Raw genomic sequence first — 60,948 nt, forward strand, 5'->3', positions numbered from 1 at the left:
TCCCTGCGCATTCGCGAAGAAGGAAACTAGAACTTGAAAATCTGGTTTTTCCAACTTAGCTCCGGGTGGTTCGAAACACACCCGAGCCACTTGGGACCCCGTCCAAATGCACCAACAAGTCCATAAACATAATACGGACCTGCTCGAACTCTCGAAACTTGTAAGGTAACAGCGAAACTAAGAATCGCACCCCAAAACTCAATTGAATCAAAATATGAACTTCGAGTTTTCAAATCGCTCCGAACGCGCCAAATTATACTTTGACTACTCAGAATGACACTAATTTTTGCGTGCAAGTCTTAAATTACCATACAAAACTATTTTCCGGCTCAGAAACCCAAAGGGACCTCGATAACACCAAATTCTACTTCAAACCAAATTTAAAGAACTCTAAAAGCTCTAATGTGCCAACTTTCACTATTAAGCGCCGAAATGCGCCCGAGTCATCCAAAACCCAATTCGAACATACGCCCAAGTCTGAAATAATTATACGAACCTATTGGAACCGTCAAATCTCGATTCCGAGGTCATTTACTCAAAGTGTTGACCAAAGTCAAACTTGACCTTTTAAGGCCAAACCAAGGAACCAAGTATTCCGTTTTCAACCCGAACCTTTTCAAATCCCGAACTAACCATCCCCGCAAGTCATAAAATAGTAAAGCACATACGTGGAGTTTTATTTAGGGAAACGAGGGTCTAGAAAGCAAAAACGACCGGTCGGGTCGTTACAGCTCATATATAAAAATTCGAACTCCAACATATTATGCTAGAATATTTCCGGAATATTAAGAGTGTTTTTGAATAGATTTTATTTTTACATGAAAAGTGGCTAAATTTCGATTACTTTTGAAACTATGACTATTTTTCAATTACCAATTATAAATATGACTATCATCAAGGCTCGAGTCCAAAATATCTGATTAATTGTGAATGAACCTTAGCACTTGAGGAAAAAAAAATTAACCTGATATGTTAACCAAATGTAGTTTAATTTATCTTTAAAAATCAATATTAAGAAAATGTGAAATTATTTTATGGGATAATTGAAAATTTTATTTTCTATGAGTTGCAGTTTAACATTTATTTTCTCTGAGTTATGATTTGAAATCATTTCAACTTTTTTTCTATTATTTTTATGCTTTAGTGATTAAACTGTTTTTTTCTAATAATTGAGCTTTTTTAGATGTTATTTAACTTATTACACTAAAGTGAAATTCGATGTTATTTAACTTTTTTTAGATGTTGTTATCAGCAATGTGTATATAATGTTGTCGCGAAAATATTTTTATTTTTTAAAATTTTTTCTACTAAACACATCCTCAGAAACTGTTTAAGATGAGAGTCAAATAATGAAAATTTGAATTTAGATTTCACTCTCAACATTCTAGTGGAGTTAACAACAACAATAATAACAACCCACTATAATCTAACTAGTGGAGTTTAGGGAGGGTAGTGTGTACCCAGACCTTACCCCTACCCTGGCCTGGGATAGAGAAGTTGTTTCCGATAGACCCTCGCCTCCCTCCCTCCCCCTCCAAGAACTCCCCACCTAACTCTTGGGATCTCTTGATTGGAAGTGGAGGGTGCTCACCAGTAAGAGCAGCCCACTGTTGTCCAGTGGAGGTAAGAGTTCTCAATTTGGACCATACGCTTTAATAATCTAGGTCTCATTTTAAATTTTGCAAAGTGGGTTATTTGAAGCCCAAAATCAGCAACACTTTCACTTTTGGTCCAAAGTCCCGCACTACCAGTAATAAAATTTGTTCTTGAAACAACACCTGCAAATGCTGTCTCTCTCGTCCTCTTTGGTATCGTTCGGTGGAATTGCAAAGCCTATTTCGGCGCCGATCAGTTTACAGTGTCAGTATAAACCTTTGAGAACGACAATTAACAATCCCTCTGATTCCATGGCATCTTCAGTTGCCCCAAAATGGGCTCAAAAAACTGTGACTCTTCCTCCTCAAAGGCGGGGCTGTCATCTTGTTACATCCAAGGTATGTCTCTAACTTGCCCGTTACTTTTGCTAATTTTAACCAACTGATCCATTACTTTCTTCTGTTTTAGTTTTTGATTACTTTTGCAAATATTTATTAGAGAAAAAAACTTAGGGAAAAAACATAAGTAGCCAGCCCTTTGCTCTTTATAACAATAGCCTAGTCCTAAAAACTAAAAACAACCCCAAAGGAATGTAGCCATATCATTTATGATTACAACAACAACAACAACAAACCCAATATAGTACCACGAGTGGGGTTTGAGAATGGTAGATAGTACGCAAAGCTTACCCCTATGGTAGAGAGGTTGTTTCCAATAGACCCTCGGCACGAGAAAAAATGAGAAAAGAGCAGTAGTAACAAGCCATAACGAGAACAAAAGAAAATAAGGCGAAAGGAACAACATGTAGTGATAGAAATCTACAATATTAGAATCCAAGACTACCGCTAATAACCTACAACTACCTCTAACCTACAACCTTAATCTTCGACCTCCACACCTTCCTATTAAGGATCATATCCTCGATCAGCTGAAGCAAAGTCATATCTTGCCTAATTACCTCTCCCCAATACTTTTTTAGCCTACCCCTACCTCTTCTAAGACCCACCAAGGACAACCTCTCACAACTCCTTACCGGGGCATCTGTACTTACCCTCTTCACATGCCCAAAGCATCTAAGTCTTGCTTCCCGCAGTTTTTCCTCCATGAGGCCACTCCTACCTTGGCCCAAATATCCTCATTCTTAATCTTATCAATCCTGGTATGCCCGCACATCCATCTCAGCATCCTCATTTCTGCTACTTTCATTTTCTGGACATGAGAATTCTTTACTGGCCAACACTCTGTCCCGTACAACATAGTCGGTCTAACTACTATTCTGTAGAACTTACATTTAAATTTATGAGGCACATTCTTATCCATAAGACATCGGATGTGAGTCTCCATTTCACCCACCCCGCACCAATACGATGTATAACATCTTCGTCAATTTCTCCATTTCCTTGGATTATAGACCCCAGGTACTTGAAATTATTTTTCTTGGGTATGAGTTGTGTATCAAGTATCATGTTCACGTTTGTTTCACTGGTCCCGTCACTGAACTTACACTTCAAGTATTCTATCTTGGTCCTACAACTTGAAACCTTTAGACTCTAGGGTCTGTCTCCAAACTTCCAGTCTTGCATTAACACCACTTCGCGTCTCGTCAATCAGTACAACTAGTTTTAGAGTACGCGCATTGCGCGTGTTCTCCATATCAATGAATATAAAATTTAGAAAAAATTACACAAATATTATTAAACTATGTGTTAAGTTATAAAATAAAAATTTTAAAAAGTACAAGCTCTTGAAAAATATTGACTGTTCATCCTATTTAGCCAACTTAATAAAGAAAAAAACTATGTCATGCAAAAGTATTCTAACACCTTTACATAACTTCGATATAGAAGTTGTGCATTTGCTTTAATAGCTCAAATAGAATTGAATAATACATTGACTTGTATTACTATACTATGTTCTCATGGCCTTAAAGAAATAAATTTTATTTGCTCAAAGTACCTAATATAAATTTCATATTATTCATATTGAACTCAAATTGAAAAATACGACAAACAATAAGACAGTCCATATTGTTGGATAAAATTATAATACTAAGAATTTTATTAGATTAGTAATATTTAAATCCAACAATTTATTTTCCTAGAAAGAAATAAAATGATATAAATTAAATCATTATATCATTATGATATAAGTGAAAATTTGCTTAAATATTATTTATATTGTTGGTGTACTCAAAATAAGTTAAGTTATTTACATTGTTAAAGTATTATTTAGCTGTTAAATCCTAATGAAGAATTTAGTGTTGGGGTGCAAACCCATACTCAGACATCAACAGATAACTCTTAAACAGAGAATTATAATTTGAGATTCTAATTAATATAAAAAATATGCTTGCACATTTTTCTTTCAGTGATATATACCAAATTTATAAAAAGTGTGTTTTTGTATGTCACACATGTAAAAGTTCCCAAAAAAATTTAAATGTCTTAACACTTTGTTAGGAATTTTCCTTAAAAATATTTATGCATGTACTCTTATATAAGTGGTAATGTTTGGTTTCTTAAAGTTCTAAAAATTAGGACCTTACATGAGTTAGCGTTAGTTATGTATTTTCGTATTTCTTGATTTATGTGATCACTTGTCGTTGCTTTCGTTTCTGCCTTCTGATTACAATACTCAGTTTAGTTTTGTATCTTTGTATTTTTTCTTCGGTTTTAGAATTGGTGTGATTGTTGCTGCCCTTCCTTTTATCTTTCCTAAGCCGAGGGTCTTTCGGAAATAGCCTCTCTGCCTTCTTGAAGGTAGGGATAAGGTCTGCGTATATACTACCCTCTCCAAACCTCACTTATGGGATTACACTAGGTTTGTTGTTGTTGTTGTTGTTGTAAAAATTAGGACCTTTTACATTTTTTATATAAGAAAAAATTTAAAAACAAAAATTTTAGTTGATTTCAAAATCCTAAATTTTAGGAAAAATAACCAATTGACTATTTTGTCTAGCGTGAAATCTATTTTTAAAAGGTAAAAAAGGCGAACAACATTTCGTTAAGGGCCTTCGTGCTTTTAATATAGTATATATATCATCCGCAAATAACAGACACCAGGGCACCTCCCATTGAATGTGACGCATAAGTATATCCAACGCCAAAGCAAATATAAGAGTTGACCTCTAGTGCAACTCATCACAACTGGAAAGTGATTCGAGTCCCCTTCCATTGTCCTCACCCGAGTTTTAACTCCTCATACATGTCCTTAATCACCCTATTATATGCTACAGGAACACCTCTAGCCTCCAAACATCTCCATAGAATCTCCCTTAGAACTTTGTCGTATGCTTTCTCTAGATCAATGAACACCATGTGCAAGTCCCTTTTCCTCTCCCTATATTGTTCGACCGACCTCATGTAAGATGAATGGCTTCCGCAGTTGAACAACCCGGCATGAATCCGAACTGGTTTTCGAAAATAGACACACTCCTCCTCACCTTTGCTTCCACCACTCTCCCAAACTTTCGTGGTGTGGCTAAGCAGTTTGATACCCTTATAGTTGTTACAATTTTGGATATCACCCTTGTTCTTGTATAACGGGATCATCGTACTCCACCTCCATTCTTTGGGCATCTTCGTCATCCTAAAAATGTTGTTAAACAACCCAGTGAACCATTCCAAGCCTGCCCTGCTCATGCTTTCCAAAATTCTACTGGAATTTCGTCTGGCCCAGTCGCTCTCCCCGACTCATTTTACGCATAGCCCCCTCGATCTCCTTAGTTTTAATACGCCTACAATAACCAAAATCTCAACGGTTCTCAGAGTGCTCTAAATCATTCAACACGATGCCCCTGTCTCAGATAAAAATCCCTGTAACAGAAAATAGAGTGAAAAATATTTCTACATGGATATTGGCTCCAATAGTATCAAACGCAAATATACCAGAATCGTTCTCTACATGATTTCTATCCAAAATCAAAAAAACATTGGTGTGGAGAAGCGGCACAATGTACAGATAACCATGGAAGCTGTTAAAATTCTGATACAGTACAACTGAATGTGGGATAGTGAGTACAAATTCTCAATTTCAATTTTAATGGAGTTTTGGTCCAAGTCGATTATAGTTTTTATGATGTTGATGAAATCAACAATCAATTGGTTATTGATACATCAAATGTTATATTGGAAATCAAATACTTATTGAAGGACAGATATCCACCGATCGGCATCGACATTGATATGAGTGTTCGATTTTGCCTCAATCTAAAAAAATTCAACTCTTCAACTCTGACATCACTCAATACTCATGGTGCATTACATTGAAGGAGAAAGTAACATTTGGTAGTTGCTCCAACAATGAATTTGTTGCTACAACATTATATAGGATATGTGATGAGATTATATTATTTTATATCAAGTTAAAATTGAACACTCATATCATTGTCTATGTCCATCGGTGAATATCTGTCCTTTAATGAGTATTTGATTTCCAACGAAGAATTTGATATATTGATACCCAATTAATTATTGATTTCATCAATAAAATTAGAAAAACTACGATCTGCTCGGATCACATATGCATTAACATTGAAATTGCAGAACTTGTATTTATTATCCCACTCCTCGTACGGTATCAAAACTTTAATAGGTTTCATTGCTGATCAAAATCCTTGCGTTGCTTTTCCTCGCCAATATTCTTTTCAATTTTGGATAGAATTCGTATAGAGATTGTTTTACATTCCACGTTTCTAGTATATTTGCACTTGATTCTGTTGGAGTCGCCCAAAAAATTCACTCAGTATCCATGTAATGAGCGAATTTTTCACCGTATTTTCTGTTACAATATGAGCATCATAAATGATGTGGCTATATTATTTTAGGGTTATTTTTCATTAACTAGTTTTTAGTGTTAGACTGTTGTTATAAAGACAAATGGGCTGGCTATCCCTCCCCCCCCCCCCCCGAGTTTTTGAACAATTAACGAAAACTTATATTTCAGAGCCCCCAATAATTACGCTTTTGAATTGATAATTTGTCATATGTGTGTGTGTGTTGGGGGAGGGGGGTTGGCGTCTTTATGCAAATCCTATTATCTCAAATTGAGCATACAAAATATAATCGTGTCTATATTTGCTTGAATAACTTTATGTAACTGAACCAATTCGGATTTATGTCGGGACGCTCGACTACGGAAGCTATTCACCTTATTAGGAGGTTGGTGGAACAGTATAGAGAGAGGAACATGATTTACATATGGTGTTCATCGACTTAGAAAAGGCTTACGATAAAGTGTCGAGGGAGGTTCTGTGAAGATGTTTGGAGGCTAGAGGTGTTCCTATTGCATACATTAGGGCTATTAAGGACATGTATGATGGAGTTAAGACTCGAGTGAGGACAGTGGGAGGGGACTCGGAACACTTCCCAGTTGTAATGGGTGTGAGAAAGCATGGGAGAAAATATGTTATTGATATTGGATGTTCAATACAATACAAGAGGTCCTTATTTATAGCTATACTATACAAGGACATACTACTCCTATTCCAATGTAAGACAAGACTACACTATATACATAGCTGTAAACTAACACTACCCCTCAAGCCGGTGCATACAAATCATATGTACCGAGCTTGTTACATATATAACCAATACGAGGAGCAGTGAGAGACTTGGTAAAAATATCTGCAAGTTGATCATTCGACCTGACAAACTTTGTAGCAATCTCTCCTGAAAGTATCTTTTCTCTGGCGAAGTGACAATCAATCTCAATGTGTTTAGTTCTCTCATGGAACACCGGATTTGATGCAATATGAAGGGCAACTTGATTATCACACACAAGTTCCATCCGACTGATTTCACCAAATTTCAACTCCTTGAGCAATTGTTTGGTCCAGACTAGCTCACATGTTGGCATAGCCATTGCTCGATATTCTGCTTCTGCACTAGACCGAGCAACTACATTCTGTTTCTTGCTCTTCCAGGACACCAAATTGCCTCCTACTAAAATACAATATCCAGACGTAGAACGTGTATCAGAAGGTGATCCTGCCCAATCAGCATCTGAGTATCCAACGATCTGCTCATGACCTCGATCCTCAAACAGTAACCCTTTACCTGGAGCCGATTTTATATACCGAATAATGCGGACAACTGCATCCCAATGACTACCACAAGGAGAATTCATAAACTGACTCACAACACTCACAAGATAAGAAATGTCGTGTCTAGTCACTGTGAGATAATTTAATTTTCCAACCAGCCGCATATAGCTTGCATGATCGCTAAGCGGCTCCCACTGTCCTGGCAGAAGTTTAGAATTCAGATCCATCGGAGTGTCAATAGGTCTGCAACCTATCATCCTTGTCTCCTCAAGAATGTCTAAAGCATATTTTCTTTGAGAAATAACAATACCTGAGCTAGACTGGGCAACCTCAATACCTAGAAAGTACTTCAATCTGCCTAGATCCTTAGTTTGGAAGAGATGCTGCTTCAGATTGGTAATACCATCCTGATCATTGCCAGTAATAACAATATCATCAACATAGACTACCAGATAAATACAGAGACTTGAAGCAGAGTGCCGATAAAATACAGAGTGATCAGCTTCACTACGAGTCATGCCAAACTCCTGGATAACCGTGCTGAACTTACCAAACCAGGCGCGAGGAGACTGCTTTAGACCATAAAGTGACCGACGCAAGTGACATACAAGGCCACGAGACTCCCCCTGAACAACAAAACTAGGTGGTTGCTCCATATAAACCTCATCCTCAAGATCACCGTGAAGAAAGGCATTCTTAATGTCCAGCTGATAGAGGGGCCAATGATGAACCGCAATCATGGATAGAAAAAGGCGAACTGAAGCCACTTTAGCCACGGGAGAGAAGGTATCACTGAAATCAAGCCCAAATATCTGAGTATATCCTTTGGCAACAAGACGGGCCTTAAGTCGATCAATCTGGCCATCGGGACCAACTTTGACTGTATAAACCCAACAACAACCAACAGTAGATTTACCTGAGGAAAAATGAACAAGCTCCCAAGTACCACTTGTATGTAAAGTAGACATCTCGTCACTCATAGCCTGTCGCCATCCTGGATGAGACAACACTTCACCTGTAGACTTAGGGATGGAAACCGAGGACAAAGAAGATATAAAAGCATAATGGGGAGATAACAGACGATGATAACTCAAATCGACATAATGAGTATTAGGGTTAAGTGGTCCGTATACCTTTCCGAAGTGCAATCGGTGTGCTAGGAGCAAGGTCCGCAGCAAGAGTAGGGTCAGGTGCAGGACGAGAACCAGTTGGGCCTGATGTAGGGCGCAAACGACGATGATAAGTCAAGAGTGGTGTTCCTGTGGCTGGGGAACTAGGAGGAACAACACTAGACTTCTCAACGGTTGGTATGGATGAAACCTCTGTGGTCGAAGGTGGAGGAGGAGCTATAGTAAACTCCTCAAAGGTCAGTATAGGTAAGACCTCAGATATATCATGGCGGTCAGCAGAAGTAAAGAAAGGTTTAGACTTAAAAAATGTGACGTCAGCTGACATAAGGTACCTACGAAGATCTGGAGAATAACAACGATATCCCTTCTGAACACGAGAATAACCAAGGAAGACACACTTGAGAGCACGAGAAGCTAACTTATCTTTCCCAGGGGCTAAGTTATGAACAAAACACGTGCTCCCAAAAACACGGGGTGGAAGAGAGTATAAGGGTGACTGGGGAAACAATACTGAATGCGGAATCTGATCCTTGATGGGAGATGAAGGCATCCGATTAATCAAATAACAAGGTGTGAGAACTGCATCGCCCCAAAAACGCAACGGAACACGAGATTCAATTAGAAGTGTGCGAGCAGTCTCAATAAGGTGCCTATTCTTTCTCTCAGCAACCCCATTTTGCTGAGGGGTATAAAGACAAGATGTATGATGAATAATTCCTTGAGAAGTCATAAACTGCTGAAACTAAGAAGATAAATATTCTAAGGCATGATCACTGCGAAAAATGCGAATAGAAACACCAAATTGGTTTTTGATTTCAGCACAGAAATTCTGGAATATAGAAAATAACTCAGAACGATCTTTCATTAAGAAAATCCAAGTACATCTTGAATAATCATCAATGAAACTAACAAAATAACGAAATTCCAAGGTTGAACTGACTCTACTAGGACCCCATATATCAGAATGAACTAAGGAGAAGATAGACTATGCATGACTCTCAACACTACGCGAAAAGGAGGTTCGGGTATGTTTCCCAAGCTGACACGACTCACAATCTAATGTAGACAAACTAGATAAACTAGGCACCATCTTCTGAAGTTTGGATAAACTCGGATGTTCTAAACGTCTGTGGATTAGATCTGGAGGATCTGTAACTAGACATGTTGTGGAAAGACTGAGTAAGTTAAAGTAGTAAAGGCCTTCTGATTCACGTCCTGTACCAATTGTCTGTTCCGTACTGCAGTCCTGCATAATAAAAGAATCGTCAATAAAATATATACCACAATGGAGGGCACGAGACAAACGACTAACATATGCAAGACTAAAAGGACAGCCAGGGACATAAAGAACGGAATCTAGGGTGATAGAAGACAAGGGATTAGCTTGTCCAACTCATTTTGCCTTAGTTTGACATCCATTGGCTAAAGTAACAGTGGGAAGAGACTTTGAATATACAATATTTGACAAAAGTGATATATTACCGGAGATGTGATCAGAAGCGCCTGAGTCTATGACCCATGGGCCAAGAGTGCTAGACTGGGAAACACAAGCAAAAGAATTACCAGTAACAGAAGTATCAGTCTGAGCAATTGAGGCTACTTGTGGAGATGTCTGCTTACTTGCTCGATACTGAAAGAGCTCATTATATTCTTTTTTAGATAAAGAAAATCCCTGGTTACCTGTAGTCTCGGTCTGAGCAATGTAAGCATTTTTGGGTGGACGACCATGTAAGGAATAACACATTTCACGTGTGTCCAAGTTTGTGACAATAAGAACACTTGGGTCTAGATCTTCCAAAACGACCTCCTCCTCGTCTATGCTCCATAGTTTGAGATGCCCGAAAATCCACTGTCTGGGATGCAAGGACAGAGGAATCAAGTATCTGTGATGAGATAACTGGGTGACTTGGTGCTGCAGCAAGGCAGAGTAATCGAGAGAATAATTCATCAACTGTCGGGACAGTCGGACTAGCCAAAATCTAGTCGCGTACTGAATCAAGATCATTAGGAAGTCCAGCGAGGGTAAGAACGAGAAACATCTTTTGTCGCTGCTCTTGTTGTTTTTCAACACTAGGAGAAACTGGCATCAACTTCTCAAATTACTCCATAACTGCCTGTACTTGACCCAAGTAAGTAGACATATCTAATTCCTGCTTCTTTAAGTTTGTCATCCGCGATATCAAATCATAGAAGCGAGATATGTCATTAGTGTATAAGGTGCGTGCCTTTGCCCAAACCAAATAACATGTCTGGAATGGATGAAATAAGGGCATCAACTTGGAATCAATAGATCGCCACAAGATGCTACATAACTTAGCATCGATTTTTGCCCAAAGTGCTATTGCCTTTTCATCTCCTTTGCTAGACTATTTGATTAGATAATCTTGAACACCTTGGCCTCTACACCACAACTCGACAGATGAAGCCCAAGCTAAATAGTTTGAACCTCTCATTAAAGGTTCCGAGGTAATAATAGCACTAGAGCTTCCAGAACTCATGTTTCTAGACCCAAAAACATCAAATCCCAAAGACATTGTTGCAAATTATTACCAAATAAGAGAAAGAATCAACTGTAATCCGCTGAAACAGAGTAAGGAAACACAGAAACAGAATAATGAAATACTGTAGCTGCCGGAATCTTACTGTAGCTGTCGGAATAGTACCGTAGCTGCCGGAAAAAACTCAAAGTGGTCGGAATGAAATGAAAACAGTAGGGGTAGGATCAAAATTACCAGGCGACCCAACTGTTCTGAAGGAAGTTTTTCAAAAAATGGCCGGAAGTGGTCGTACGCGCAGGCGCGTGAGGAGGCTGCTGCCGGAGATTTTCACTGGGGTTTGGTCACCGGACAGTGACGACTCTTGTGGTAGTGTTGGATTTTGCACAACACTGACGGAGACGAAGCAGACGCAAAACAGCCTTAAAAAAGAGTCGCCGGAAAAAGACTTCCGTTGACTGATTTCTCTTCCCGGAATCGCTGGAATTTATGCACAGCGATAAATCTCTCACAATTGCTCTGATACCATGTGAGAAAGCACGGGAGAAAATATGTTATTGATATTGGATGTACAATATAATACAAGAGGTCCTTATTTATAGCTATACTATACAAGGACATACTACTCCTATTCCAATGTGGGACAAGACTACACTATATACATAGTTGTAAACTAACAATGGGGTTGCACTAGGGGTCAGCCCATTTTTATTTGCCTTGGCGGTCGACGCACTAACGCGCCACATTCAAGGGGAGGTGTCGTCGTGCATGTTATTTGAAGATGGCATTGTACTAATTGACGAGACGTGAGGCGGTGTTAACGAGAGGTTAGAGATTTGGAGGCAGACCCTAGAGTCTAAAGGTTTCAAGTTGAGCAGGACCAAGACAGAATACTTGGAGTGCAAGTTCAGTTGTGCGGCTCAGGTAGTGGACGAAGACGTGAGGCTTGATTCAGAAGTCTTCCCTGGGATACTTGGAGTGCAAGTTCCTTGTTTGTAATACAGGAGAGGTAGATACAGGCTTTTGATTAGTTTGCTTGTTGTTGCCTCTTCCTTTTATCTTTCCTGAGCCGAGGGTCTACCGGAAACAGCCTCTCTGCCTTCTTACAGGTAGGGGTAAGGCTTGCGTACACACTACCCAGACCCCACTTGTGGGATTAAATTGGGTTTGTTATTGTAACTTTATGTAACTAGGTTTGCGGTCGAGCTTTAGATGGTCCCTTGCAATGGCCGTTATTTTAACTAGTTGCGGTTACTGAGAGGATTATAGAGTATGTTAAACATTAGTTACATAATTCTGTTGTGCAGACACTGTTTGAAAAGAGTCGCTGGTGATTTACCACTCTATCAACTTCAGTGAACTTGAAGCGCGCATAATGGCCCAATAAGCTCTTACCTGTTATAAATGATGCTAAAATAATCTCCTAGGCCCAGATCACCTGTAAAAAATGTGTAAAACCTCTATCTCATTTTTCTCGCTGCTGGAAACATGACAATATGGTCGAACTGATACATTCAAATCATACTTTATCTCCATGCATTAGAACAACATAGGATAGTTTGCTTCCTGTTCATTTTGTTATGTTTTATTTTCTTCAAGCTCAAGCAGATTATTTGTTGGGAACCTTGATTTGAGAATCATGTCAGTAGGCATAATCAATAGAGTTATAGACGGTGTTATTTTTGAATTACATTTATTTTGGCCGTACAAGAACAAATGTGACAATAGACACTGTGAAAATGTTATCACAGCATAGCAAATTAGCTGGATCACAAACTGAACTGACATGTTTTCTTACAAAAGTTGATGTACTCAGATTCCATTCTTATTCTTCTGGTTTATGAACCATCTTTTGTCAGGTTCAGAGGTGATATTTTGACTTCTTATACTGTCATATGGGTAATTATTACTCCGGTAATCAGCTTTAGTATTTCTAGCTACTAATTCTTCAGCTGCTAGACTAGTGATGTTAATATATTAATCTGGACAATTATTGAAAAGCATTTGTATGATAACCCCATCTAAACATAAGCATACTGTACCTTGGTCATGGAGAAACATGTTTCAAATATCAAACAAAGTACTCATAAAAGAGTTTGTTTCTCTTTCTCTTTCTCTTGTCCAATTCTGTGTGTTCCATCTCTTTCCCAACCCGACAAAAAGAATGTATTCTGCTTGATATTAATAACATCTTAATGTCTTCATCAGATTTTGAAGGAAATTGGTCAGGAGATGGCAGGCTTCAAATGTGGCCTTGCTCATCTTTTTCGTAAGTACTCCTACTCTGAAATTTCACTTGAAATTCTGCTTGACATCTTTTAATTGGCCAGGTAATTGCCCCAGAATTCTTTTATGACTGAATATAGTTAGCTGTATGTTTAACCAGTGCAGCATACAAGTGCTTCTTTGACCATAAATGAAAACTACGACTCAGATGTTCGAGATGATACAGAAACATTTCTTAATAGGGTTGTCCCAGAGGTAATATTATTTTCTGCCAGGTAGAGTACTTGTAATTAATTGTTGTGGAGAGTCTCATTTTGTTTTAAAATGACAATTTCAGGGGATATCTGCACCGTGGAAACATACTCTTGAGGGTAAGCTTGTAGCTTAATCCCTGTCCTCCGGTGTCCGGAGTCTGGACTGCTGTTTATTTTCTTCCAATTTTTGTTTTTTTTTTCAGATAATGCACTGTGCTTCTTCTAGGGGTGGCAATTCGGTGAGGTGGTTTGGGTTTGGGGGTGAAAACTAGCAGATCCTAATACCTAGCAGTTTGACTTGAGCTTGGGGAAGCTCAAAATCTTATGGCTGAGCTTGACACTGTATTAGTATGATTTAAGAGCTTGTGCTTGGGCCTGATATGGTTGAATAAGTCCACCTGGCAGTATCGTCCAGAGTCAGTGTTCCAACTTAAGAAATCCCACATTTTTTAATTAAATCAGGTAGCATGAGACTCATCAAATTACTGGAAAATCAACTAATGTTTGAAATAACAAACCTTAGTAGTCAAAACCTTAACATCCCTCTTTTAAAACAGTGAAAAACTCAAAAATATTCATCAGATGTATCTTGAAGATGGAGAAAATAATTTACATCTACAAAAAGAAGGTATTGAATTAAAATACATGTGTAGTATTTGGATTGGCATTGCCATGATCCCCCTTTTCAAGCGAGTAGCATCTCGTAGTGTGATGTACGTCTCCGAACTTGTTCTCAATAGAAGAATCGCCTAAGATGAAATGGGATGAGAGTCGAGAAATTAGGAGAGGAGGATATCTGTGCCAAAACATGAGAAGTGAGATTAGCAAAGAGAAGAAAAATATGAGATGAGTGAGGAGAGAGAAAGAGAGTAGAAGTGTTGGAAAAAGTGGAGCGGCAGAGGAAGCAAGATTCAAGAAGGTGAGAGAACTGGCTAGGAATATAATTGATCCGAGAGGCAGTTAAAATGAATTGCAATGAATTTAAAATGTAGCTGTATTCTTAGTACCCAATCAATGTACATCAATGATATTTATACATTGAGACTTTTGAATGAAATTCAAATGGAATTTTGGCTCCAACTAACTAATCTAACAATTTGCTATGCACCAACAAGATTGCGGTGGAGTGGTAAGTACTCCTTTATCCTTAACCAGAGGTCTCGGGTTGGAGCCCTGGGTATGAAGTCGTCTTTGTTAGGGAGCTCTTTATCCCTAATGTGGGACTTCTCAGCGTGAATTCGGACTTAATCAGGACCCAATGCGAGTACTGGATACCGGGGTGGGAAACCAAAAAAAAAAAAAAACAATTTGCTATGAAACTACTAATTAAATTGAGTCTTCAACTACTTCAGTCTTAAATTCTAACTCAATCATTGCTTACTTCAGTATCCAGCTCCGCTTCCCCATTTGATTAGCAAATGCATAGCTAGATCCGCAATCCTCCTTGTACATTCACTTTTCATAATCAATCTCAGTAAAATAAAGAAGACTGAAAAATTACTGGCTTAACATGATAAATATTTTTTGCTCTTTTACTGCATTTGAGTTGTTTCTGGAGACCTTTGGAGTCGGTTTAAATGTTTAGCAAAATTATCAGTTTGTTCCTTGTTGGTGATTCTGATGTTCATTCGTTGTGTCATACCTACCTATAATACTACCTCCTATAAGAAAAAGAATACTACCACTTATTTATATGTTATATTCTATTGTATCGCCTTCAATCTTTCTGACAGAAGTTTCAGGGATTAAGTTCTTGTTTTTTTTCCTCCTCGGATAACTAGTCTTTCTCAATTTTATTTGTTGTTATTTTGACATTACTATGTTGCAATTTTGACAGGGCCAGATGACATGCCTGCTCACATTAAGTCATCTATGTTTGGCTGCACGCTCACGTCTGAATATCTCCTTGTTTTAATCCATATAGTTTTTCACACCTCCATTTTACACTGATATTTACCATGTCTTGGATTTTCAGGATTCCAATCACAGACGGAAAGCTAAACATGGGAACCTGGCAGGTACTTGTGAAAACTCTTTCCAGGTCATTTGATTTGAGCCTGGCTAGAACAATGAATTTTATTGCATTCACCTTCATATTGGATTATGCGTTCTATTGAAAAGCGGGCAGTTAAAGTTGTTTCATCTACTATTGTTACCAAGTTGGTCAATTCTTTCCTTCAATCCTACTCTTTTACATATAATGACTGCCAATTCCTCTCAATTGCATTTAAAGACAGAAAGAGAAGAAAGAAAAACAAAGAAAAAGAAATATACCTTAAGATAGTAGATCATAAACTGAACTTGAGATTAGATATAGTCATGTCTAACAATTGGGAGTTTGGGACTAATTTAAGAATGTCAATCTTTTAGGGTTATTCATGATTCGGCTTTTGAATGTTGGGTCAACCTTTTATTGAACATTTTGTTTAAGATGCATGGATTTTAAATGTTATTGCTTTCTTCTTGCTTAGCTTACATGTAAAGCAAGTCTTTGACCATCATTCTATTTTCTTTTGAATATCTTCCATCTTTGGCTGAAGGGGAGCCTTGGATTTAATGGTAAAGTTATCTCCGTGTGACGTATGGGTCATGGGTTCACGCCGTAAGCAGTCACTAATGCTTGCATTAGGTTTTTTATCTTCCATCTTTGGCTGCCTTATTTGCTTTGCTGTGTTTTAGAACATAATTGGTTAGCCATGATGTCTATTTTAGTGAACTCAGTTAGGTTGGATGTATGAGATTAGAAAAAGAAATTGAAGTTACTTCTTGGAAGACATGTAAAGAGAGGAATTGAGATATCTTGTTTGGGTTAATAAATCACGAAACAAATAACTAACATCATTTGGGATTAGTATCATGTACTTCTGTCAACTCATTCTGGCAAGGGGTGTTTCTTTTGGGAGTATGAAAAGTCTAAAATAGGTTTCCTTCAATTACTCCATGCCATCCCTAACAACTCTTACCTGACCAGTGCTTTTAGCTCTTAGAAACCTTGAAGATATCAAGGACTTATCAGGGCTACTAGATACATAGATAAAGTGCAGTATATACCAGGATATCATATTTCATCTGCAGCAAGACAAGGCTTTAGTCCCTTAATTTCTTCAAAGAGATTGTATATGGAAGCACAGCATTAACTTTGGCACATGATTTTTTATTCAACATCTATCTGGCAACTGTAAGTAGTAGACTTGAAGATGAACAAGTCATAGCAAAGACACTTAAGAAAGTGCTAGAATTCTTTAGGAGGCTAAAACGTATGAGTATATGGCCCATACCTTTATCCCTTTTATTCTATTCTTGGGGTGAGGGGAGGAGTGTTTAAGAGGAGGTTGCATCAAAGCCTTTTCAATGACTTCTGCTTCGAACCCCCTAAACGATGAGTAGAATTCCAGAACTTTGCAAGCTTGGAGTGGTGTTTGCTGTTTTCCCATTTTGTGAGTTTGTTTAATGTGTTAGTTTATCAAAGGTGAATAGCGTTTTAAATGGTAGCACAGTATACGAGGTGACTCAATATCAACTGTTGTTTTGTTTGATAGCCTGTTTCTCATCTGCAGTTGATGGAAGGTATGATGAGTAACTAATGTTTTCTGAATTTCAGGGCATTTGGTTGTGTGAGCACCGTGATGCGGCTACCCCTCGCAGAATTGTGATCACCCTTAATGGCATGTGAGCCGCTAAAGTCAAATGTTAGAGAAGTACTATCAATGTGCTTATCGTACTGAAATGGTCATGTGTAATACTCTCTCGTTGTGATGTTTTTCTAGCCCATTTCAGTCTATGATGACCTAGAGATGAAAATCTCTTGGCAATTTCTGGTAAAAACGTGCTATTTGGTTTGTGTCCAAATTTCACTATGACCGACGAGCTTTAAGATGTGAATTTGTACGGTAAACATGGAAGTTCTCCTTCCAGTGTTGCATCTTTATTATATAATATATAATAATTGTTATAAATATATTATTATGGATGTTCATTTAGTACTCTATTGTAAATAAGTTTTCTGAAGAAACTTATCTATATGAGATTCCGCCATAAATATGTTTATCTATTTAGTACTCTATTGGAAATAACTCTCCTGAAGAAGCTTATCCTTTCAGTACCACGTTATGGATAAACATCACACTCGGTAGAAGATTATCCATATCTGGTATAATGAGCTTATCCTTTCGGTATCCCGTTATGGATAAGCATTATCCCCGGTAGAAGATTATCCATATCTGGTATAATGAGCTTATCCTTTCGGTACCCCGTTATGGATAAACATTAATCCGGTAAAAGATTATCCATATCTGGTATAATGAGCTTATCCTTTTGGTACCCTATTATGGATAAACATTACCCTCGGTAGAAGATTATTTATATCTGGTATAATGAGCTTATCCTTTCGGTACTTCCGTTATGGATAAATATTACCCCCGATAAAAGATTATCTATATCTGGTACAATAGTAGCTTAAACAGCAGCTTACACAACAGCTTGTTTTCTTCTATAAATAAAGGAAATTTCAGTTCATTATGTACATAAGTTTGAAGTTTGAATAATATATCAGTTTCTCTCTATACTTGTCTTTACTTTACAGTCTTTATTTTATAACACGTTATCAGCACGAGACTCTGTCATCTCGAGCAAATACTTTAAAAGTATCAGAGGTACGAACTTTCTTTTTATAAATAATGTCAAATCTTTCTAAACTTGAGTTTGTAGTCCTGGATATATCAGGCAAAAGCTACATGTCTTGGGTGCTTGATGCTGAAATTCATCTTGATGCGATAGGTCTGGCAGACACCATCATGGACAAAAATCAAGCATCAAACCAAGACTGTGCCAAAGCAATGATATTCCTACGCCATCACCTTGATGAAGGCTTGAAAATGGAATATCTCACTATTAAAGATCCAGTCATACTATGGAATAATTTGAAAGATAGATATGACCACCTGAAGATGGTCGTTCTTCCACAAACACGTTATGATTGGACTCATCTAAGGCTACAAGATTTTAAATCTATCAGTGAGTATAATTGTACGATGTTCAGCATTATTTTCCAATTGAAACTATGTAGTGATAATATTACTGATCATGACATGTTGGAGAAAACTTTCACCACTTTTCATGCCTCGAATATGCTCCTGCAGCAGCAATATCGAGATATGGGATTCAAAAAGTATTCTGAACTTATCTCACATTTTCTTGTAGCCGAGCAACATAATGGGTTATTAATGAAAAATCATGAAAGTCGACCTACTGGTTCTTGTCCATTCCCTGAAGTGAATGAAACGAACTTCCACCAAGCTAAGCGCGGAAGAGGACATGGCCCAAGTCGTGGTCATGGCCGTGGTCAGGGAAGAAACTCTAATCATGGTAATAATAATGCACCAAAGAACCCTCCTCACCACCAGCAGTGGAAAAGGAAGGAACAAAAGCATGAAGCGGTGCAAGCAGCAAAGGCAGAAAATGCATGCTATAGATGTGGAGGAAAAGGGCACTGGTCACGTACATGTCGTACGCCAAAGCACCTGGTTGAGCTGTATCAAGCCTCCCTGAAGAAGACAGAGAAAAATGCTGAAGCAAATTTTATTTCTGAAGATAATTTAGACTTCATGCATTTGGATATAGCTGATTACTTTGCACACCCGGAAGGAGAAACAAGTCATGTGATCGGTGATGAATCTGTAGAAATGTAAATATTTTAATTTTTGTTGTTTATAGTAGATAGTATGGTTATGTAATTGTTGTACATAAATAAAAGTTATGCTTTGATAATGATGTTTACTATCATATTTATTTTGTTTATTTCATTTTGAAGAAATTTTCTCTCATGATACCAGAAGTGTCTGAGAGATATTTGGTAGTACAAAATTTATCAAAAGCTCCTGAAGAGTTAACTGTTTGTCTAGAAGATACATAACGCAAGTAGTGCCTGAATAATATTTGATTGTGGACAATAAATTGAAGGCTCCCGAAAAGCTTATATGCAAATTTGTCATTCATATTATATGATTGTGGTCAAACCATATGTTGTAATAAACAAGAAGTTTACTAATTCGAATGGCAGTCATGCTAGACTAGAAATAATTGAAAGATTGAAAATCTTCATGTTTTCACAATTATAGGGGGTAAAATAATATGTATGTGAGAACTTACCCGCCTTATTATTCAATTTGTACTATATCATGTATCACAGTAAACCACAAGTTTACTAATGCAAAAGTTTATGCCATAGTAAACCAGAAGCTTACTAAGAGATAACGCATGCCATGATAAACTTGAAGTTTTCATTTGTCATTTTTAAATGAGCTATTTGAGAATTCAGATAAATATATACTGAAGAACTAGAAGATTCTTCAGGAATTCTCTTGTGTTGCTTATTCTCATAATAAATTGATTATACCACCTAAAGTTGGGACTAAGACCCCTGAATTCTGGAATATATATAAAAGGTGAATATGGGCTCATTCACCTATCATGTGATCCACTAATAGATGCATATATGAGATGGTTACATGTGTGTTTATTGTCAACCTGCAGTTTGGCATTTGAAATTATTTTTCTCAATTAAGAGCATAATTTTCAGATTATGAAATCAAGATAGTTCATCTTGATGATGTTGGTTTATATCCAAGCTAGTTTAGCATTGAATACCTCATATTAATGGCTAAACTATTATTTATGAGAACATAGCCTCATGTGTTGGTCTAAGATTTTCTAAATTGCATACATCAGCACTTGTATGCATCAGACCAACAATATATGATAAGTCCTCCCCTCACAATTGGTTTAGGATCAGAAACCAAATATTTTTACTATCTAATAACTTTTAATGTGTGGTATATGATTAATTTCTCCACCACAATGCACAAAGATAGGTTTTCTAAAGAAGATTGGGGATATGTGTTAGTTTTTCTAACATTTGGGGGATGGAATAAACAGCTGAAAAATATGCTATATGAATCGAATTATCATTAATATGATCCTCACTTAGAATATAATTTAAGTCAAATGCCAGAAGATTTGCTGATCCAAAATTAAATATCATATTTCAGCTGCAAATACTCCTATTAAAATTAAAGTCCATACTACACGCATGAAGCGTAGTAAATCGATCGGTTCCAAAGGTAACAATCCTTGAAAAATGATAGGAGCAAATGATCAAAATGATCATAATGAGGAGGAAATGAGCTCTAGAAAATCCCACGGCATAACATTTCATGAAACTCCAGAAGAAGTTCAGGTACCTGAAAATAAAGAAAGTGATGAGATCTCAACAAGTTATGTCGCTTAGGAACCGATACAAAATGATCGCCGACGATATATCTGATACAATATTGTAAAAGATTGTGATGATCTGACTTGTAGTCCAGACACCTGAAGATTTCATGCCATCTAAATGCAAGTCATAACCTATGTGACTCATTTGATTAAGTTTATATGAAGATTCCTAAAGGATTTAAAATGCCTGAAGCATATAGTTCAAAGTATCATGAAATGTATTCAATCAGATTACAAAGATCTTATCTGGGCGTATGTGGTATAATCGCCTTAGTGAATATTTGTTGAAAGAGGGTTGCATAATGATGTTATTTGTCCATGTATTTTTATAAAGAAAATAGCATCAGAATTTATTATACTTGCTGTTTATGTTGATGACATAAATCTTGTTGGAACTCTAGAAGAGCTCCAAAAGGCAATTGAATATCTTAAGAAAGAATTTGAGAAGAAAGATCTTGGAAAGACAAAACTTTGTCGTGGTCTGCAAATTGAACATTTAGCAGACGGGATCTTTATCCATCAATCTGCCTATACAGAAAGGGTCTTAAAATGCTTTTACATGGACAAAGTACACCCATTGAGTACACCAATGGTTGTTCGATCACTTGAAGTGAATAAGGATTTGTTCCGACCTCCAGAAGAGGATGAGGAACTCCCTGATCCCGAAATACCTTATCTTAGTGCAATTGGTGCACTTATGTATCTTGCTAATGCTACAAGGCCTGACATACCATTTTCTGTTAATTTACTAGCAAGATATAGTTATTCCCCTACACGGAGACATTGGAACGGGATTAAGCATATATTGCGATATTTAAAGGGAACACTTGATATAGATTTATTTTATTCTAACAAAAGTAGTGTAGATCTTGTTGGTTATGCAGATGCAAGTTATTTATCTGATCCACATAAAGTTCGATCTCAAATCGGGTACATGTTTACATGTGGAGGTACTATCATATTATGGCGCTCCACAAAGCAATCTATTGTTGCTACTTCTTCAAATCATACTGAGATAATAGCTATTCATAAAGCAAGTAGGGAATGCGTATGGTCGAGATCAGTGATTCATTTTATTCAAGAAAAATGCGGTTTGGAATGTGATAAAAGATCCACAATTTTATACGAAGACAATGTTGCATACATAACCCAATTAAAGGTGAGATTTATAAAAGGAGATAAATGGTGACATTGATGTGCAACAAATCCGTTCAAGTGACAATCCGGCAAATTTATTCACTAAATCTTTGCCAACTTCAACTTTTGAGAACGATGGTATACAAGATTGGAATGCGGATACTCAAATATTTGAAACAAAGTTTTTATCAGGGGGAGTAAAATACGCTCTATACTCTTTTTCCCTTACTAAGATTTTTTTCACATGGTTTTCCTTATAAGTTTTTTTTGAGACAATTAGTTATGCGTATTACTAAATATGTGTACTCTTTTTCCTTCACTAGGATTTTTCCCACGGGTTTTTTCCTAGTAAGGTTTTAATGAGGCACATTATCTTTTAATGAACATCCAAAGGGGAGTGTTATAAATATATTATTATGGATGTTCGTTTAGTACTCTGTTGTAAATAAGCTTCCTGAAGAAGCTTATCTATATGAGACTCCGCCGTAAATATGTTTATCTATTTAGTATTCTATTGGAAATAAGTCGCCTGAAGAAGCTTATCCTTTCAGTACCCCGTTATGGACAAACATCACACCCGATAGAAGATTATCCATATCTGGTATAATGAGCTTATCCTTTCGGTACTCCGTTATGGATAAACATTACCCCCGGTAGAAGATTATCTATATCTGGTATAATGAGCTTATCCTTTCGGTACCCCGTTATGAATAAACATTACCCCCAGTAGAAAATTATCCATATCTGGTATAATGAGCTTATCCTTTCGGTACTCCGTTATGGATAAACATTATCCCCGGTAGAAGATTATCTATATCTGATACAGTAGCAGCTTGCAGAAGCAGCTTACACAACAACTTGCTTTCTTCTATAAATAGAGTAAATTTCAGTTCATTATGTACATAAGTTTGAAGTTTGAATAATATATCAGTTTCTCTTTATACTTGTCTTTACTTTACAGTCTTTATTTTATAACAATAATATATATATATTATGGATTTTGCGAACCTAATATAGTCGTAGGTTAGCACCATACTCACTTTTTTAAAATCCAAAATTATCCTTGGCACTTGTCTAATTTATTGATAAATCATGAATAATTGTCATTTTAGCCTGAAGAGAGAAGAAGTTTGTCCAATTCATCATCATCCAGAAGGTCCTATAAGTTATCAGTTTCCTCTAAGAAGCCAAGCCAAGCCAAGCCTTCATTCATTCTCTCTCCTGCGATAGCTGCAAAAATGTCGAAAATATGCAATCAAGATTGAGTTTTTAATAGAGCCATGTTGATTAGATGTTACGAATGATACCACGAGTTTGGATAATTATGATTGGAAGCATAGAAATTTAGAAGATGAGCATCTCAAACCTCAGTCTGCTAAACATGCTTTTTGTTCATCTTCAACTCCAATAGATTCTGCTGATTCACACCGGACGCCCCGTGATCCATTGCCCGGATCAGAGAAAAAGTTAATGATGCTTTCAGCTACTCACTTTCGGGGTCCTTTGTTTGGACCCTTTATTTATATTATAAATCAATTAAATATGTATAACTATTTAATTGTGAACTCAATGACTACAACAAACTATGAGTTCCACGGCAAGACACATGGCTCCGCCTCCGACTACTAAGATTGTCCTATTCGAGAATCTCCAAAACTATGTCATGCTAAGAAGTATCTTATCTAAGTTTCTTTCTTTTGGAATAGGACAAGGTGGGTTGCTATGATGGTAAGCCCCCTCCACTTCCAACCAAGAGCTTGTGAGTTCAAGTCACCCCAAGAGCAAGGTGGGAGTTCTTGGAGGGAAGGATGCCGAGTTTCTATTGGAAACAACCTCTCTACCCCAGGGTAGGGGTAAGGTCTATGTACACACTGCCCTCCCCAGATCCCACTAGTAGGATTATAGTGGGTTGTTGTTGTTGTTTCTTTTGGAATTGCATAATCCAATTGATACATTATGAACATAAATCTTTAATACTCAATATGCCGTAACATATTCTTCTACTCTTCTCCAAAAGTCTGATGACTATTCGAAGTTATTACTTTGATAACAATGGCTCTGTGTGCGAATTTAGCTAACCTGCTACAGCCAACTTCTCAGTTCTCTCTTCATGATTTGCCCTTCAAGTTCTCCATATTTTATTAGTACTTGGGATTCATAATTGCACATTTGTACCAAATAGCTATGTGGCGGCATTTTACTTGAAGTGGATTGATTGTGGATCCCAACTGTTAATATCTCAAATCAGAGAAAGGTAAATCTTTTTACAGAGTACGAAGAAAGAGGGGAAAAGAGGTGAAAATGTGTTTTCAGAGAGTCAATCATCTAAAAAATGAGGAAGGTAAGAGACAAAAATGTCTATAGTTTTTGAAGTGTTGGCAGATTATTTTTGAGAAATCATAAATAGGAATAGCTATTTTGCATATTCACTGCTTACGGCTACTTTCTTGGTAAGAGATAATACGAGAAAAAGAGAATCAGAAGTAGCACATCATTTGGTACTGCGAAATATTTGTGCATTCTCATCCAATAAATGGGTGTCTATGAGCCAAATCATCAAAAACATTGTCTTAAAAGCAATATACCTGGTTGAAATGCATACTTTAAAAAGTACATCTCCAAGGACTTCAAGCTTAAAGCATTTTGAAGCAAGCATACACAAGCCACTGTACAAAAGGTTCCAGGATCCACTCCACTCCTAACGACGTTAATAGCTGAAAATATATAGCTAGGACTTTTGACATACATAACTTAGGAGGACCTTAAAATATAGACAATACATTCTTCAACAAAATAGCGGAACACACGAGGACGTAGGGGATTTCTGCGACTGAGGTTAGATCACCTGTGAAAGACCCTCAACAAAAGCAAAAGAAGAAAACCATGCAATTTAGCAAATAGGACTATACGATTCTAAAGAGTAGTGCTACCATGCAATATTGCCTTTTCTTTCTCGCAGGCTTCTTCCTCTCCTGTAGTCTATCTCCGCATCAGAGCTTGACAAACCAGGGTCATATTTCCGACTGAGTCTCAAAGTTCCCAGTTTGGAGAAGATGCCTTCATCGTCACTCATAGCATGCTTAGCAGGTTCAACTTGCTTAAAAACATCTACGGATTGCTTTGGTGACATATGATCTGTGGATGCAGAAGATAGAAGTCAGTCCAAGTCTTTAACAATATCCAGATCATACAGAATTGTTTAAAGATCCCGGAATATGCAATGATCAATGTAGAACGGCCAAGCTTTCGATTGCAATAGTAATAAGCATATAATTACTTAGTAGTGTTCCATGAATAATTTTATACTGAATTTGTAAACTGTTAAGTATAAACATTATAAATACTAGCATGAAATAAATGGAACCTGTACTACTACTAATGGCAGAGAAACCAGAAGAAACATAAATCTTGAAATCTCATGATGAAGGTCAGAAAAAAAGAGAGAATCCATTTGACTGTATCTTCATACCAACTGTTTCTATTTCAAACTAGCAAGGGAGTAAAAGATCATGCACCTTTCACGCAATAGCCAGCTTCGAAATGATTTATCCCTGATTTGCAGTGCTGAGGAGATGCCATATTAGAGATATTCCCTCCTTTTGTTCCCTCAGCTGTTGACATAGTTAATATAGTTTCCTCTTCTCGGGGCTTCGCAAAAGGGATCATGCTAAAGGGATCATCTAATGCAACATCAGAAATCTCCACATACTGTGTTGTAGTAACAATCTCATCAGCACTGAATCCAAAGGACGCTCTGTAAGCTTCTACTTCCTCTGCATCTTGTTTACAGGGTTTGTTCTGCCTACTCTGATGGCCATTCCCGTTATTTGAATAAGCATCAGATTCTTTGGAAACGCTCAGCCTTCCACCAGAATGAGGAAATAAAGAATGGTCGATGTAAAATTGGGCAAATGTAGCTGGACAGAAGAAATTTGAATCTTGAGACAACTTTGAGGTGCTTGAATCAGGGCCTGGATGCTTGGCCTCGGATGAAGGAAGAGAAGGATCCAACTGAGGAAGTTCCCTTTCAACATAAGACGATGACAGGCAATCACCTGACACCCTCGAAACAGGGGATCTGAGAGTACTAGCAGGACTCCCTGGATAGAGAGAGTACGTAGCTTGAAGATCATTAGCACCAGTGTAGTTAGTCTTGTCTGTGGCTTTAACATTCACCGAAGAGGAGAGGAACCGAGCGAAAGGCACATCTGGGGAAGAGGGAGTAGTCAGGTGGGCCAACTCAGGCGGAGGTGTGAAAGGAGCAGTAGATGGCTCAGTGGTGAAGTTTGAGAATACAGGAGGGGATACCAACTGTGTCTCATGAGCATATGGACCAGTGGCAAACATAGCATTTGAAGGACCACCTGGTGAATTACTAGATAAAAAACAGCTTGGTGATTGAGCTGTCGAAGGGAGCGCTGAATTCGAAAAGGATGCTGGTGACGATGGTGGAGCTAAAAGAGCTGCAGTCTGATTATTCAACCCACCAGCTTGGGGTACATTCTGCTGATTTGGTAGTGAATTGGCCTCGGGAATACGAGATGAAGGTACTATACGCTTTCCACCTTTTTGTCTTCCGAAACAAGACAATCCTCCCAAACATCCTCCCCATCGTTTACGCTGTCAAAGATTAAAGCATTAGCAGTTGGGATCTAATCTAACATATAAATGGAAAAAAGAGGGGAAGATGCCGTTTGAAAGGTGCTTAGCTAGTTTCATACAATATCTGGACAAAAGCAATCGCTGCAAGAGGCTGTCTAAGTGGTACACACGCAAAATCCAAGAACAACAGTAAAGAAAGATCATAAGCACAGATTTCAGACCGAAGTGCAGAAATCATAAACAGCGAAAGTGATAATTCAGATTCTCTGATGGTATCTTATGTCATAATGAAAAACCACTTATTCTTTCTACCACCAGTCCATTTGACTCATGTATCAGCTGCACAATCCTTTTCATACATCTAAAAGATACTATGGTCCACATACAGTTAAATTTCCATTACCAGCTGCCAGAACAAATGTCACATGAGTAGCACAGAGGCAAACCCAACATAGCTTATGAAGTAGGACAATCTTCCTTTGGAAAAATCACATTTACCAAATAAACAAAAAAATAAAACTTTGTTTTGGCCTATCATTATCCTTGTAGCTCTATGCCTTAGAGAATTACTGCATTAATATACATATAGTGTGTGTGTGTGTGTTTTTTGAGTTTAAGTTGTATGCACTAACAGTGTAAAAATAATTTATACAACCAGCTTACGTAAAAGGTAATTATATACATCGTCAGTGTAAGGAATTTACATTATCAGGTCACTAAAGATAATTACAGGTAACCCTCCTTAAAATGTGGGATTTGTAATCATGAAATAAGGCCGATTACTTGTAAAGCAGACCAGATGATTTAAAAATCCTTACACTAGCGGTGTTAATAACTTAAACTCTCGCAAGTAACTCTAATTAATAGTGATAACTAATAATAAACGGTAAGAAACCTGCTATAACAGGTTAAATTACACTGATAGTGTAATTTCTTTTACTCTAATACATTGCCAGTCAGTCATATAACTTAAATTCATTTTTAATGTGTGAGAATAACTGCATTAATCAAAGAGGAAAAGAGATCTATCACTGTGGAGGACAACTATTTAGTAGATAAATGTCATCCCAATTTGCTCCATTTCACCAAAATAAAGTCAGATCTGCTTGCAAATGTGATTCTAGCACACAATCAAAGTACTTTTAGAAGCCATAATAGATGTACAAATTTTAATCCACACAAAGAAACACACATACACAGAGAGAAAGTAGATCTGGAAAATGAGAGTACCCGAGAAGGAAGTGGCGGTCCTTGCTGCTGCGGAAATCTATTCTGCTCTGACCCCATTATATCTATTTAATTTTTTTGCTTTGTTTTACTTTCTAACTTCACAATTTCAGCAAATTATACTCTGCTACACAACAATCTTTCTCCCTCCTTTCTGCTCTTTTCCTTCACACACACACACACACACACACACACACACTATAACACATATACAATCGAGTACTCAAAATGTAGTTATGTACAAATTTGTATATCCACCAACGACGCACAAAAAAATGCTTGAACAGAAGCTGACAATTCACAGATTTGGTAATATAAATTGCAAAGAAAATGCTCAAATAGATAAATACTTAGTATGTACTAATACTATATTCTATGTGACAGAGAGGGGGGTGGGGGTTGGTCTATTCTCTTCTTCCCAGTGGAGAGAGAGAGTTAATCAAAAGACAAGGAAAGCACAAATAAAGCCAAATTGTGTGTGTGTGAAAGTGAAAGTGAAAAATGCGGTGGGAGGAGAGAGAGAGAGAGAAAAAGGTTGATGCTTTATGGGAAAGGAAAAAAGTTAAAGGAAAAATCTGTAAACGAAAGAAAAAAGAAAAGACTAGCTATAGGAAACATATGGAGTCAGAATAGAACGGGATTACTGCGCTTTTGTCTCTTTTATTATTGATTGATATAACTTTTTATTTAAAACTTTAAACTTTTGAGTGATAAATTTGGGTAGAATTTAATCCTCGACTAACAAAATATCTTTGAATTTTTATTAAAAGTTAAAGTATTACATTTCTCTTAACATAAATGATGAGCATTTTTAAAAAATTAATCATTGAACATCTATAAAAATTGCATAAAATAAAATAAAAATATTTGGCTGATATATACATATATTATTTTATCCATAACTTGGCACCCAACTTAGCTCGAGCGATCTAGTCTGATGGCATTGTCCAATGACATGATCTAAAAAGTATTAATTCGATTCAAATGAATCTTATTAAATAAATTAAAATTTAAAGGACCATGATATTTCTCAAAAAATAGAATTCTTGATCAACAAACAGAATAATATCACCATTTTTTTAACTATTAAAACTTGTTGGTGGTTCATCATTCTAAGATAAGCACCTAACTTTGGTTCCTCATTTGTGATATTACTCGCTCAATTAGTAGGGCTAAACATACGCTTCAACACTTGAGAGCTCGTGAGGAATTTTAACATTAATTTCATATAAGATTGTATGATGAATATTAACAAAATATTTCGTGTTCAATTTCGTTAATGATCATACTCAATTCATCAACTCAACATATAAATAGCGTAAGATCATTCTAGTTAATTCAAGAATATGAGAGTCATTTAGGGTTAAAATTTAGACTATTAATCTGTTTGGTTCTTTGCAAATATTACAAACTACACGATGTAGTGCTACTAAGAAATTTTTACTTTGCTAGTCTTGAGACTCTACTCTTGAGATACACTTATAATTGGCTTAATCGTCATAATCATCAGCTTTAAAGACTTAAAATACTTCTTAATATGGTTTTCTCTTAATAGTACTAATAATCTTTTTTAGTTGAATCATTTCAAATTGATGAATCATGAACGAGACGGAATGGTACACTTACCTAAAGAGGTCTTTAATTCTCCTTTTGTGAGATTGAATATACAGACTTATTACTTATATTGGATCGACCAACCAGCAATAATGCTGGATTAAGAGTAACATCATAGACAAAATGCCTATCCACTCTTTGGTCCGTTACTATTACACGCACACTTCATACTAGGGTCTCTTTTTCTAGAAAATCAAAAAATCATTTTGCTTTTGCATGATTTTGAAACTCGATGAATAATGAGTTCACTCTTCTTTTTTCTCTACAAGACCTTTTTTGTTGAAGAATTCAAACCCAATGTCGATAGATGATGGAACTAATTTTTCTTTGGGATAACTGAAGAATCTCCGAAGATTATTGACACACGATCTGATACACACTGGATAATAGATCCGTCCTTTTATCCATCTCCACTTAAATATAAAGCTTTTGTTTCATGACTTTGAGCTTAATCCACAAATCTGACTGTTGCATTTTTACTACCAGACCTAAGCCGTGAGAGTCACTTGTAATCAACTTCCACAGATTTCTTCAATATTCGCTATTAGGTTATCCAGAGAAACTTCTATGAACTAATTATCCAGAGGTCCAAATATCCTATTGTACATTTATTACAGTATAGAGTAACTTTTTTCTGTGTTTTTTAATCATCTAAGATCCATATCAAGATCTCACTCAGTGTTGTACCAAGCATATCATCCTCCCCCGCTTGCCTATTACTGACTTTATATTACAAATTACTATGCACTTGTTATCCTGGGTCGTGACTTAAAATTAAATCAAACGAATTATGTAAAATAACAGAAGCGTAAATGGTATGAACCCTAGCGGACTTGGATAAAGAACAAAATATTCAGTAACTATTCAAAACAATCCAAGGTCACCAAATTGGGACCAAATGTAGGAGGTCCAATGAATAATGCAACAAATAGTATAAACTACATGCAAATTGATCCAAAAAGCTATATTACGTGATGGCTAACAATAGAGACCTCAATTTAGGCCTTGGACTGACCGACTTCAACGTCAGTCTTCTCCATTTCCTCCTTCAATAATCTCAGCTCCTCTTCTGTCAAGCTGTTTTTGGCAGCATGGGGACTCTTGGTGTTGGATTTTTCAACCTCCACAGCCCAACTATAGATCACCATGCCGGCGACAGCAACAAGCATACCCAAAATGTTCTTAAGAGTCAATGCCGAATCAAAGAGCAACCAGCCCAAAGTCAGCACACACACTGTCTTCATGTGGCCTAGAACCTGGAAGGAAACTGCAGAGAATCGCCCGATGCAGAGATACTGACTCACATTGCAGAAAACAGCTAACGAACACGACAGGAGTATAAAGAACTGCAAAAAGTGCCACACATCAATGATCAGAGCACATAAAGCTAAGTAGGCAGAAACGGACCAATCAAATATGCATCATAATCTGGGAAGGAGAAGATTGGTTGATACTTACAATGGCGCCAGAAGTGTACTTGTAGTCTAGTAATAGATTTCCACTAAGATAATAGTCGCAAAAAGGACCGAGCACAAGGAGGGAGCAAGCTTGTATCGGAGCTGTTTTACTCAATAATTCAAAGGATCCAATTGAGTACTTTTTCTGCAAAGAGCCTATTGACTGCACCAGAAAACCATTGTTTGATCACACAAATGCAACCACAAGTTTAAGAGATGGGGGTGAAAGAATAACCAACAAGCTAATTTGGTTGAAAAAAGTGAGAGCTTGATGATAAAATATATATATAAATTGGGCCAGCAGGAAATTCTTTCTTTGTTCCATTGAAGATATAGGATATCTCTGGTAACTGTTTCTAAACTCTGCAATTGCAAGAAGCAAGCTTTTGCTCTATATACAACTGAACAGGGACCAAAGCAGTGAGCAAATAAAAAGGTCGACTTCATGTTTTCCTTTCTCCCCTTTTTACCCCTCAATTAAAACCAATACATGACAATTTTGAGACTTCTTTCCTTTAGCTTTATAGAACAAGAAGGGATCCTTGTCAAGCATAAAGGGGTCTGATAGAGTAATTACTTCTTCCCTGCGCTATAACAAGAAGCAAAAACAAAAGCCAACTTTCATCACTTCTATAGGGAGAAAAGGGAAGAAAGGAAAAAGGGAAAAAATTTAGGCTTCTGCCCTTTAGCTTTTTCATAGAAAGAGGGCATTTTTTATAAGGATAGAAAAGTTCGATAGCACTATCACAGCCTCCCTAATAAATTAATTTGTCCCTCAGAAAGAAAAACTAAGTAAGTTTGTAATGACAAATTAAACCCACATAAATAGATGGAATCAAATCACAAAAGAAACCTCAACATACTTTATCGTTAAACTTTTGATGCTAGCGATCTTAAATCAGATCCACACCAAATATTTCTCTTTTGGGCAATCTTTTTAATTATTCAGTCTTTTGCAGTAAAGCTATGAAGAAGCCAGAGTATACTCACAATCTGCTGCAATGATGTCGACAGAACTGCAACACAAGCGCAAATAAAACCTTTGGCATTAACCTTGACATCAGTTACTGTGCAAACACCCACACCGATAACAACCACCACAACCGACATTTTAACCTCCTTCGAGTAACGCTTACTATGAAGGATCCATTCCATCACGCAAACCACTGGAATCATGCTCAACTTTGAGATCTACATCAGAAAATGGAAAAACTTAGGCATATAAAATGAAATTTCACCAAGGACAAAAACAAACAAAACAAGTGCTAACTGCTAGTATACTATAATACATATTAACCTATAATCAACTAATTGGAGTTCAGTAAAACAAAAAACAACTGGTTCAGCTCAAATAACGACTACCGATCCACTTCTTCTCTGCTTGCTAGCAGTTTTGAACTAACTCTTCTCTAAAAAGCAATAACCAATGAAAAGATCAACATGAGACAAACATGAAGGAACACATCAGCAAACAGCTCATTAGACACTGAACCTGAATATGACAGTGTGATGAGTGAGGGGCAGAACAATACCAATGCAGAAGATAGAGTATTTCTTACTGCAGAGTCAGCTTCCAAAAAGATTTTTAGATGCTCTGCTTTTTGGTGTAAAGAGATACACACAGAAGGCATAGAGGAGCTCGTGTATCTATTGTCCCCGCTTGAGTTTTTAGAAGACATTTAAGCACTTCGGTGGTGCTAGTGTGAACAAAATTAATTTACTTATCAGTAAATATATGAGAGTTACGACCATAAAGAAAGATCTAATATGTAAATGATGCAGCCATTAGGCCAAAAAGAATAAATGCTTCAAATCCTTGTTAATCATTTTTGAAGAAAAAAAGACTCTTCTGCATCCAGACAATTCGGTCAGTAAAACTACTCTGAATGCTAAAAACTCAATAACCATTAAAGTCTGCCAATGATAACTTTTTAAACCTAAATTAATTTTCCACAAAAAAGGGACCGACATCACTATTTTTGACCAACTAATCTTCAAATTTACTTCTGCAATAGGGGTGTGAGCCTAAAGTCACTGTCCTAGTGGATGCAAACCTACTAGAAGTTTATGCACATACAAAAACTTAATTGGACCACCTGCATTTGGGAAAAGGCACACTTTATTGGCACTTCATCCCCAAAAAATAACAGAAAAAAGAACTTCATTGAACCACTTTTTCTTCATCAAATACACGCTAAAAGGTTTAGATGGACTTGCTTTGCTAAAAACTATAATCAATTGTAATGATTACCAAGGAGATATCCTTATCAAAAAATAAGTATAAAGGAGAACTATGAGACTAAATTGAATTCCTGAGCAAAAACAACACTACAGCTAATGATATGTATGGATCCCTAGGAATGAGGGAAAGCAGCCTTTCTTTCTATTATTGGTTTTCATTCTACTAACTGATTTGCAATCACGGAGAAGTAGGGAACATAAATTTCCCTTTCCTGCAACTTTCCTCTTAAACCAATCAAATAAAGAAAATTACTAACCCTAGTTTATATTCCATTCTCATTTTTCCTATTTTCTTTCCTTCCTCTTCCTTTCAAAGCAAAACTAAGTTGTATGTTATCATTTCAGATGATGAAGATACTGATAGATATTAGTTAACTCCACGTCAACAGATCATGAACTATATCACCAACTACGGTCCCAAACGCATTTATTTATTTAATAAGTTAGCAAACTAATTTATGAAAAAAATAAAAAATGAAATCCTTTTTTGAAAGGAAAAGGTTTGGGTTCATCTTGTAAAAGCTGTTCCAAGTACACCCTTCATAGCTAGCTAGTAACGCACATATACTTGGACCATAGTAGTTATCAAACCTTAAAATCTACTTGAAGCTAAAATTTCAGCGAGTACCAAGTTTTATCTGCTATTTGTAACTTCAATGCACCTAAAACAAATATCAAACAATTTCTTCTGCTGATAGGTAAAACTGATATGTAACGATTTTAAGGGTCGAAATTCAAAATGTGGAGAAAAGGGATGCAAGAAACAGATAAAAAGTTCTAGTGAAATTTTTTTTAGTAATTATATTCTTTTCCAACCAAAGGAGACTGAAAGCTGATAACATTATAAAGTTGTTAACAAATCTTATTCACCAACATAACGGGAATCCAAGACTTATCTTTTCTATAAGAAGAAATTTCAAAACATAACAAGAAACGTTAAGGACAAAACACAAAAGCGAGTAAAGTATACAACAAAAGAGACAATATCATACTTGGTAAAATCCAACTGAATTGAGCATCAGACTTAAGTTCATCCCTGTGATAGACATGTTTGCGACAATTGAGAACCAGATAAGTTCCCACAAAGGTACATGCTTTGATGAGGAAAAACCCGTGGCATTTGACACCATCCCAACAAGCGCCGTCACAGCAAAGTGGAACCCAGTCAACGTTGTAGCTGGAGGAAACAACATGAAATTAAAAATGACAGGTCGAACATTTGGAATTGAACGCATACATTATATGACCAAATGGATAGTAACATGTACTTCCTATGTCCTTCAACTAAAAGATTTCAGCTGGATGCATGCTTCTACAAAGCAAAAATACCATAAATATATATCTTCTCCCCGGATAGGCATAAAGCCTACCACCTTGCCCTTATAATAACAACTGATGACAAGCCTGATGTAATAAGGCACATAAAGCCTGATGCTAAAGGTTTTCCATACCACAAGAAAGACTTCTTTTTTATAACCAAATATCCCCAAAGACCAGTGGCACACAGTTCGAAACTCGATAGATAATGGGGCCACCCCTCTACACTTCTCCACTTAAACACCGTAACAAAAGACTGTTATATCTTTCCAGATAAGTTCTAAGTAGTGCCGTCTAAGGCCAGATAAGCAATTGCAGAAATAGTACCAACCCGGCCTCCGTCTCTTTTTTCGATAGCCGAGATATTACGGCCCATTTTCCCTTCTTGTTCGAATTTTTGTGCCCAGTTAATAAAAGAGTTTATCTGAATTCATCTCAACTTATAGGTACTAGTAATAGTTATACTGTTGATATCTAAGTTTTTGAATATCAGTCCCGCATATCTAACTTTTTTTTCTCTTAAGTAATTAATTTGATGTTTATAGTTTCATATGCTTCAAGTTGAGAATTGAATATATGCTATATTGAGCTTGATATGAGCTGTAAATATGATACTTGTCAATTTATTTTTCTGCTTGGTTCATAATTGAACATATTATGAATACAAATTTAAGATTCGGATCAGATTGTCTATTTATGAACCGAAAACCAAATAACTTGAGCTGAATTAATCCAAAACCAACCGAATCAACCGGATGCAGACATTTACATTTTGTATTTATTGATACGTCTAAGATAAATAAATGCATTCGTGCACCCGCTACCTTCAAATCGTGGATCCACCTCTACGAGCTAAGGTAGTATGGGAGAAAAGAGTGCATATTTTGTGCATGAATCAAAAAAATAAGAAATGAAAAATTTGGAACGAGATCTGAGGAATATTACCGAAGGTGAAAGAATAACCGTTGGCCGACATAAGTTGCTTGTTGGCCATAATAATTCCCACCGAACTAACAACGTTCATCGCCCATGCCCCCACGTCGGATACCGGAGAAACCTTCTTCTCGCTCTCCATATTGCTAACACAATTAAACTAAATTCAGTTGTATATGCTCAAGTAAAATTGAGCAAAGATCTAGCCACCCACCCACCCAACTCGTTACAGAGAGGGGCAGGAATTTAGGACAAAACAAAGTAGACAACAGAGATCAATGCAGAAATGGATCTCAAATTGTGGGAAATGCCGATCCAGAAAATGTGACAAACTGATGAATGGGATTGCTACCTATATTAGTAGTACTAATAATTATCTCTCTCTTGTGTCAGTAAAAGTTACTCACTTTGCTTTGTCCTGTAGAGAGAGGGGGCATGTGGGATGTGTTTCTTTGCGTGTGAGAGGACAGAAGTAAGAGGGAATTAAGTGAAGATCTGAATTTTGGAGAATTGGAGGAGAGAGAGAGAGTGTGTGTGTGTGTGTGTTTTCTACGATTTACGGCCTGCCTCCCTCGACGTTCTAAAAATTTGACGCTTAATACTCGCTGCTTTCCTTTCACTCCTCACCCCCACCCCTTTATTTTCCCTTGGGATGACCTCGTAAAATATTTCCACCTTAACCTTGTATTCTACTTCTACATCTACTAATCTAGTTTCTCCCACCGTTATTTTCGATGCTACATCACTAGAGTCTAGATCTTGCCGCTTCTCCAAACTCTTTCCTTTTTCTTTTTTCATGGAAAAATAATAATCTTTTATATAGCTGCTCTTAAAATAATATTCGATAAAATATATATTTTATATATATATTTTTATATATTATATACAAAAAATATATAAAAATTATATAAATTTTATACACTTTTTCGGTTATCAAATATAAATAATTTTTGGCGCAGCCTAAAAGTAAAAAAAATTCTTTTCTTTTCCCTTGAGAAAATTTAACAGAAAGAAAAAACTCAAGTTGTACTTTTAAGTATAATAATAGTTCTTTTTAATTTATGTGACATAATTTAATATAATATAAAATTTTAAAAATACAAAAAAAAAAAAAAAGATATCAGTGATCTTAAATATACCTTAATATTTGTGTGACTACAAAATATACATGAGTAAAAATCAAACTCTCCCTCACCTTTAAAAATTAAATAATTTAGAACTAAATTATTTTTAAATGTAAAATGTGGAAATACTGTCACATAAAGTGAATTGGAAGCAATAGATTTCATTTTGGTCTCGAGTATATAAATGTGAACATGAATAGTCCTTCAAGTTCGCAAAACTAGTACACTTTTGGTCCAAAGTTAAAAGAGAAGTCATTTATTAAAGAAAAATTTATTAACTACCATAAAAGGTCAAAGTTAGCTCGTAATACTGATCACGCCCAACTACGCCTCCTGAAAGGTCTAACGGTAGTTACAAATATAATTCGGTTTACAAATCCGGAGTCGAATCCCACAGAGAACTATGGTTTAGCTACAACTGTTTACTAATACTAAGAAGACAAACTCGAATAATTTCTAAGTTACAAATATTAAGATTATGCTTTCAAACTAATTAACTAACCAATTAAAGTAGTGAATTAATAAATAGGGATACTAAGGGTTGGAGAAAAGATTAAGGAGGTTTATAATTATGATTTCCCCAATTGTTGGAATCCTACCCTCTACGTCTTCTATAATTTTTCCTAAGTATTCTCTACCAATCGTAAGTACTTTGGGTGTCGTAGCTCTCTCTCGAGTAACTACCACAATTTACTAGACGTATTCTCTCAAATTACGCTGCGCTAATTCACCGCTCACTATGATCGCATCAAGGTTTCGTTATCTTTAATCCCGCCTTTAAACCCTCTGTATTGATCTCTCACATACGTTAGGAGTGATGTTATTCAATAACTATCTAAATATGTACCCTTTCTCAAGCAATACACACTAAATAGGCATAGTCAATTGATGGCCATTCAATCAACAGCAATAAACACGTAGTTGAACAAGTAGAGAAATCCAAAGGCTAAATTATATTAAACGTAATTAAAAGTCATCCTTCCATCAAACCCTAGATGAGAAAGTTTAGCTACTCATAACCATACTAACAATCATGATAATAATTGAAAGCATTAAAATAAAGAGTAAGGAAGAACGGAAGAGAAAACTCTTGTGATACGTTGCTTCCAAGTGTTCTCGTAGCCTTTTGTCTCTCCAATAATGTCTCCCCCATAAGAAATAGGTTTAGAACTTATATACGTGTTGGGGGCGTGTAGGATCGAAACTACCAAGTCCTAGCCGAATTATGACGAAATTCGCCCTTAGTCGTCTCGCTTGGCGCTTGGCGCCAACCTGGACACCAAAAGTTTTTCCACTTTTGTGCTATTCTGCCATTGGCGTTTTGGTTGGTGCCTGGCGCCAACTTGGGTACCAAAATCATACTCTCTCCAAATTCTTCTGTTTTTAGTTCACTTTGCATGCAAGTTTGCCAAATGACTTCAAATTTACTCCTACACATATAAACACCATTATTAAGCTCGGGCCACAAATATTTACACCAAAGTTAACAAGATTGAGATATAATGCAAGGCAAATTACTTGCAAAAATATGAATTTTTAGCCTAACATCAAATACCTACTACAATTCAATGAAAATCAGCAACCAAAATTTTCAGGACCAACTAGTTAAGGGTGACAAGATACATTTTAGCTATGGTTGAACATTATTTAAGTTAACTAAATGACATTTGGTTTTGAAAAGGTGTAGCATATCTACTGGAGCAATTGGAGATAATATGTAACGGGCATTCATCATTCCTACTTGGAAAAAGGGTCAAATTTACGTATGTACTATTCAAAATTGAACAATTTTTGCGTTAGACTTCAATTATTGTCTCTGCCGTTAGGAAAAATGTCTTCTTTTTTCCTTGACTTTTACGGAGCTACCATCTGAGATAATTTTAAACTATAGTAAAAATTGAGGTGAAAATTTAGACTTTTTCGATTAATTTGGACATGTAAAACTCATCCATTTCACGCTAGAACTTCGCTAAGGCCAGGGACAAATACTAGACTGTTTGCTAACTCAAGGTGATGAATAGGACAAAATTGAATAACTTCGTGTAGCATACGACCAAAATTGAATAACGAGTGGCCTTTTGCACCTAAGAACAAAAACGCTTTTTCCTCTGTATGCTTTGATTAGTCAAAAAGGTCACGTATATCATATTTTCTTTATGATAGTTCATGATTCGTATTTCGTATTCATAAATCATACTAACTAGTTCTCATAATTCCTTATTGATACATTTAAGTATTATATAAGATCCGAATACAAAAAGACGCCAACTAAGTGTAATAATAAGAATCTTCGAATTGGCTATTTCTGAAATTGAAGACAAATAGGTCGAGATCTTGCGCACTTTGCCAAAGTGACAAACTTTCTTTCTTGCATCTATTACTTGGCCAACTTCAAAACGTATAACACATTTTTGAATAAAGAATTTCTTGTTTACTGTTCATAACGCGTTCAATTAGGAAGTACTCGCAAGTCTCGAGTACAAAAATACACCAGCTAGGGCGTTGGCAGAATAGCTCAATAACAAACTTTTCATTGGTTATAGAACATGATGAATAGACCAATGCAATATAATATTTTGCATTTACAGGCCACACAAACTACACTCGAACAAATTAATTACAAAGCAGTCCTTCATGAAAGCAACATGTCCAGAAGCTTTTCTCTGCTCACCAATCCGTTCCACATGTTTGGAATCAATGCCTTAAGTATGTGTACACACTGGATACATAAGAAGCTCAAACTCCCTCTCTTCCCTAAGAATAAGCCATACAACAACAACAACAAGCACTACCATTCACAAGCTACATAAATTCTTCACGAACTCCGTATCTATGCATGTCTCTGTGCACCTGGTGGTGCAGTCGGCATGGGGAAGTTATAGCTGAATTGACCACCGGCAAACTGCGGAGCCTCCACATATGGGCTCTGAAGATATGTACAAAATTGAATGTGAATAAATAAACTACTCCAATAGTTGAGACAAATGCAAAAGACAGTGACATGATCTTTGCTTCATTTGAGATGAATCTCAGAATATTCTAGACTCATTACAATGGAATATCTACCTTTTTTCTTGACAAGTACAATGCAATATATTCCACATTGGAACACAAAAAGAAAAAGAAAAGTAAGATTAACAAAGGAAGAGCAATATATTCCACTAATGAAATTCTCATCCGATGAATGCAGGAATGAAGCCGGAGTTTTTTAATCTTAAAACTGTTCTACAAACTCCTTCAAAAGGATAAGAGAAACTAAGTGGGGGAGAAAAACTGTTTCCCAGAGTTAGTGGTTTGGGAATGAGGTTTCAAATAAGGTTTTTTTTTGTGTGTGTGTGTGGCGGGGGTGGGGGTGGGGGTGGGGGTGCGTGGGGTTGGGGTTGGGGGGGTGTCTCGATGTAGTATGATGCAAAAGAGATTGGATTTGAACTTACAATATGAGGATCAAAAAGGCGATTGACCAAAAGAAAAAGAAGGCCAGTAAAGGAAACAAACCTGTGCAAGATAGCTGTACGTAAAGGAAAATGGAACACAATCAAGAGCAGTACCTGTGACACAAATACAGTAGAAGGCACCTCCTCTTTATTTGATGATTGTACTGACGCAGTTGAAGAACGAGAGTCGCAACTCGGATCATTTCCGTCCAACTTGTGTACTTGACCGTTTACCGTAGTTTCGGTTTCATTGCCATTCTTAACCTTCTGAACATATGTAGTTCATTCTTCAGAACTAATAGGTTAACTAAATGAAAGGATCACACTACATATAAAAAATATTGGTGAGCAGTAGTACCTGAAAAATTTTGCCAAGAGTTTTCAACCCCTTTGCGCGAGCACGAAGCTCTTCTTTCTTCACATTGTTGTCTTGTAGAACCTAAATAAAGCAATGAATACTAAAATAACGAAATGAAACAATATAAGATAAGCCACAAACGGAACATGATAAAGTGTGAACAACCATTTGACAAACACGAGAAAGGGTGGCTTCAATATCAGCTACATTGAGCTTCCAGAGAGAATCAATCATTAACTTCTTGTGGGATTGCATATACTCTTCAAGTTCTTCCTCAGTGTAATTTCCTTCTGCACTGAGCTGCCTTTTCATGTCCTCTTGTAGCTGAATCAAAGCAATTGCACCTAGGAAGCAATTAATTTATTTTATTTCAGAAGAACATTACCATAAATATCACGATCAAGTACCACTCTACACACGTTGGCTGGCTGGACGAATGCGAGTTAATCACAGTTAATTGAGGACACATTATGATAGAAGTGATGCAAGAAAGACCCAAAAGCTTATTTCAAACCTTGCAATTCTTTTTTGATAAGTGAATGGATTAAAAAAGAAGTTTTGGAAAGCATTGATGAGGTAGAACTAGTTAAATCATCGTACCATCTTTCTCTTGTACTTTAGATTGTATATCACCCAAAAAGTCTATCAGAAACGTGTAAGAGAAAGGAATAAGATTTTTCCAAGAATAGAAAAAATGGAAGTCAAAAAAAGTTAAAGATAAACACCTTCATAGCATGTTTGTACCAAAAATAGACCTCACAATCCAGAACAAAGACAAAGAGGAACAATGATCAGAAAGTGTTTCCAATTTCAATTGGTCTTTCCCATAGCTTCCATGTGCAGACCTCATTTCTGGTTAATGATAGTTGTACAAGCTGAAAACTGAGAAAAAGTTTAAAACTATTTTGAACTCTCATTTTTACTTCATTTAATTCCTCAGCTTAATACTCCTCTCCTAATTTGTCTATACTATCCTACTGTCAAACCTAAGTCATTAGGTTATATGACATATCAATAGAAGCAAAAATTGGTTAAAAACTAATTCTGGACTAATTAAATCACAAAACCGAATGAAGAGGGTAAACACCGTAAGGAAGTATTCTTTCGTAAGCTTTTTTATAACTAAGCATTCTTTCGTAAGCTCAATGCACACACTAATATACATATTGAGCAGACAAGATGCAAATAGTTTGTCCATTTGGAACTAAGAAATACAAGGTTTAACCATACAGCACTGCTTAAAGCCAGCACTACAAACCTGTTGCAGCAGTTACTTGGGATTTGATAAAATGGCCTTTGTTTCTGAACCACTCAGCAATAAAAGGAACACCCAAGTATAATGCCTTCTTTCCAAGCTCTTTAGCTGCCTGCCTTGCATATATGTATCCAATTGTATTTAACATATCAACACCATAAGCTGTTACCAAGCATTGAGTTGATGAGAAAAGATTCTATAACCATAGCAATGTCAATCAAAAGTCACCAACAAAAATATCAAGAAAGTCAAAGCTAAAGAGTTGAGAGGGCATGCAGGGAAAGGAGATTGCAGAGCAAGAGGGAACATAAGCTGTAGAATAAGACCAGACAGCTTCAATTGGTACTTATACAACATCAGCTTTTACGTGTCAATTCCAAATGAACTGGAGTCAGCTACATGAGATTATGAATCATTAATATACATCTACTCCACTTGGATCTGTTTCATTCCAATACTTAATAATTTGTCTTTTCAGACAATATAAGGTTCAATTCTAAGCAGTCTTTTCGTTGGCTGCATCCCGATATAATGTTTCGCATATAATCATACAACATTTTGGTAACCGCATAAGAAAAGATAATCGTCCCATAACTACAACAACATCTTGTTGGCTGCATAAAAGAAAACAGTCTCGACATAACTAATACGACATTTGGTTGGCGGTATTTTGCGTAATACTCGCATAACTTTATGCAGGAAGGAGAGTTAGATAAAGAACATTTTTTTTTTTGGAAAATTGTCCCAAAGAGCACTTCCAATGCTTGAGGACATCCAATTTAAAGAAATTGGTCCTTTGATCAATCTAAAGAGCAACTAGCAGATCATAGAGATCTAGTACACTGGCTAACATGATTGCAGAGAAATAGAACAGCCAGCGTCACGTACGAACACCAGCAGGCCCTCGCAACAGAGCATTCTATGGCCGAGACTCTTCCCTCTCTTCTTCTTCCTAAGATTCCACCACACCCATCAAGAGTCAAGCTCCCCGCGTCCAAACCCCAGTAAATTTCTCCGACAACCGAGCCCTCACGCGCCGCCAACACGCCTGTTTTTCCGGCGAGATCTCAGCCACGTGCCGGCGCGTGTGGCTTTTTCCAGCGACCTTTCAAATTTTTTTTCTTCAGACAGCCTCTTCTCGAGGCATTTCCGAGCCATCCCGTGCCAGTTTCACCAAATTCCGACGACTTTTTCTTTTTCCGGCCTTTAAACCCCAGATTCTGACGATTGTTTCCTTTGTTCAGTACGAGAAAACCTTCCTCCCTTCCTATATATTGTTTTCACCCACTGTGAATATTGTTATTCCAACTATAGAGGCTTTTTCCGGCCAGTTTTTCCGGGACAGCCGCATTTAGAATATGATGGATTGTACAGAGAGAGAAGCTCTTTTTTCTCTCTAGAATCTAGAAAACTGGAAAACATGTCTTTAATCAAAGCTGTTTCTTGGCCAGCCCTAGAACTTGGGGGAAGATGCCATCGAAAGCTCGACGTAGGACAGGAGCCGCACTTCTCGCTGTCCGAGGAGCACACTCTCAGGCGCAAGGGTTTCTTGGAATCTAGTCTCATTGGGTCTTTCTCCAAATGGGTTGGTTCTCCGAAGGCTGTTAGAAACTGGGCAGCAGAGGCATGGAACGTCAAGGACGGGCTGAAAATATCGCAATTGGGGGACACTCAATATTTCTTTCATTTTGTTGACAAGTCTCAAACTTCAGAAATTCTAGTCAGAGGAAACAGGTGGTTCGATGGGAACTTTTTAAATCTAGACAGATGGGTGGAGCATGATGGGTGTCTTGACCCTCGCTTCACTAGCGAAACATTGGTGGTCAACATTGTGGGTCTCCCGGTGCATCTTTGGTGTCTTGACCTATTCAAGAAGATAGGGAAAATTTGTGGGGATTTTATTAATGTCACTTGCAGTTTACACGATCTCTCGCGAGTGAGGATTGTGGTGAGGAAAGGGGGCAGAATCCCTGTCTCCACTGTGGTGGAAGATGGCTACTTGAGTTATAGGGTTTGGTTGAGCCCTGAATTGCGCCCTATCTTTATGCCTGTGATAGCGACGAAAAAAAAGGGAAGGTCAAATAAAAGGGAGGGGAGGGGAGGGGAAATCAGTCTCTGAAGGGAGGGAAGGGCTCACCGGATCACTGGATTAAGCCGGAATCAGACGTTAGATCGAGAAGAGACGGGAGGTTTGAAATTAAGGGAGGAAGACAAAATTTTAACAGGAGGAGAAGACGTGAATGGGTCAGTGATTCGGGTTGAAAAGGCAGAATGGGACGATCCTCTTCTACTTATCATAGGGCCGGGCAAGTTTTCAGCAAGTATAGGCCTGGGCCTCCTCACATGGGCCAAGCAACTTTCCCCAATTTCATTAGAATTGATCCGAAGGGACCCAGTTTATTTCAAGCTGCGCATGATAAGGCTCCTAAGCATATGGAAACAGTCGTTCCTCCTTCCTCTGGCCATGGTGCTTCACACAGTGGCACTCCTTCACCGAGCTCTAATGACCTGTGCCCCTCTACGATGGCCGCTGCTGCACGGGCAGAACCGGCTAAGGATGGTGCTGTTAATCCACGGCCCCCGCCTCTGATGGACCCGGTTCCATCAACCCCTCACCTGCTCCTGAGCTTAGTTGTGCTGAGGTCACACTTAAAGTTTCTTCTTCTTCTTCTGGGGAGATTGTTGAGCATGCCCCAATTGATGTTAGTGTCGGACCAGTACTTTCAGTTAATATGCCGCCAAGGGTTCCATGCTCTCTTCCACCATGCTACCCTACTGATGGTTCTGGACATTCCTATAGCAGCGGGGTGTTAATTTCAGAGGTTGCTGTCCCTCAAGGAAATGGTGAGACCCTTTCGGAGGTTAAAATTCCTAGTGCTAGCAATGCTATGGTCTTGTATTCCTCAGGTAGTAGCAAGGAAAGGGTACATATAGAAGATGTCTGCCCAATTTCGTCAAGGATCGGAGTAGGGGATATGTCTTTCTGGATGGAGGATAAACTATTAAACTTTGGGAAGTTTCTAGGTGTTTCTGTTGAAGGGAAGGAAGATAGGGTGTTAGAACTGTTGAGGGAGATTGAGCAATAATCTCTTTACGATGGTGCAGGGAGGAAGTTGGGTAAAGGTGTTAAGCAAAATAACTTAGGGGATGTAGTGGTGTATCAGAGAAGGGGCCGGGTGTGTGACAGGGAGAAAGGGACCTCGGCTAGGGGGTGGGGAAATGGGGGCTATTGTTGCTTATGGAAGTTAAGATCCTTTCATGGAATGTGAGGGGGATGAATGACCCAAACAAAAGGGCCATCATCAAAGTGGGAGTTAGGGAGTGGGGTGCCAACCTAGTTTGTTTTCAGGAGACCAAAATGGAAGTTTTGTCGGATGTGATCGTGAGAAGTGTCTGGGGAGGTAGTTGGGTGAAATATGACTGGGTCCCAGCAGCGAGAAGTGTCGGGGGCATTCTACTTATGTGGAATGATAGAAGCTTGGAGGTAAAGGAGATTAGGAAGGGAGTTTTCTCTTTGGCAGCTCTCGTCAAAGATAGAGTGAGTGGGGTGGAGTGGGGATTTGGGGGAGTGTACGGGCCGGTAGGGGAAGGGTCCAAGGTGTCTTTCTGGGAGGAGCCGGCCAATATTATGGGAGAATGGGACATTCCATGGGTTTTATGGGGAGACTTTAATACTATTAGATTCCCGGAGGAGAGATTAGGGTGTAGTGTGATTTCGAGGGCCATGGAGGAGTTTTCTGACTTCATCAATGATCACTTTCTCATTGACCTTCCTCTGTCAGGGGAAAGGTTTACTTGGGCCAGGACGGAGGATTCCAACTCAAGATCTAGACTTGATAGATTCCTGACATCTCCCTCATGGGATGAGCTGGTGCCGAATGTGCTGCAAATTCCTTTACCTAGGTTGACTTCAGATCATTTGCCTATTTTGCTAGATGGATGCAGAGGGAGGGGGTGCGTGCTCCCTTCCGATTCGAAAACATGTGGTTGAAAGTGCCAGGATTCGGTGACAAGGTAAAAGAATGGTGGACAAGCTACAGGGTATCAGGGACACCTTCATACCGTCTTTCGAAGAAACTCAAATTGCTCAAGGGAGATATTATTAGGTGGAATAAGGAGGTTTTTGGGAGGGTAGAGGTTAAAATGAGGAAGCTTATGCATGAATTGGGGGATGTAGAAAGAGGGGAAGGGGCGGGGGAGTTAGATGAATCTGAGAAAGAGAGATTGGGGGAGGTTAAGAGGGAAATAGTCGAGTTAGCAATAGCTCAGGAGACTAATTGGCGGCAAAAATCGAGGGCGCTCTGGTTAAAGGAAGGGGATTCGAATACCAAGTTTTTCCATAGGGTGGCGGTCGCAAATCGAAGGAGAAACTTCATAGAGTCCTTAGTTGTGGATGGGGTGAGGATTGAGGGAGAAGAGGAGGTAAAAGGGGCGATAGCGGGGTTTATGAGAACTTATATAAAGAGTAAGTTAGTTGGAGGCCGACTTTGGGGGAATAGAGTTCAACCATATAGGGTAGGGAGACAGCGAGTGGCTAGAAAGGGTTTTCGAGGAGGAGGAGGTGCACGAGGTTATGTCGAGTTGTGCTGGCGATAAGGCCCCCGGGCCTGATGGTTTCTCCTTGGCTTTCTTTCAGCTCGTTTGGGACACCATCAGGGGGAGTTGATGGAAGCCATTGAATACTTCCATGCGAATGGTGTTTTCGAGAGAAGTATCAATGCTTCCTTTATTACTATTGTGCCTAAGAAAGAAGGTGCATCTTGTATCAGAGACTACAGGCCTATTAGTCTCGTGGGGAGCATTTACAAGATTATTTCTAAAGTGCTTTCCAACAGACTTAAGAAGGTTCTTGACATGACTGTTTCGTCCTCCCAGAATGCGTTTGTGGAAGGTAGGCAAATCCTGGATGCTGCCTTGGTGGCAAATGAACTTGTAGACTCCAGAAGGAAAAATAGAGAACCCGGCTTACTATGCAAGTTGGACCTGAGAAGGCTTTCGACCATGTCAATTGGGAGTTCCTGGACTTCATTATGATGCGGATGGGGTTTGGGGAAAGATAGAGTGGATGGATCAAGTTCTGCATTTCCTCGGTCAGATTCTCTGTCCTGGTTAATGGTAGCCCGTGTGGTTTCTTTGGCAGCTCCAGGGTCTCAGGCAAGGTGACCCCCTATCCCCCATGTTATTCATTCTAGTGATGGATGCTCTGAGCAAAATGATGGATCGTGCGGCGGGCGGAGGTTTCTTGAGAGGATTCTCAGCTCTGATTGGGGTGCTCAGTGCCCGAAGAGTCTCACATTTGCTTTTTGCAGATGACACACTGGTTTTCTGTGATGCCGATATGGATCAGTTGACTTACCTGAAGCAGGTCCTACAGTGGTTTCAGTTAGTATCAGGACTCAAAATCAACATCGGCAAGTGTGAGATTTTCCCGGTAGGTGAGGTTACTAATATTGATGCCTTGTCTTGTATTCTCAGATGCAAGGTGGGCTCCCTTCCCACTACTTACCTGGGCCTCCCTTTGGACGCTTCATATAAGGATACTACGGTTTGGAATCCAGTGATCGAGCGGGTTGAAAAAAGATTAGCAGGGTGGCAGAAACGGTATTTGTCAAAAGGAGATAAGTGCTTATCAAAAGCACTTTATCGAGTATGCCCACCTATTACTTATCCCTGTTGCAAGTACCGGTGAGCATCACAGAAAAACTGGAGCGACTCCAAAGGAACTTTATGTGGGATGCGGCGGATGGAACTAGAAAGTTTCATCTAGTGAATTGGCAGACAGTCACTTCCCCAAAAAAGTGGGGTGGACTTGGAATGAAAAATCTTAGGGTATTTAACAGAGCTTTAATGGGAAAGTGGCTGTGGAGATTCGGGGTAGAAGAGCATGCTATATGGAGGGAGGTCATAGTAGAAAAGTACGATTCAACGGGAGGGGGTTGGAGGACCAAGGCGATCACAACACCTTACGGGTGTGGCATGTGGAGGAGCATCATGAAGAATTGGGAAGCATTCAGTGGCAACATCACTTACAGGGTGGGAGATGGAAGGAGAATCAGCTTTTGGAATCATAGGTGGTGTGGAGAAGATACTCCGAGGATCTCCTTCCCCCACGTCTTCAGAGTTTCAAACCAGAAGGAACTGATGGTCCAACAGATTCGTAAGGAGTATGAAGGGGTAGTATGGGACCTCTCATTCAGAAGGAACATGCAAGATTGGGAGATTGTGAAGCTCCAAGATTTGTTGGCACTGCTATACGGGCAAGACAGGCTCCAGCCATCCTGCGACTCTTGGAGATGGGGCTTGCGTGGCGATGGTTTGTTCACCGTAAAGTCCTTTTACCAGAGTATGTTGGTGAGAGAGGAGACCACTTTTCCATACTCCTCGATCTGGATTCCTAGGGCGCCCACGAAGGTGTGCTTTTTTGCATGGCTAGCGGCGAGGGGAGTGATCTTGACGGCTGAAAATCTCCGAAAGAGAGGAATTACACTTGTTAGTTGGTGCTACATGTGTAAAAGCTCAGTGGAAGAAGTTGATCACCTTTTGTTGCATTGCCATGTGTCCTCTGCTTTGTGGAGGGCAATCCTGAATCTTTTTGGTGTTCAATGGGTGATGCCAAGCACTGTAAAGGAAATGTTATATAACTGGGCCGGTTTCCGTAGAAGAAGAAAGCAAAAGGCGTGGAAGTTCGCCCCGTTAGCTCTCATGTGGGTAGTATGGGGGGAGAGAAATAGGAGAGCTTTTGAGGAGATTGAGTCTACTTTTTCACATCTTAAGAATAGTCTTTTATCTTTGATCGCTTTTTGGTGCACTCATTTAGCCCCTACTTGTATAGAAGATTGGGTGTCTTTTGTAGAGAATCATGTTCTGATGTAAATTCTCTACGTCTTTAGTATACTTCGTGTATACGTGAGTTCTCTCCCTTTTGATTAATACAATTTACCTTATCAAAAAAAAAAAAACTTTATGCAGGAATCTATACATTATTTTATGTGAGATAAATATGGAATAAGAATACGTGCATTAACAATACGTGGATAAAAATATTTAAAAACAAAATGCTTATAAAGTAGGTAATCCCCTACATAACATCCCCTTATTATTATTTGTGAGAATGCACGGGAGAAAAATCTTATTATTGATCTTCTATTTATACAATATGCCCTATTTATACAATACATATCATACTCCTATTCTATGTGGGACTAGGATTAATTCATATTATTTACATAATTATCTAACACTCCCTCAAGCCGATGCATACAAATCATATGTACCGAGCTTGTTACATATGTAACTAATACGAGGACGAGTAAGGGACTTGGTGAAAATATCTCTAAGCTGATCATTCGACTTCACAAACTTTATAGCAATATCTCCTGAGAGTATCTTTTCTCTGACGAAGTGACAGTCAATCTCAATGTATTTAGTTCTCTCATGGAACACCGGATTTGATGCAATATGAAGGGCAAGCTTGATTATCACACACAAGTTCCATCTTCCTGATCTCACCAAATTGCAACTCATTAAGCAAATGTTTGATTCAAACTAGCTCACGTGTTCCACAACCATTGCTCGATATTCTGCTTCTGCACTAGACCGAGCAACCACATTTTGTTTCTTGTTCTTCCGAGACACCAAATTACCTCCTACTAAAACATAATATCCAGACGTCAAACGTCCATCAGAAGGTGATGTTGACCCGTCAGCATCTGAGTACCCAACAATTTGCTCATGACCTCGATCTTCAAACAATAATTCTTTGCTTGGAGCTGATTTCATATATCGAAGAATACGGACAACTGCATCCATTGACTATCACAGGGAGAATTCAGGAACTGACTCACCACACTCACAGGAACGGAAATGTCAGGTCTAGTCACTGTGAAGTAATTTAATTTACCAACCAACCGCCTATATCTTGCAGGATCGCTAAGCGGCTCCCCCCGTCCTGGTAGAAGTTTAGAATTCGGATCCATAGGAGTGTCAACAAGCCTACAGCCTGTCATTCTTGTCTCCTCAAGAATGTCTAAGGCATACTTCCGTTGTGAGATTACAATACCTGAGCTAGACTGAGCAACCTCAATACCTAAAAAATACTTTAATCTACCCAGATTCTGAGTCTGAAAGTACTGAAAGAGATGCTGCTTCAACTTAGTAATACCATCTTGGTCATTGCCGGTAATAACAATATCACCAACATAAACCACCAGATAAATACCGAGATTTGAAGTAGAATGCCGATAAAACACAGAATGATCAGCTTCACTACGAGTCATGCCAAACTCCTGAATAACTGTGTTGAACTTACCAAACCAGGCTCGAGTAGACTGCTTTAGACCATAGAGGGACCGGCGCAACCGACATACAAGGCCACTAGACTCCCCCTGAGCAACAAAACCAGGTGGTTGCTCCATATAAACCTCATCCTCAAGATCATCGTGAAGAAAAGCAATCTTAATGTCTAACTGATAGAGAGGCCAATGGCGAACAGCAGCCATGGATAGAAAAAGGCGGACTGATGCTATTTTAGCCACGGAAGAGAAAGTATCATTGTAATCGAGCCCAAAAATCTGAGTTATACCCTTTGGCAACAAGATGAGCCTTAAGTCGATCAATCTGGCCATCTGGACCAACTTTGACTGCATACACCCAACGATAACCAACATTCAATTTACCCGAAGGAAGAGAAACAAGCTCCCAAGTACCACTTGTATGTAAAGTAGACATCTCGTCAATCATAGCTTGTTGCCACCCTGGATGAGACAGTGCTTCCTGTAGACTTAGGGATGGAAACAGAGGACAAAGATGATACAAATGCACAATGGGGTGATGACAGACGATGGTAACTTAAACCGACATAATGGGGATTAGGATTAAGTGTGGACTGTATTCCTTTCCGTAGTGCAATCGGTTGACTAAGAGGAGACAAGTCCGCAGTATTAGCAGGGCCAGGTGCAGGACGTGAATCGGTTGGGCCTGATGCTGGGCGCGGACGACGATAATAAGTCAGGAGTGGTGGAGCTGTAGAAGGTTAAACTGGACTAGGTGGTGGAACTGGAGCTATGGTGATGGAGCTGCAACTGGAGCCGTAAGTGGTGAAGCTGGAGTTATAGAGGAAGATGAATGGGAGACAGTGACTAAATCTCCAAAAGATGGAACTGGTAGCACCTCAGAAATATCTAAGTGATTACCTGGACTTTTGAAGTATGATTGGGTTTCAAAGAAGGTAACATCAGCATACATAAGGTATCGCTGGAGGTCAGGAGAATAGCATCGATATCCTTTTTGTGTTCTCGAGTAACCCAAAAATACGCACTTAAGAGCACGGGGAGCTAATTATCTTTTCCTGGAATAAGTGTATGCACAAAACACGTGCTCCCAAAGACACGGGGTGGAAGAGAGAACGAAGGTAAGTGGGGAAACATGACAGAGAATGGAACTTGATTCTGGATGACTGAAGATTAATAAGATAATAAGATGTAAGAACTACATCCCCAAAAACGCAACGGAACATGAGATTGTATGTGTAGGGTACGAGCAGTTTTAATAAGATGTCTATTCTTTCTTTCAGCTACCCCATATTGTTGGGATGTGTAAGGATAAGATGTTTGATGAATAATCCCATGAGAGTTCATAAACTGTTGAAATGGGGAAGACAAATACTCTAGGGCATTATCACAACGAAATGTGCGGATAGAAACCCCAAATTGATTTTGAATTTCAGCGTGGAAGGTCTGGAAAATAGAAAACAACTCAGATCGATTTTTCATCAAAAATATCCAAGTGCACCTGGAATTTTCTGGGGTTGGTCGCCGGAGAAAGTTTCTAGGGTTGGTCGCCGAAGGGTGATCTACGTTGTTATGGTGTTGGTTTTTGCACAACACCAACAGAAAGTAACTTTCACGTAGACAGGCCTTAGGTCACCGGAAAAATTGCACGATGACTAAGTTCTTTCTTCCCGGTTACGCTGGAATGACGCACATCAATCTTTTCTCTGATACCATATAAGAATGCGCGGGAGAAAAATCTTATGATTGATCTTCTATTTAATTATGATACATGTGCCCTATTTATACAATACATATCATACTCTTGTTCTATGTGGGAGTAGGACTAATTCATATTATTTACATAATTATCTAACATTATTCACTATATAACAATCCCTGCATTATTATTTACCCCATAAGAATATCTATATCATTACTCACACCAATACCATGAACAATTTTTGTATTATAATCCTCACATACAGGCATATGAACCAAACGACCCCTAAGGTTATCTATGTTTTTTTACTGACATACAAATTTCTAAATAATAACAAGACACCAGACAATGCAAGTGCACCAACACTATTAAACTCGCAATCCATGATACAGCTGTGCATGCATATTGCTTGTACCTAGCCCCTCATGTATCAACATTTGGCAACGTCAGAAAAGCACTTCAGTACGAAAAGGGGTTGAAGGAATAATTAGTAGGTATGAGAATATAACCTGCATTTGAAAGCTTCGACACCTCCGCTTCTGCATGACGAACAAAGTCCTCTTTATTTCCCTGTACATACAAATTAAGCCGGTCTTTCAAAGTTTCAGCAAGCTTTTCTTCCCTCTCCCTCTGAACAACCTGTGTTAGATTAAGAAGGAAAGAAGTAAATTGCTTAGCCATAGCAATGGTAAACACATAAATTGATACAGCTTCTACGGCATACAGTAAACTCCAGCCAAGAGTTGGTAGACCATCTGATGCATATTAGTATCTTTTTCATCGAAAAATAAGAGATCCAACTCAGTGTGATGTAAAGATGCAATGCACTCTAACAGACTGTTGTGACGTAAACATCCAATTCTTTTTGACATATCATGCAATGTGATATCATCGATTAACTTCTCGATAAATAGTAGAGCAGGATTGGAAAATACATCATCCGAATAGTAAAGAAAAGAAAACTGCTGTCTTGAAGGCGCCTTACACCCATTAACAACAAAATGATCGCACATGTTTTTATAGAATATAGCTTGCAAGGCATAAGATAATTAGAAAGTTCTTGTTATGAGAATTTCAACCAGTAAATTGAACTACAAAATAAACAAGCAACATATAAGCTGCCTGAACAATTTGTTAGTTCGGACAATGAAAAATCAGATCCAACATATCACTCGACAGACTTCCACTATGTCACATGCCATTCCTTCTCTACTTGTCAACCAAAATATTTTTTAAAAGAAAGATCTTGTTCTTTCTTCCGGTTCCCCTATTTTAGTTAATGTATCATCAGTTCAATTGATACTATTTAAGGTCGTATGAAGATATGTCCAAATCTTTGGATCCTTTCCCTTGATTCACGCTTATTATATCATAGGGCCTCTCTCTCTTCTTTCGGGGAAAAAAGCTTTTGCCTTAAAAAGTAAAAGAGTGAGACACCGTGTGGGATTCTAGGTTTAACAAGTCAGCAGTTAAGATCATGAACATAAATGCTATTTCTTTTATACAAGCATATACATATAAGTGCCACTATAACCATTTCTCAAGCTCCTTCTCAGTTCTTTATCTTTTTGCAAGCTTTACCCAATATATACATGAAGTCAATAAAAATGTAAGAATTCAATTTTCATAAGCAACAATCTTAGAATTCTTAAAAGCTAAACGAAAATGAAGAACTATACCCTCATTTTCTCTTGCAACTTTTTAGCATCAAAATCTTCACCTTCTGTGAAAATATCCAATGAAGCCATTGATGCCATAGCAAGCTGACCTATGTACTCCTCAAAAAGCTCACTTCCAAAAAGCATAGCAAAAATCGCTGCAGGATCAATGATTGCTTCTCTGCAAACAATTCAAAGCACATAAGTTTGAATTAGCAGGTGAATACTGAATGAAACAATCGACATAAGAGCATACCCCTAAGTTATATATGAGAAAATCAATTGACTGGTCCCAAATATAAATTGTACTATGAGAAATACAAAAGTGCAGGTATCAATACTACAGGAGTGAGAAATTACGTTGAAATTCCTGATTTTCCATGCGCATCATAAGCCTGTCGTTGAGCTGGATCGCTCAGTACTTGATAAGCCTCTCCCAGCACCTGCAATCAATGAGAAAACAAAAATTGCAATAGCACATGAAACCACAGAAGATTCATCGCACAGATTAACTCGCTACTTTATTTCTCTTAGCAGCAGGTTATATCTAACTTGAATTTTCTTCAAAAGATCAGGGGATTTGAATAAACAACGGCGCTTTTTTGAGATAACAAGAATTTCAACAGTGTGAAGATAACAGCTTAGGAATAAGTTCTAAAAACACTCTAGATCGTAGTAAGTTGTGGAAAACAATTGAAACCTATTTTATAATTGAAAGATAAAACACATACATTACAAAGATTATGAGAACATCTAACTAGGTTTCGATTTAGACCAGTTGACAAACACAAAAGTGACTGGGTTGTCGATCAGTTTTCAAATTTTCTCTCAACTTAATTAATGGAGGCAAAAGAAACGCCCGTGTACAAGAAGTATACCAAAAAGTAGAAAACCTAACAAAAAGATATGATTTTCTACAAACAACACCCAACCATCTGTACAGGGAACCCATGGGTGCACCAAAAAGTAATAAGGGATAAAAGGTTATTCCTCAAGTGTACAAAATCGTTCTCTACTCCTTCAAAAGCACTTCTATTTCTCTCTTTCCATATGGTCCACATAAGTGTTAGTGGAGCAACCTCCTACGCCCTGCATCTTCTCTTCCCTCTTATAATCATCCAGGTAACATCAACTCTTTAACCATGTGTGGCATCAACCACTGGATTCCAAACCAACTCGATATTTCTCACCACAAGCATGTAAATGAGGAAGAGGATGACTCACTTCTTCTCTTATTTCATTTTAATACAATAAACTTTCAGCGCAAGGTGTACCACAAATAGAGGACAAATGACAAGTCTTCTTAAATGATTTGACTATGTCCTATGTAGACCTCAAGATAATATGATGATTGAAGGTGATAAATAAGGACAAGATAAACCAAATCACATAGAAGGAAATTGTCTCAAAAGACATATAAATCTCATCGAATCAATGCGGGCTTACCTAAGAACAAAATGCAATGGAAGCAATAGATTCATATAGGGAATACCAACTAGTTGTAATTAAATTAGTTATTTGTGTATGGTTAAGTGTGAGATTTAGAGAACCCTAATTTGCATTAAAAGGCAAATTATTTAGTATTAGAATGAAAAGGACCTAAATAGGGTGGAATGATTATAGAAAATTCATCCCAACTAATTTGAGATCAAGGTTTAGTTGATTGATTGATTTTAGCTTCCAACTCTAAACCATATTTAGAGATCTAAGCAAATGAGCCATATAAAATGATAGATGATAGATTCTTATAAAAAAAAATTATACATGATAGATAAGATAGAAAAATAAAAATATGTCAGTTGCATCATTGGGGTGCAGCCCTTTCCCGAACCCTGAGCGAATGCGGGATGCCTTGTGCACCAGGTTGCCCTTTTATGTCAGTTGCACCATTAGGATTACCCACCTTGTACAAGAGGAAGCGAAAAATGTAAAGCAACATATAGCTTTACAGTTCGCAACTCATACAAAAAAAAAACTAAATGATTAGAAAGATTCAAATTTATTTAGTTTCAATTAGTGTAGGTCATATTTATTTTGATACAGGATTCAAGAATATTCAAAAACTTTAGTTAAAGTCACAGAATTAGGCTGGTAGAAGATGCCATGAAAATATAAGAATTAGAAAAGCATGTAGTCTATATGGTATCCCTGTAGAGGTTTTGAAGTGTCTTGGGGAGGTTAGGGTATTTAGCAAATTATTTAAAATTATACTAAGAAGTGATAGGATGCCCAACGAGCAGAGAAAACATACCTTTATTCCAATATGTAAGGAAAAAAGAGATCTCCAAAGTTGTGTGAACTATCATTTTTTATCTCAAGAGCGACAGGTAACCAGTTTGAATTTATGCCTTCTACATACTTGCTAAGAAGACTGATGGAAATTTTATTATGAGAGAAAGAAAGATCTACATATTGTGTGAGAAAGCGTATATAAGTGCCAGGAAAAGTCCTTTGGTGAGTGTTGAATAAAAAAAATCCATATTAAATATATAAATGTCATAAAAGATATGCATGAAAGAGCCGTCACTAGCAGGAACAAGTGGTAAGAGATAGAAAGGAGCTTTCCATAACCACGGGTTTACACCAATGATCGACATTGAATCTATACTTGCTTACCCAGTTATGGTCTTATGGACAAGTTCACTAACAATACACAGACTGAGGTTTCACCACATATACTATTTGCTGAAGATGTTGTGCTAATTAACCAAACTAGCGAGGATGTCAACCAAAAGTTGAACTATGGAGAAGTACAGTAGGGAGTAAGAGTTTTAGGTGAGTACAAGTAATGTCGAATATATGCAATGCAAGTTTAGCCTACATAAGGAGAGTGAGGTCAAGGTAAGATTAAACGAAATTGTAGTGCCTACTGCCTAGATACGAACAATTCATATGTATACGTTTGATGTTCAAGCTAAATGCAATGATAGATGAAAATGTTACACAACAACAAACAACAACAACCGAGTAAAATCCCACAAGTGGGGTCTGGGGAGGGTAGAGTGTACGCAGACCTTACCCCTACCCGGAGGGGTAGATGAAAATGTTACACATAGAATCAAAATAGGTGATTCTTTTAATGAAGTATAAATTCGTTTTAGTAATGGGCAAAAAATACCCCTATACAAGATGTATACCAGAATGTAGAAAACCTCACAAAAAATTATGGTTTTCTGCCAACAACACCCGATAATCTATACCTACAGGAACCTCGTGGGTGCACCAAAAATAAATATGGAAAAAGAGAGCTATTCCTCAAGTGTACAAAATCCTTCTATATAATAGTATGGTTGAAATGGAGAAGTGCTACTAAAGTGTTATATGAAAGAAGGAACATACCAAAGTGAAAGGCAAGGCATATAAACGACTGTAAGACCAATAACACTACACGGGGGTGAATGTTTGGCCTCTATAGCCAAATTAGTACCACAAAGATACAAATTTTAATATGGATATGTAGTCTTATAAGATTAGACAGGATTAAAAATGACTACACATGGAAAAAAGATGCAAGTAACACATATAGAGGGTAAAACTTGAGAGTTCCACAATCAATTCATTACTTGATTAGTGATATTTATTGAATATTCATATGTGGTACTTCTTCTGTAAAACTGCAGCGTGCACGAGCACAAGGAAAATCTTCTATTTGGAAAAAAAATTAGCTGCTTAAAATTATATCATCAAGGAATTCCCAACCCAAAAGAAGTATATTAAAGACTCACCTGAAAATTCTGTGCAGCTAGAGGGTCATTTGGATTTTTATCAGGATGAACCTGCCGTGCCTGTACCACATAGGGAAGTTAGAAAAAAAGAGAAGCCATTACATGGAAAGCTTGAATGGAAGCAGAGTCAAGAATGAAATCATACGGTAAAAGGGAAATTCAGGCATAAGCAATGGAAACTAGAAGTAGGAGTCTACAACTCTCCGAACTTGTCTCCATTTAGTTCCAACTCTTTCAAGTCTATGAGCTACAAATTTTAATCTTCATCACTTGTTTTTTTTGTAGTTGTGGGTAATATGCTCATTCCTGAGGCTATGACTTCAGAAAATGAACAAAACCTATAGAAATAACAAAAAACTAAACCATAATTGCTTGTGGATGAATCATAATCAACTTATTCAAGTTACTAACTGGAAGTCGCAAATACATAGCTAGGTTAAAGCCCCAAGTTTCCGAAATATGAAAGCAACACTAATACTTCCTCGTTGAAAAATTATACCCAAAATATTATGGAAATCAGTCTCCAAATAAGATTGTAAGGTCCAACAGTCTACTCCTTTGTTTATGAGTCGATAAGGTACGACATATAGCTGACGGTTTACTCCTCTTTACCAAATATCCAACTGGCTAAACCTGGAAAAAAGAACTAAAACCACCATCCATTTGATCAACCTTACACTGATAATCAAACAGTCACTTTAATATCAGAAATGGTAAGAGAAGAGATGTTAGCATAATTTACCATTCACCAAGTTTATTCCCTCAAATGTGATAGCATCATACATGGCGAGAAAAAATTAAATGTACAATGACATGACCTTCAACATGGAAATGCTATTCAAGCTTTCGGAGTCTTATAGCCTGTTTGGCTAAACTGCAAAAATCAACTTATTTTGAGAAGTGCTTTTTCTCAAAAGTGTTTTTCTCAAAAGTATTTTGTGAGAAGCAGTTTGTATTTGGCTAATTAATTTGAAAAGCACTTCTGAGCAGCAATTAGTGTTTGGCCAAGCTTTTAAAAACTGCTTCTAAGTGTATTTTTCTCAAAAGTGCTTTTTAAAAAAGTGTTTTTGCAGAGAAGCAACTTTTTTCTACTTCTGCTTCTCATCAAAAGCACTTTTTTTTATTCCAAAAGTTTGGCCAAACACTTCAACTTTGAAAAAAAATACTTTTTTTCAAAAAAAGTGCTTCTAGGATTGGAGAAGCTTGGTCAAACAGGCTATTAGACTCAAAGCGCATGTATCACATATCAAAGATATCTTAAATAGAGGCTTGGGTGTCCTCAAAGTTTACCACAATCCTTAAAGGAATTGCAAAGCTCTATTTCTTGCATGCTCCATTCTATCTATCTATAACCAAGGCCTACATCTTTTTTTGTGGATAAAATTTGTAATAGGAACTCTTCTATCTATAATACCTAGACTTTATCCATTTTTTGTTAATAAAGCATCATTATGTATTAAAAAATGGACTCCTGATCACCTCACCACGCCAACCATAAAGATCATCTTAATTCTCTCCACCTCTCTATGTTACTTGTCCTTCTTCGGAGCACTGACAAGATTCTTGTGTGTGAGTGTGTGTTGATAAGTAACAGACAAGATTCTTTATACTTGCTTAATAAAGATATCTTACTTTTTTATAATCGAGAAATCCGCGAGGGCAAGTGGCGCACCGTTCGAAATTCGGTGGATAATGCGCTCTTCCTCTGCCCTTCTCCACTTAAATACCAGGCTTTTGTCTGTGGTAGGATTCAAACGTGTGATGTGCGCCTATCCCACACATCACAAGTTGCACTCTTAGTCTCTTACCACTAGACCAAAGCCCTGGGGCAAGAAATTTGCTGGGTTTAAACTTTAAAGGTAGCTTCAATTTCAAGCACAAAAAGTACAAAACCTCTCAAATATAATTCCTTAACCATATATACCTAATTATCCGCTTTCAACTTGAACTAGACAAGCAAGTGCGCATAGAAAAAAATCATTTTAATTGTTCAAACCTATACTTAAAATTCTATCCATAAAGTGTATTAACAAATTAAAAAAATTAAAAAGGTAAATGCAAATGACAAGGACACTAGAAAATGAAATAAATACGTAATTCGGAGTATTACCTTAATGTAATATGCTTTTTTGATCTCAGATTCGGTGGCCGTAGGGCTGACTCCCAAAATGTCATAGTATTCCGTCTCCTTCACCATCGATCTTAATTTTTTCCCCTTTTTTTCAAATTGAACAATTGATTGAACCAAAATAAGGCGATAAGATTTGAAACTGAAGCCCTTAATTAACTGCTATCAAGTAAAAAGGGGATCGAAGAACATAATGAGCACGAAATAGCAATCATGTACAAATTTAAGAAAAAAAGATCGATCGTTTAATGTGCAAACCGAACAGAAGGGATAAATTTTCAGAGTTTAAAGATGATGAAGAAATCGCAAGATCATCAGAATTGATAAGTATAGAGGCTCCTCCTGTTTGAACCTGGCTTCCGTTTGCGTTGACTAAATGCGCTATGCCAGATAGGACGGGTCCAAGTGAACCTTGGATTTCGTAATTTCAGGGTTTTCCGCGTTAAATAAGTTAAGCATTTGGACATAAAAATTGCTGTCTCACTTTTATAACAATTAGTTTGACCGATACAAAGTTTGAGAAAAATTTAAAAATAAATTAAAATTTATAGTCTTAAAAGCTTAATCGTTAAAAGTTTTGTGAAAATATAATATTTGTATGGTTATAAAATCTTCTCATTAAGGATAAAATAGGTAAAATAAAGAGTTTAAAATTAAATTATTTCTAAATTTAGAAATATATCATTTATCTTAGAACAGACTACAAAGTAAAGTACCTCATCTAATTTGAAACGGAAGGGATATAATTTTTGAAGGAAAAAATATATTTGGAAAAAAGTTGAGAAAGTATTTGAAATTTTAAACTATGTTTATACATGCATTTCACTTGAAAAATATTATAATTTTACAAGAGAAAATTAAGTTTTACTTGAAAAAAAAAGATAAAAATTACTTTTTCAAATTTATACTCATCTTCAAAGAAAATCAAAAATTTAGTTCAATCTATAATCAAGCAATGGTTTGAAGATGAATTTCGGAAGAAGAAAATATGAATAAACGGATCCTAAATTCAAGAATAATTAAGATTGTGAATAGTTTAGACGTTAATAATTCGTGATAAGAATATGAAATTTCTTTTAGTTATTCTACCACATTATAAGACCGGCAGATTAAAGTTAAAAGTTGTAAATAGCGACTTTAGAGTAAAACCCATCTAAAATTATGTCCAAAAATTTGCAATGTTGTTGTATTATTTAACCGTGGCATTTTGGTTGAAGTTGATTAGTTGTAAATGCATGTGTGACTTCACTTAAAACATGCATAGACAATAGTTTGATAGCAATATAAATCAACTAAAACAAATATAATTATAACAATGATGATAACAAAAAAGTTAAGTAATTATCTTTACATGAACCAACACAATAAAAATAAAATCTTAAGCTAGACTAACCTTATAAATGTAATATTTATTTGCTCATACATGCCAAAAGAAAAGAGGAAAAGGGCCAACTATGAATTGGTAAAAACAAATGTTCTTTGCTTACCTATTGGGCTAAAAATGCTTATGCAGTTAATTTTATGGTTTTTTCTACCCTTGAAATTAACGGCCACACTTTATGAAATATTTAACACCTAACTACTTGATTGGTCTAATTTTGGATCCCACAAAAAATTAAAAATAAATATAAAAGCTATTCCACTCTCTACACTAAGCTGACCCACTTCTCCCTTCTCTTCCACTTGTCTTCTCCCTCCCATCAACCCCTACCCCATCCAAGAAACATCAAAG

General features: G+C 37.4%; 4 protein-coding genes across 5 annotated transcripts; 1 reads left to right on the forward strand and 3 right to left on the reverse strand.

Annotated features, from left to right (window-relative positions):
- The first annotated feature begins 1,682 nt into the window (after nt 1–1,682).
- LOC104120223 (uncharacterized) lies at nt 1,683–17,702 on the forward strand. Its single transcript, XM_009631958.4, has 7 exons — nt 1,683–1,994; nt 13,473–13,533; nt 13,651–13,745; nt 13,828–13,861; nt 15,582–15,636; nt 15,720–15,762; nt 17,346–17,702. The coding sequence occupies exons 1-7, from the start codon at nt 1,785–1,787 to the stop codon at nt 17,415–17,417; spliced, it is 570 nt and encodes a 189-aa protein (XP_009630253.1). The 5' UTR covers nt 1,683–1,784; the 3' UTR covers nt 17,418–17,702.
- A 7,016-nt stretch (nt 17,703–24,718) lies between these two features.
- Nucleotides 24,719–28,441, reverse strand: LOC104101838 (uncharacterized protein At1g76660). Its single transcript, XM_009609363.4, has 3 exons — nt 27,986–28,441; nt 25,669–26,773; nt 24,719–25,288 (listed from the first exon to the last, which is right to left on the reverse strand). The coding sequence occupies exons 1-3, from the start codon at nt 28,040–28,042 to the stop codon at nt 25,080–25,082; spliced, it is 1,371 nt and encodes a 456-aa protein (XP_009607658.1). The 5' UTR covers nt 28,043–28,441; the 3' UTR covers nt 24,719–25,079.
- Nucleotides 28,442–30,409: 1,968 nt separating this feature from the next.
- On the reverse strand, nt 30,410–36,012 carry LOC104101839 (UDP-rhamnose/UDP-galactose transporter 3). Its single transcript, XM_009609364.4, has 5 exons — nt 35,557–36,012; nt 34,287–34,471; nt 32,044–32,244; nt 31,055–31,216; nt 30,410–30,942 (listed from the first exon to the last, which is right to left on the reverse strand). The coding sequence occupies exons 1-5, from the start codon at nt 35,684–35,686 to the stop codon at nt 30,595–30,597; spliced, it is 1,026 nt and encodes a 341-aa protein (XP_009607659.1). The 5' UTR covers nt 35,687–36,012; the 3' UTR covers nt 30,410–30,594.
- Nucleotides 36,013–39,179: 3,167 nt separating this feature from the next.
- Nucleotides 39,180–59,673, reverse strand: LOC104101840 (chaperone protein dnaJ 10). Of its 2 annotated transcripts, none has more exons than XM_009609365.4 (10): nt 59,199–59,673; nt 57,089–57,148; nt 53,724–53,806; nt 53,385–53,544; nt 52,215–52,344; nt 41,719–41,877; nt 40,626–40,804; nt 40,461–40,541; nt 40,217–40,369; nt 39,180–39,594 (listed from the first exon to the last, which is right to left on the reverse strand). In XM_009609365.4, exons 1-10 carry the CDS (start codon nt 59,283–59,285, stop codon nt 39,499–39,501), a joined length of 1,188 nt encoding a protein of 395 aa, XP_009607660.1. In that variant the 5' UTR covers nt 59,286–59,673; the 3' UTR covers nt 39,180–39,498. The 2 variants fall into 2 exon arrangements, with proteins under 2 accessions (XP_009607660.1, XP_009607661.1); XM_009609366.4 differs by having other exon boundaries at nt 40,217–40,366; nt 59,199–59,635.
- Between the last annotated feature and the right edge of the window lie 1,275 nt (nt 59,674–60,948).

Source organism: Nicotiana tomentosiformis, chromosome 12 (assembly GCF_000390325.3).
Source record: "Nicotiana tomentosiformis chromosome 12, ASM39032v3, whole genome shotgun sequence".
In the NCBI taxonomy this organism is placed as follows: Eukaryota; Viridiplantae; Streptophyta; class Magnoliopsida; order Solanales; family Solanaceae; genus Nicotiana; species Nicotiana tomentosiformis.

Excerpts from the sequence above, each read along its gene's own strand:
- LOC104120223 (XM_009631958.4), top strand. The coding sequence starts at position 1,785 with ATGCTGTCTCTCTCGTCCTCTTTGGTATCGTTCGGTGGAATTGCAAAG. Across the intron at positions 1,995-13,472 it reads GTCATCTTGTTACATCCAAG|ATTTTGAAGGAAATTGGTCA; the intron begins GTATGTCTCTAA and ends TGTCTTCATCAG. Across the intron at positions 15,763-17,345 it reads TAAACATGGGAACCTGGCAG|GGCATTTGGTTGTGTGAGCA; the intron begins GTACTTGTGAAA and ends TCTGAATTTCAG.
- LOC104101838 (XM_009609363.4), bottom strand. The coding sequence starts at position 28,042 with ATGGGGTCAGAGCAGAATAGATTTCCGCAGCAGCAAGGACCGCCACTT. Across the intron at positions 26,774-27,985 it reads GACCGCCACTTCCTTCTCGG|CGTAAACGATGGGGAGGATG; the intron begins GTACTCTCATTT and ends AATCTTTGACAG. Across the intron at positions 25,289-25,668 it reads AGCTGGCTATTGCGTGAAAG|ATCATATGTCACCAAAGCAA; the intron begins GTGCATGATCTT and ends CTGCATCCACAG.
- LOC104101839 (XM_009609364.4), bottom strand. The coding sequence starts at position 35,686 with ATGGAGAGCGAGAAGAAGGTTTCTCCGGTATCCGACGTGGGGGCATGG. Across the intron at positions 34,472-35,556 it reads CGGTTATTCTTTCACCTTCG|CTACAACGTTGACTGGGTTC; the intron begins GTAATATTCCTC and ends TGTTTCCTCCAG. Across the intron at positions 31,217-32,043 it reads CGACATCATTGCAGCAGATT|TCAATAGGCTCTTTGCAGAA; the intron begins GTGAGTATACTC and ends TTTCTGGTGCAG.
- LOC104101840 (XM_009609365.4), bottom strand. The coding sequence starts at position 59,285 with ATGGTGAAGGAGACGGAATACTATGACATTTTGGGAGTCAGCCCTACG. Across the intron at positions 57,149-59,198 it reads AAAAAGCATATTACATTAAG|GCACGGCAGGTTCATCCTGA; the intron begins GTAATACTCCGA and ends TATGTGGTACAG. Across the intron at positions 52,345-53,384 it reads AGTTGCAAGAGAAAATGAGG|GTTGTTCAGAGGGAGAGGGA; the intron begins GTATAGTTCTTC and ends AATCTAACACAG.